This window comes from Phragmites australis, chromosome 7 (assembly GCF_958298935.1).
Source record: "Phragmites australis chromosome 7, lpPhrAust1.1, whole genome shotgun sequence".
Lineage (NCBI taxonomy): Eukaryota > Viridiplantae > Streptophyta > Magnoliopsida > Poales > Poaceae > Phragmites > Phragmites australis.
Genome location: NC_084927.1, coordinates 22,087,492 through 22,159,580, shown reverse-complemented (window position 1 = coordinate 22,159,580; position 72,089 = coordinate 22,087,492). Strand labels below are relative to the sequence as shown.

The window sequence follows — 72,089 nt, the reverse complement described above, 5'->3', positions numbered from 1 at the left end:
GTTGTAGCATCCATTGCATGTGTCAATCGTGGAGTAAGTGATGTGGTGGTGATCAACTGATTATAAGCTTTGAGATGTTTGGATGGTGGTTAATGCTCTTATGAAACTTTTTGCAGAAAATTGATGCAGTTTTGGAAGGTATTTCTGTTGAATCAGCAACAGATCTTCAGAAAGTTCTTAGAACAAGTACATTTACCTCAAGGAAGGATGCATTCAACATCCTTTTGGCAAACATTCCTCTGTTTGAAAGTCGATTGGGAGCCATGTTATTTCTAATCTCTGCTCTACTCTCGCGAGGATTGGTATGTCTTTTGTACACACTAAAGTTCTCAACCTTCTGTGCATTATGTTTACTTTTGCTTGCACTAGTAAACACATTGCTATTTTAGAGACCCATTTGAAAATTTAGGTATATTCTCTGGCATGCTAACTAATGGCTAATGTATGTTGATGGTAGAAAATTGTGGTTGCATATTGTTGTTAAAACTTAAAGTTGCTGATGGAGTCACCAGAAAAATAAATGAATTGCTTGAGTCAATGTTTAGAATGTAATAATAAGAGTTCAAAAGATTGCAGGCCACCTAGTGGTGCTTTTGGGTTTCTTTTGTGTGCTATATACCATTCAGGTTCCTGTAGATGGCCTAGTTATTAGTTACTTTATAAAGAGATTATGCAAATAGTTCCAAGTTATGTTTTCCTTCGGATCAGATCTTAGTTGTCAGAAAACAAAATTTCCGCTCATTAAGTGCCCAACTACCCATCGTCTTGTTTCTTCTGTTCATAGATGGACATCTCAAAGCATGTCGACACTATCTTCATTTTCTTACTATGTATATTTATCTTCCGAATACAGGAAAATATCCAAGCAGACAGGGATGATCCAAGCCAGCCATTGGTCACTGCTCCGTTTGGGCATGCTTCACAGGTATAGATATCATTGTCATAAAGATATCTATTTTGCACATTAGACATATCTAGTTCAAGTTGGTAGGCCCTAATCTTTCAAGTAAGTCTATCAGACGCTTGCCTATATTTATGTATCCTGATAGGTTGAATCGTACTTAGACATCTAAGTCTGCTATAAAAAGCGTTCTCTCGTGTAGCCTAAGAATCTATCAGACACGTCGAGGCCTATTTGGATCTAATCAGGAGGGAGTCAATTACAGAAGGAGCAGAGATGGATATGGGGGCTGTAGCGCCGACCATGTCAACTATGATGCTCTCGCTGCTGCCAGTCCTTTCACCAGTGAATTCTGTCATGCGCTACTTCCCGAACTTGTGCCTACTCTTGGAATGTGTTACTTGTAAATGTGATACTGAATCTAACAGTTTATTTGCTACTACTATTCATGTGTTATAATGGTTTTCTTCTATTAGTTTCTGCTCATTTTCATCATTGGTGCCATGCTGGTCAACTAAGATGTAGCTTCTTTGATCTTATACAGGAAATTGTGAATTTATTACTCTGTGGAGAGGCTGTTCCAAATGTATTTGATGGCAAGATGGACCTTGGTGGTGGTATGTCCTTGAAGGGCATACCAAACAATGTTGAAGTTGGTTTTCTTACCCTTCTGGAATCACTAAATTTGTGCAAGGTTGGCCAGTACCTTAAGTGCCCGAAATGGCCAATATGGGTTGTGGGAAGTGAAAGTCACTATACTGTCCTTTTTGCCCTAAGCCCGAATGTTCAAGAGGAGAATGAGCTGGAAGAGCGCGAATCCAAAATAAGGAGGGCATTTGCTGCACAAGATCAAAGTGGAGGTGGAGGCTTTATTAGCGTTGAGGGATTCCAACAAGTTCTCAGGGATACTGACATAAAGTTTCCTTCTGATAAGCTCGAGGACCTATGCAATGCTGGCATTATAGTATGGAGTGAATTCTGGCAGGCACTGCTACAGTTGGATAAAAGGGCTGGAGGCATGAAGGATCCAACTGGCCTTATGGGCAAGAAGCAATTCACCATCTATCACTTCAATGGAATTGCCAAGTCTGTGCTGAATGGGAATGCAAATGCAGGTGGATCAAGTCCTATACAGAGACCCAGGTTATCCAAGTTAAATGTCACTGTCCCCCCAAGGTGGACTCAGGATGAGTATCTAGCTGATGTTGCAAGTGCGTCAACCAGCGGCAGCAAGGATGACAGTGTTCTTTCTCTAGCTCCACCAATTCAGACATCTCAGCACGCGCCATTAGTGGACTGTATTAGGACACGGTGGCCACGAGCAGTTTGTAGCTGGGCTGGAGATGTGCCGAGTATTGTCTGACACAGTGAGCCTTGTGCCAATCACTCTAGCTATGTTGCTGTTTAATCCGATTCTGAAGAGTCTACTCAGAGCGAGCCGCTTGAACTTCCACACTGTTAAGATGGTGCCCTGCGAAAAGGAGGAAGATGCTGCTGGTGTTGTAATTGCTCCAGCTGATGAATATATGCTTTTTTTCTTCAACATGAGTGATGCTTTAATGTGTGATTTTTATCAGGGACCTGAATTCTCTTTTCCCCTTTATTAACATTAGATGTATACTCGATTTATGAATATGTTCAGTCTTGGGGTACATTCTTTTCTGTACACAGATAGTTTTGTTGTGTTTTTCATTTTATCTGGTACAGTGAGTTGGTTAGCCCGAAGGCTACTGAGTAAACGAGGATCAAACTATGAATGATCTTATCATGGCGTTACCCCTCTTGATTGTGTGTTTTTTTTTGTCAGTTTGAATCTGTTAATGTAGTTTCCCTATTACGACAATGCAACTATTGTTTTACTGGTTTGCTAGATCCTTTTGTATCCCAGTAACTTCGTGAATGTAAGCAGTGCATCCTTGTATGAAGAAAAAACTGAAAAGCTGACGTTATCCAATGTTCACTGGTCAATGGAACCAGTGCTTGAAATATTTCTGAAATAACCTGAAAACACAGAATCTAGAAATGGTCCTAGTTCTTGTATGCTAAAGATGTAAATTACTTGAACATAGTATACATGACAAAATAAGTTAAGCCCATTCTGTCCATAATAAAATTGGTTCATCTTAGCCTCCTGCATATAGCTATTTGTCCAAACAGAGCTTCAAGCGGTTAAATGCCTAGTTTAAATACAGCCTACATTCATAAGGGTATTGGAGTCCCATTCAGAACCTACCAATTTCATAGGGATCTCTAATGAATTTAACATGTATCGGTATAATTTTAATGGTGGAGGCAGGGAAACAAGTAGGGATACTATTCTCAGAGGCTTAGAGTTATAATTACTCGTATGGATTGTATATGTAGGTTGAGAAGAAGCAGACTGAGCGGATATAAAATGTTGAAGAGAAGAATAATTGTTTGATTGTATCTGTTTGGATAGGTTGAGCTGTGCTTCTATTTAGTTGATTAAAACTCAGGTTGTATGAACAGATGCTGTCGGCGACATGGGAACCGGCGGTTCTCGAGTCCCGAGGCCAGGACAGTAGAGTGCCATGTGACGCCCTCTCTCGATAATTATCTCCCTGAGGTCCGAGAAGACCAAGTTCCGGGAGAGGATGGTCGGGGTCATGAATAGTGGTCCCTGAGTACCCGAGTTCCCCGAGGATCCGAGCAGACACAGTTCCGGGAGAGGGCGCTCGGGGCCATGAACAGTGGTCCCCGAGTACCCGAGTTCCCCGAGTACCAAGAAAAGACAGATCCGGGAGAGAGTGCTCGGAGCTATGAACAGTAGTCTCCGAGCACCTAGAGTTCCCCTTGCCGGTGGACCCCACAAGGGCTCAGCGGTGAGATGTCAATTGGTGAGAGGCCTGATACTACATTTAAAGGGAAGCGTGGCCTGTCACTTCCAACCACTCCCCCCACGCCTGCTATCAGTCCCTGCCACTACCTGACAGGGAGGCGTGAGGACATTTAATGCAGTGGGTCCCATCGTGCGTCATCCGGTGCGCCTCGGGATATCGTCGCTGGGCTCAAGGCATATCGCCTGCCGCCTTGCTGTGTCAGGTTTGCTCTGACCGAACGGGCACGCGGGATTGCTCGGTGGCTGCCCGATGGGCCCTCCCTGCTGCACCCGCTGAAAAGCGGCATGATGACGACAGGACCGGAGGGGGCGCGTTTTCAACCCCCGTAACGTCAAGCTGCAATCCATGATGGTTGCTTTTTATTTATGATGCTTTGGGACTCGCGCCATCCTTTCTGGGCACGCCAGGCCGTCCCGACGGGATATAAGAAGGGGTGGGCACCCCAGAGAAAGACAGGTTCTAGAAGTCGACCAAGTCTCACGAGTTGAAGAATACCGAGACAAGCTAACGAAGAACAAGACACACGAAGCTCTAGACTTAGACAGAAATCTTTATAACACAAGAGATCCAGATAAAGGCATTCTCAGAGCATTTATAGCATATACACAGGAGTAGGGTATTACGCTCCTTGCGGCTCGAACCTGTCTAAAATCCCCTGAGCATTTCTTTCCTCTAGCATCCGATTATCTATCCCGCCTGCATCTCATTTACTCTCATTTAATTCACGTATGAGGTAGATTCAGAATCATCCTCCCGACTGAATCTCAAAGGGGGTCCCTCCGGATCCTCGCCTGTGGAGTTCATCTTCCGACAGCTGGCGCTGAGATTCTGATTAGTTGCTCGTATGAAGATAATTTTGTGACGCTGACAAGTGAATCTACTTGCATGAGCGGATGCAACAACCTGTATCCGCCTAGCCAGGCTGCGGAGGGAAGCATGAATCCCGAGCCAGACTGTGGACATACATTTGCATCCGTCGGTCTAGATTGGAACAATGCATATGGGTAACTAAATACATTTCTCTCTAAGATTATACGTATTAATAGAGCCAGGATCATTAGGCAACCAATCACCCCTTAGGGGCTTCCAAATGCGCCGTCGTGGTAGGCCCCCACAATAAATCCGCCATGCTATAGAACACCCAGGTTCAAAATAGAGTCTGAACGGGTTTCTAATATTTAGACCTACTTCAAAAATTCGTCTCTTATAATACTATTACGGTATATCCTAACACTATTACAATATTTCATATCTTTTATTACTCTTCTCATTTTTTTCGATTTCATACACGGTAAACAGTGTTATGGATCTTAAAACTATGACGTTCACCTCTGCTATAGTGTCGTGACTGCAATATTGTAGCACCAAAATCGGGACGGCGAACGGCACAGTGATGCCGCTGGGTTTTGGGGAGGCCTTAGTCCAGTGAAGTTCATATCACCTTCAACTGGATTGCTGTAATCTTTTGTGAACCGAGCTAAAAGACGGCACAACAGAGCACGCGTTCGAGGATTTTAGGCGAACACGGTGCGCGTGTAGGTGGCGTGTGAGTTTGTACTTAAAAAACTGAATTGCTGGGACATTTTAAAAATATATTAAGTGGGAATTTTTTTTAAAATATATTAAGTGGGAAGGCGTCAGGTTGTCAGGACCCGCAAAAGACGGCACAGCAGAGCAGCCCCCACGGTCCCGACCAGACCAAGTTCCTCCTCCTCCCCTCGCCGCGGCATGGCTCGTGTAAAGTAAAATCTCCTGTATTTTTGTAGTCCTAATAGCTGACGACAGCAATATTAGCTTTATTAGGCTCAAGAATCTCGTTTCTATTTCTACACTAATTGCATAATGCTATACGTTTTCTGCTGCTTAGTCCAATCAATACTCATGGGTCATGAAACCTTACAACATACAGGGCTTGGAGGCACCTCCTAACATGGTCCTGGTGGTTAGCCAAGTTCCAGCTTATAAAGCTTGCAGGGCATGAAGTTATGATACATTTTCGGTTATATCGTATAAGATATTTAGTTATCTTTTCCGATCCAGGGGGTGGACCTTTCAAATCCTATGGGACCAATCAACTATGAAGGAATGCATTCCGAGTTAAATCTGACTTCCACTCCGGTATTATGTGACCTGCTGTGCTAATTCTGATCAACCCATCATATACGGGGAATTCGCCTTTATTACTCTCTTCTGTGGAAAAGAACATAAATTTATATAATTGTATTTGATCAGTGTCTTTTTTGCTTCTCAGTCTAATTAGCACTTGGGCAAAAAATCAACCAAATTCACCAATGTGCACCCTTCATTGACAGGGTTTGTAGAAATGAATATCTGGATGTAGCACACCATTCAGTGCATCTCACTTTGGAGCAGAAATGGTGGAATATGAGGTCTGCCTCAGGTATATTGAAGATTTCTTATGATATTTACATGTCATCGATCAACTGTTAATGGCCACAGACAGCTGCTCCGAGTGAGTTTATCCATCATTGGTAGGACTGTTTCACCTGTTGGCAATCAGCTATAGTCTCTCTTTTTACAATCAGCTGTAGTCTCTCTTTTTGCTAGAAATCTGAGTTTATAGATATTTGTTATACCTCACAAGTTGATATAGAAATTTTATTATCGCTGTCTACTGTATCCAACAGTAGTGACATGTCCTTACACCCCAGCAATGGAACTGAGTCCCAACCAATTCCCAGGAACTGTCAAACCCTTGACTCTATTGGAGATCACAAAGGCTCCATTGGACACTCTAACTTGTACCCTGGAATCTGATAACAAGCAATGACAACAAAATACCAGATCAATCCATATGGTAGCACCTACTCATACAGTTAATGAAGGAACTCAATCAACAACTGCCTATCCAGGCCGAATCCTTATTTTACTATGAATCTATCCACTCAGCCAAAGTGAGTCAGAAGATAACTAAGTACCAAACAGCCCTAGATGAGCTCATTGCGAACAAAAAGGAAGCAACCTACCTGACTAATGACCTACAATTCTTTCACAAGTCCCTGCAAAAGCAAAAGCAATGCTTGCTTCAAGAACTGTGTGGCCACACAATGAAGCTCACATATTTCACATATACCCCACTTGCGTGCACACCTAGAAGCAGGTGTCACCGACAAGGCTGAAGGCCACGGCAAGGTTCATGGGTGATCTGTACTGGTTTCTTTACTTCATGTTGTTAAATACCGATTTTAAATGTAGAGGGTTAAATCTGGACTCTCATGAAATCAAAAGTAGAAGGGGGTAAATTAGATTTCTTCCTGTAAGAAGTTTAGAACCTACGAATGCAACACGAAAAGGGAAAAGGAAAAGGACAATCACAGGCTAATTTTCTTTTATCGTAAAACCACTGATACATGATATATTGATTTCAGTAATTGACATAAATCTATATTTCACATCCGGCAAGTTTAAAAGTAAGACAACATAAACGCTAATCCTGTCACTGCTGATGAAAAGTTTGGCTCAGCCCTTCTTATTCATATATTTTTTGTAAATAAAGACTAGACTCAAGCTGAATGAGAGCCCCCTGCAATAGCTTGAAGTAGTCTCGGCATTGGAGGCATGCCAACTTCTATTAAACCCTCCAGAATTTGAACCACTTCACCCATCGTCGGTCGATCGACCTCATTGTCTTGGATGCACCAACAAGCAACCTTACAAGCTCTTTCAGCTTCCTTTATATTTACATCCCCATGTAATTTGTGATCCACCAAGCTTCCAACATCTCCGACAAGAAGCTTACGTGCGACTTGCACAGGAAAATAAGCATCATCATCACTAATAGTGGTATATTCTCTATGCGAGTTCCTCCTGCCTGAAACAATTTCCAACAAAAGCATTCCATAACTGTAAACATCAACTTTTGGTGTGATGGCCACTCCACTAATCCATTCAGGTGCAAGATATCCTATGGTTCCTCTCATTGTAGTCAAAGCTCGGCTGAAATCCCTTCCTAAAAACTTTGCCATTCCGAAGTCCGCAATTTTTGGGATGAATGATTCATCTAGAAGTATGTTTTGAGGTTTAACGTCACAGTGTATAATGCAGTCTCGGCAGCTCTCATGCAAATAGGCTAGTCCTCTAGCTACTCCAAGAGCAATTTGATACCTTGTATTCCAGTTCAAGACTTCAGCATCGCCTGAGAATAGATGGATGTCAAGGGAACGATTTGGCATATATTCATAGACAAGCAATTTTCTATCACTGCTGCAACAGAAGCCAATTAGCTTAATTAAATTTATATGTTGGATAAGTCCAAGCGAGCTAACTTCAGCCCTGAACTGTTTCTCTCCTTGGTGCACTCCATCAAGCCTTTTAACAGCTACGGTTGTTGAGTCGCGTAGAAATCCCTTGAATATTGAACCAAAGCCGCCTTCTCCCAGCTTTTCTGAGAAGTTCTTAGTTGCATGCTGCAAATCAGTATATCTAAATGCAACAATTCCACTACCACCTTGAGCATTGTTCAATGTGAAGCTATACCTCTTTCTCTTGTTCCACCAAATCTTTAGTACAAGTGCCAGAGAAAACAAGATGGGAAAGCTTACACCAAGGCTGATGGCAATCATCGTTCCTCTTACACTGTTTTCCTGACTTTGCTCCTCTTTCTCAGAAAGGCGAAGGAATAAAGTTCCTCCATTAGTATCAGTTATGTCATTACACTGCTGCTGTTTCACATTGAGTAATTCATTGTGCCAGATGAAGCAGTCACCAAGGTAATAGGAATATGCAGTACAAGAACACTTAATTAAGCAAACTGTTTCACATTTATCTGCACTGGTAGCAGCTTCTATGTGGTGAGCGTTATGAGGTAGCCTGACACATGGTATAGAATAGAACTTGTCGGTTGAACTTCCTGTGCTTTTGTTGCTAACACAGTCCAATGGAGTATTTCTGATGCACCCACCTGTTCTATCCTCTAGCTCCCAATCCTCTGGTGATCCTATGGAGAAACCCTTCATGCATTTGCAGAACAGAAGCTCATTATCGTTACAAACTGTGAAAGGTCCACATACTGCATAGACATCACACTGAGCTCTAGGTTGGGCGTAGTGCATTACCCAATCTTGTGAGCTCTCAAGCCAAATGGATGTCGTTGTTCGACCTGAGACATCCAATAGATGATGGGTAACTATCGTTTCATCTAGTAAGTTATATGTGAAATACTTCTCTTGGTCATTACTGACAAATGTAAAATTGGACATGGCAGGCCCTGATCCCTGCGCTGACATCTCTGGCACCGAGGGAAAGTATTGGCCGTTCCATACCCCGCTGAACCAATATGGTATGGACAAGTTCAATAGTGTGAAGATGAACTGATTAACACCACTTGGGTCCAACTCCTCACAGTATCTTCCAGGAGCTAGATCGATCAAATTCTTCCTAGAAACAAGACGGCGGTTCAAGCCAGTGACCTTGTCCCAGCCAAGTTTTGCACCAGGGAGGAAAGTGTCTGTGGGGTAGTCAAAGCTCTGCCACAACACATTGGATGAGTGTGAGGAGTTCTGTAGGATGAGGTTTCCATTGTTCAACAGTATAGCTACGGTGTTGTTGGTTGTATTTATTTGGGTGGACCAGACCACGGAGTTGGTGGATTGGTTCAAGATGACCAGGTTACCACCATTGGAGATTGTGAGCTCCGACGAGGTGGGGTCCGTGAGTGGGTTGTCCCCGTTGGCAGTCCACACTGGGGTAAGCTTGGGGACTCTGTTGTACCATATGCCCAAGTACCAGTTCAGAGTGTTGTGGGAGGACTTACTGCCGGTCTGGAAGAAGCCGAGCGCGAACTTGCCATTGCCGGAGACGAGCCTCTCGTCCCCCGAGAGTGCATGGCCGCGTGAGAGTGTGTCCGTGGCCACGGAGCACGAGGGAGTGTGCAGGGAGAAAAGAAGCCCAGAAAGAACAAGGAGGGGACGCATGACGAGGGAGGTGGGAGAACGGAGATCAATGGGAGAATTTTGCTTCCTCTCAAGCTATGGTGGTAGCTACTAGCTAGGACGCTGAACGGCTGAATGCACGGGACTGGCGTCTTTTTTTGTACAGAAATTGGAGGGAGTCCATCCATCCACCTCCCGATTTTTATTTCGCATTGGAGACGCACGGTCATCACTAGTGACTTCAGCGATTGACTTGGAACCTGCAGCCCTACTTTAGTCTTCAGTGTAAACACCGGCGGTAATTGCACGGCATGCATGTGGTCCGCATGACCTGATCGATACAATTACTCCCTCCGGTTAATAATAGATGTCGCTGGGGGATTTTGGGAGGAGTACAAAAATACATGTCGTTGAACCAAAAAGGTGGAGCAAATGCCTCTTATACCCCTAATTAATACACTGTAGACTCAGTGACAAGTATTTGACCGATTAGTACTAGCATGCAGGGTAGCTAGCAGTGTGCACGATTAGTACTAGCGCTACTTGTAATCCAAGTTGTAGCCCAGGTGCCCGGCAGCGCCCAGTAACCCTGGTTGGACGACAGGATCAGAGTTCAGCATGTTCAACCATTTTGACAAAATCCTTCGCAGCAATATGCATTGGTTTCTAAATTCTAAGCAACCATCTACTCCAAAAAAAAACTGGACCAAAGAGTGAAGTATGATTGTATGAACAATCTGTTGGAGGCACTCTTGATCAATACTCACGCGACCAATTGGAACTCTAGCTGGAGCATAGACTCATGTTGATGAATTGTTGCTGCCGGGTGTAGTTCAGCGATCCTTCAAGAAAACAATTATAAAAAGAGATAAGAGTAGGAGAAAAACTGTCTATTTTTATTTATCTCTGGTTACAATGAGGGATGCTCTCTTATATATATAGTGCTAAAATCCTAAGGGATAGACTCGAATCCTACTAGAGATTGAGATGGGCCTATATTCAATCGGAGACTTCCAGATTTTCTATCACTCCCCTCTTGGCACTTCTGATGAAATGCATATGTCTCATCAAAACTTCCAAAAAATCCAGTGGAAAAAATTGAGAGAAAGAGTACATAGCTCGTGTCATGGTCATATGAATGGCCTCATTAAAAACCTTATCATGAGAAACTTCAGTAAAACTCATCTAAAGGAAAAATAGTACAATCCACCTAAAATGTTTCATACAATCTTCAAGATTAACTTTGGGTACTTAATCTTCTTGACTAAGATTTAATTCTTCATATCGGTATTATGTGAAAATTCTCCCATTGAAATGTGCAACTCTCTAAGACTCATTATCCCAATACCACAAACACATCTTTCAAAACTAGATGCAGTGAGAGACTTAGTGAATAAATCTGCAAGATTTTCATATAACTTGGTATGCATTACCTTTATTTCATTTATCTTATGCAATTCATGAGCATAAAAGAACTTGGAGTTGATATGCTTCGTTAAGATGCTTTTCACATATCCCAATTGCACTTGTGCGACACATGCAACATTATCTTCATAGATAATGGTAGTGGTGTTAGTAGTGTTTAAATCACATAACTGTTGGATATGATTGATCACTCTTCTAAGCCATACGCATTCATGTGCGGCTTCATATAAAGCTATTATTTTTGAGTGGTTCGTCGAAGTAGATACAAGACTTTGCTTTGATAATTTTTAGGAAATTGTAATTTCACCACATAAGAAAACATAGCTAATCTGCGATTTCACTGTATGCGGGTCTGACATGTATCCAACATCTGCATATCCAACCAGATTTAGGTCCTAATTCTTTCTGTAGAATAGTCTCATATCTTTGCTATCTTGCAAGTAGCGTAGAATGTCCTTCAAATTCTTTCAATGCCTTTTAGTGAGCTCTGCACTGTATCGTGTAAGTAGGTTTACTGTAAACGCTATGTCTGATCTAGTGCAATTAGCCAGATACATCAGCGCACCTATTGCACTTAAGTATGAGAATTCCGGTCCCAATACTCCCCCCTCTTCTTTAGGTCTATAGAGATCTTGATCTGCTTGCAAAGACCTTCCGACCATAGGGGTTTTAGCGAGAAATGATTTTTTAAAACCAAACTGCTTTAACACCTTCTGAGTGTAGTTTGACTGATATACAAAGATTCCATCTGCCACATGCTCTAGTTGTAGTCCAACCAAAACTTGGTTTTATCAAAATCTTTCATTTCAAACTCAGATTTCAAGTATGAGCTTGCTTCCTCAATTTCTTCTTCTGTATAGATGATATTCAGATCATCTACATATACAAATATTACGGAAAATCTATTATGGAACCTTCTTATGAATACACAGGGACAATCCGTGCTATTTGTGTAGCCTCGCTTTCCAAGATATAGATGCAGATATATATAGTTTTATATGGATACGGATACAATATTGCAAACATCTGACAGATACATATTATTCGATTCTTAGATCGGAATATCTGTATTTTACTGGGCACATTGCCTCTAGCCCAGACCAATACTAGCTACTATATATGGAATGGAGTATGGATTCTATCTGTCTATGCAATGTAATATTTTGAATTATGCTTTTAGCTATTGCCTGCTATATTATGCTCATTTGACAAAACCTGTATTATTTCTATATGCTAGTGTGCATGCCTCTTGCTTGCGTGGAAGAAATAGAAATAATCCTCGGTTTCTTTTCCTTGTAGCAAACTATATGATATGCAGCTCACCATTCCAAATAGAGCAACCACCTATGCCATAAGAATATGCAGTGGAAGAGCAGTTATTCAGACAAACCCGTGTGCATTCGTTCACACTTGATGCATTTTGAATAATTTTGGCATTATCGGGCAACCTAATGCTTGGCATAGGGTAGAATTTGTTTGTCACACCTGTTTTATTTTTGTCATCACCACTGCAATTCAATGGAGTGTTTCTAATGCATCCACTTGTTCTGTCCTCTAGTTGCCAATCATCATGTGATCTTATGGAGAACCCCTTCATGCAGTTGCAAAATGTATTTCCATTGAGTAATCTAGGCATTGGAGTCATATCGGGCTCAAATATACTAGTACCACCTCACCCATATTAGGTCGATCAACCTCATTATCTTTGATGCACCAACATGCGAATTTGCAAATCCTTTCAACCACCTCCAAGTTGACATCACCATGCAAGTTTTCATCCACAAGGCTCACAATATCTCCATCGAGGAGCTTGTATGCAACTTAATTGCACTAGAAAATAGCCTACATGATCATCGGTGCTGGAAAACTCTTTACTGGAGTTCCTCTTTCCTGATATGATCTCTAGCACGACCATCCCGTAGCTATAAACATCGACTTTTGATGTTATAGTTGTTCCGCTAATCCATGAGCAAGATACCCAATCGTTCCTCGCATTGTAGTCACAACACGACTGAAGTCCCAGCCATCTACGAGCCACGCGACAAGTTCAACCCAGCATTCATTAGTGCACTATACTACCAAGGCCCCTAGTCGCAGTGCTAGTGTTGCTTGCATGGCATAGCACACTAGCTCAAGGATTGCCTCTACATCCTTGGGAGCGGCTACACGTGGGAAAGGTAAGGCTTGACGCGAGGAACCCTTCAAGAGTGAAGAAGACAACTCAGAGGATGACGACCCATCCTACGGGGCCGATAAGATCAGGAGCTCACAGCTCGCAGGCGTTCCTCCACCTACACAGCATTCACAGAAGCTGCGGCATGCATGTGACAGGACCGACATTGGGAGTGTCAATATCCTTGCTACCAACCCGGGTCGTGATCAGAGAAAGAAGAAGCCATACACACCACGGGGCTGAGTTGTGAAAAATGTCATGTGTGCGGTGCTTGAACAATGTCATGTGTGGACTATCTTGTGTTGACACTTTAGTTTCATCGTGTTTCGTTGTGTTGCTTGTGCTATTGAACAATATCATGTGTGCGATACTTTTGTGTGGACTATATGTATTAACGTGGATGTGTTGGTTTGAACTATATGCTTTTGTGTGGACTATATGTATTATACCATCCTTGTCAATGGTATTTCATGGATTCCACTGCTTAGCCTTATTGGTTCTTATTGCTTATTGTGAAAACTATGTATGCTATAGCTTTTTGGGGCAAATATTTTCAAATGAGTGTTTGAGGGGTTAAGGTCTTCACTCAAATCTGGTCCAAACATGTGTTTTTGTTGTGTGTTTATTTGAAGTTTGGACTCAGTGATAGTTTTCAGTTTAGCAAAATCTTTTTCTCTTCACCGGATGGTCCGACGCTCTCTTTTTCCTCCTCAGAGGATCATTCGGTGTTCAGATCTCTGTTAGCTCCCTCTGATCTCTTGAAAATCATCCAGCGAGTTCAATTTTATCATCACTGGATTATCTAGTGTTCAGAACTTTGTGGTCTACTGAAATTGGTCTGGCGTGTTTGTTAGCTTGTCACTGGACCTTTCGGCAATCTCTTCTGAAAATCGGCAAATTTCCCATCCTCCTGGACTTCTGTCCGATGTGATCTCTGACGCACAGTTGTGTTTGTACCGGATCATCCAGCGTGACAAGCATGTCATCGATTCGTCACACCAACACCCTTGGCGTTACCCAACATTTCATCACGTTGGCCCTTCCCTTGGTTACTCAGGGCTGCCACGTCGGCCCAACGTGTAAAGGCGCCAAGCTGCCGCCAGCGTGGCCACCATGGTCACACCAATGAATTTGGCGTGACTAAATTGGGGAGTCACGCCATTCACTTTGGTGTGACTAAATGGGCTACTTCCCGGAATTTTAGTTTCCCACGTCCTATTTTTAAAATATTAATTTTAAAAAAAGGCTAAAAAAAAAATCTACATTTACTACTCCTTGTCTAATAGCCAAAGCGGACGAGAGACGTTAAAGGTTAGTTGTGGACGACAGAGGCAATAGCTGCTCTCTCTCTCTGTGTGTGTGTGTGTGTGTGTGTGTGTGTGTGTGTGTGTGTGTGGGTGGGTGCGCACGCGCGTGTGTCTGAAGACAGCATGTGTGTTGAAATCGGGCTTGTTTCACACCTCATAGAGTGCCAATCAAATCCGATAGAGGTAGAGATGTGGACAAATGCTAACGGTTAGTAAACCTCCAACGGTTGGTGGGGCATTTGATTTTTTTGCCACTCTGTCATCCGGTAGAGTGACAAATTTTCCACTGGGACCACTATTATAGACTCAGGGGGGGCCTATTTGTTATCCTCAGCGAGGAATTGCCACTCCGGTAGAGTGACAAAAAGTCAAATATTCCGCGTTTGGTGGGTTGGGTAGGCTATAGTGGTGGGTTCTAAAAATCTTTCAAAAAATCAAACTTTGTTGTAAGATTCAGTCTAGAGAACAAAGTTCTCATAAATTTGAAATCCAAACCATGCTAGTAAAAAGAATTTCCAAATTCAAAGACCTCGGAACCAGAAACTAGATTAGTTAATTCAAGCAAGAGTGCTTTTATATAATCGAATTTGCTGTTTACAAGTCACCTGATTTTCCTGTAAATTTGAGTCAAGTTTTGTGACCATTGGATTTACATGGAAATAGACGTGTTGTTTGACAGAAGTCGATCTGACTCATAAAAGATGTGCCTTTGCTTAGGAAAAAAAAAACTCCCCTTGCGAATAGACAACCCTGGTGTATTAATTCAGTTTCGAGTTAGTTATTGTTCCATTGGACTAATTTAACTTGAACTTTATTTTGTTCGTTTCAAAAGTGCTAGATCAATTTAAACACTATCGATCATGCAACGACGCCTTTCTTGCTCTTTGCTACCTACGAAGAAGAAATCCAGAGGGGGGCGGTGTCCGCCGCCGGGCACCGCGGGCGGCCGCCTGAGTTTGCCCCAGTGGTGGGTCCACTCCTGATCTCGCCAGCTTTGGAGTTCCATGCACGGTTCAATTCTTGTTCATGTTGCTAAGCAAACTTTTCACATTTCAACTTGCTATCTATTTATGCTATCACTTGCATGATCAAAATTGTTTAACAATGAAATAAAATTTGTAATATCCTCACTTGAGCATGTTAACAAGTTACAAAATTTCTCTCTAAATTAAACTTTTTTAGGGTTAATTAGGCTAACTATGGGTTAAGAGAATAGGTACGTGGATGTATATATACTAGTATACATGTACATTCATGTCTATAAGTTGCTTAGGTAATTAGAAGTGCTCTAGAATCAATTCTAAAATAGTCTCTGCTTTAAGTTGGTTTATATGCATTAGTTTGAGATTTTTGATTCTTATGTGGAGGTTTGAAATTGAATGTCTCTCAAATTCAAACCTACTATTAGATTCTGTTAAGCTCAAATCCATTTTGAATTCAAATTCTTGGATTCAAATCATCTTCCAAAAAGTCTCGAGATCCAAATACCAGATATTTTGAGTAAAGTTGATCTGAATTCAAAATCAAATTCAAATTCAAATACCTCAAATTGAATTTAAACTTTACTCTTATCCCAATTATTCTTTTTTTTCCTCTCACGGGTCGAATTCATCTCTCTTCTCTCTTTTGGCCCAGCTCCTTCCCTTTTCTTTTTTCCCTTGCGCAGCCCAGCTAGCGGCCCATTCAGCCATCTTCATTCTTCCCTCTTGCGCGCGCCGCGCCCGGCCCGCAGCAACACCGAGCGGCCCAGCTCGGTCGCCCGCCCCGCGCGCCACTCGGCTGTCCAAGAACCAGGCGTCATCAACCCGCGTGTCGCGCCCTTCTCCTTTCTCTTCCCTCCAGCGCGCACTCGTTGCCGGCCGCCGTCTCCTCTCTCCAGGAAATATCCCCCGCGCGCCCATCCGGCCTCCGCTTCTCCGCTCTCTCTCTTCTCTCTCAAGCGCACCCCCTCTCCTCCCATGCCCTGCACGCGCGACTTTTGCAACCACCCATGCTTGGCCGGTGCATAGCACGCCCATGCCCCGGAGAAAAAGGTGGGCGTCGACTGCCACCTTGCCGCCGACGTCCTCATGACGCCAGCGCGCACGCACCACCTCCCTGTGCTCCCTCACCGTCTATAAATAGCGCAACCGGTCCTTCTCTCGCTCTTCTTCTTCATTCTCCATTTTTGCCGCTGCGACCTCGCTGTCGCCCATTCACCGTCAACGTGCTGCTAAGAGGTACCGGGGGACCCTCACCGTCTCTGTGCCGCTGCCCGTTCACCGGAAGCCCGACGGGAACTCGTCCGCGCTGGTAGCCGAGCAGCGCCGCCGTCGCCTCTTCGATGAATCGCCGGCCGCTAACCTGCTTCTCGTCGTCTTTGAGCTCGGTGAGCCTCTCAGTCCCCCTAACACCCCCCTAGATAGTATGTAGGCATCTCTCGAGCCCCACTTTTGCTCATCGCCGTGCGCCACCTTCGGTATGACTTCCGCCGCAGCGTTTTAGCTCGCTGCCGATGTGTTAGAACCCTGTTCGTGTTGCTGGGCGTCGTACCATGATGTGTAGAAGCCGTAGGACCTTCCTACGAAGCAGATTGGCACCTCCCAGTGAGGGGGAGTGCTGCCCGACTCTTCCCGCACCGCTGCTCTTACTTCGGCCGTGATCTTGCACTGCTTTCGTCACTGGCTGCCGTCGGCAAGCCTTCCTTCGCGTTCCCTGTAGCGTGTAGAAGCCTGGAGTCAGCAAGTCATCGTGAAGCTATGGTGGAAATCTAATGCCGGCGACCTTTCCGGCGATGCCCCGCCAAAATTTCTCGCCGCCGACCGAACTCCCCCCTTACTCTACCGCGTGCTCACAAGGTCGGGCCATCGTTCGCGCGGGGGGGGGGGGGGGGGTGGGGGGGGGGGAAATAGCCATGGGTCGTGGCTCCGTCTGGCTCAGCCCAGTTGCCGACCTCGCCGACCCGGCCGCCAGATGGGCCGCTTGGTAGGCCGGCCTGCCTCCGCGGCACGTTAGCCAGGCAGCCCAAACCCGAACAGGCCAACACTGTGCAGCCCAACATGTGCAACCCGGCCCAGGCCTATCCAGGCCCGGATCCGGCCCATCCAAGCCCATTCGGCCCAAAATCATACTATTCATGTGGGCCTGAGTTACTGTGCATGTGGGCCCCACCTATGAACAATACTATTTATTAATTTCTCGATTTAAATTTTGATTAAATCTTCCGAGAGTAGTAACTTCTCCGTTCTGACTTCGATTTCGGCGATTCTTCTGCCGAAATTCATTTTAAATCGAGATCTACTCATCTGTCATGTTGTAGTGTCCATTAGGACTTATTTGGCTTTCCATTTGGTGTTTAATTTATTCTTCTTTAATGTCACCGTTATTGATCGTAGTCACGATTTCAGGACAACCCGAGTTCTGCGAGTGCTGCCCCGAAAGTATCTGGAGTGAGGAGGATCCCGATTACAAGCAAGACTTCGAAGAAAATTCTGAAGAATGCAAGTTCTATTTCCTTGATCATATTGAACTTATGTTTTCAAATAATATACATGATCAACTAAAACCGGACTTATTATCGCATGTGCTATATATTGCGTTTTCTTTCAAACTACTTGTAGTAGTTAATCCTATCAACACTGCCATGCCATACATGCCATCATCTAGAATACATATCACCCTAGGAGTATCTATTGTTAACTATATTAACAATAGACGATGCCTTGATATCTAGCATGCTTAGGATGGAATACGTCTCCTCGGAGACGTCAGTTTTAAAAAAACACTTCTCCTCGGAGATAAGATTTACTGTTATCAATGATAACTCATATACCATGCTTCCTTGATGGTTGTGATTCCATGATGGTCGGGAAATCCTTGATGTCATGTGGGACATGGATGGTGATGTGTAAAAATGGGTGAAAACTGTTTTGGCGCGGGCAAGTAGAGTAGTCCTCCGGGGAGGATACTCTTGGGGGCTTGAGTTACATGATGGTATTCATCGCCCATGAAGATGCCTGGCCCGGCCGCTTAAGGACTGAGTCATTTCGCCGCCATGCCTTAGCGACCCCGTGCAACCATATGTCATGAATGGGCAGGACTTGACTTTTCCTTCACCAGACTGAGTTGGGCATCATACCAGGAGGCTAAGAGCAACAAGCAGCCAAGGGTCTATCTGTCCCGCTGTTTGGAGGTTTTAGGGACCAGCTTAGGCTTAAAAAAGGAGGTTGGCCTTCGGAACATGCAGCTCTGGGACTTGGCGTATCTCATGGAAAAGCCCAGCAGGAAAGGTGTTTGGAGAATCTCGGTATGATTCGCTCCTCCACTTGCAACGGTTGGAGGATGAGCATATCGTATGGGTAAAGCTGTACAACCTCTGCAGAGTGTAAACCTATTCGAATAGCCATTTTCGCGGTCATGGACATGCGAAGGCAGAACCTTTTTGACTAGACTCCGGGCGCGTGAGTTTTGAGGAGTGAGTGTATGGACTAGATGTCCGTGTGATATGGTTCCTGGCTCACACCATCAGAAGCTGTGTGGTACTAGAGGTACACCAAAAATGATAAAAAGGGACTACGGAGCGAGGTGTAGCCCCTCCCAGGATCGAGAAACCCCAGACATAGCCCATCACTGGTTTTTGGATTATTTAAAATATCTAGAAGTCGATCATAGTCGATACAATTGATAATCTGCATAAAACTGCTTTACGCTTAAATCTAAACCATAGAGCCTATCCTTGGATAAACCCCTTTTTACATCTATCAACACTTTGAAGTAGTATAGGGCTTGCTGAGTACCTTCCGTACTCACTCTTGCTATCATCCAGATGAAGAACCCAATGCTGACTCCACCGGAGGTGAAGCCGGGGATGAAGAATAGTCTCTGAGGTCGCGTTCGCTCCCTCGCTGCTTGTGGCTTGGGCTTTTGCTTCAGTTGTGTGTTCTGCGCCGCTAGACCAAGTGTGTAATATTCAGTTTGGTTTGTAAGCCTTTTTGTACCCAGAATCTTGTTGTTTACATACGAAGTTTGACTGCGATATTAGAACTATTGTACTGTGCGTATCAACTATTTAATCTAGGGATTGATACAGGAGGCACATGAGACCCTGGTAATCAGGGGTCTTACAAAATTAGCCTAGAATTGTTGAATCATTAAAGCCTTGTAGTCTCATAGTTGGGACTCATGAATTGTGGTTATCATTTTGTTGGACCTATCCTTTTGTGTTTTATTGTGCATCTGATATTAATCCCTAGATCAGTAGCTGATATGCATATTTCTAAAATAATATGCAGCATAGTCATACATCGAATACAATACCTAGATCAGAGTCTTACATAAGACATACAATATAGAGTTCAATATGTAACTTTACAAGCTTAAATAATAGAGTTTTACAATACAACAGAATCTAGAGGGTAAGCCAAGGCCTACAGGCAACTTTGGTGCAAACGAAGCCTTAATCCTCTACTCTTCATCGCCAACATCGGCGTGGTTTATATCTAGTTCTCCATTTGAATTCAAGAAAACCAGGAGTGAGTGCATAAGGTACTCAACAAGTCCTACCTCAAGGGATAAATATATGCATAAGGGGTAGACCAAGGTCAAGGATATAGATCTTTAGGTTTTGGCAGAAAGCCAGTTTTGATGTAGGTGTTTAGTTTGCAAAGTATAACTCCAAGCATTTGAGCAAAGAAGTGTTTAGTTAAGATTATAGGATTATTGGCCCTAGGGGAGATTCATTCATCCCGCCAATTCCCAAGTTTTATAGTTGGCAAACACCTAATCCTCTCCAACTCAAGGCACACAGCTTGCACTTCCAAAATGCGGGCGCACAACCTACTCACACATCAAGGAGGTGCTCACACCATAGAGCTAATCATTGTGACCAAACCATAATATGTTTTAGTCTGTGGAGATGGCTATCTGGATAGGTTTACACCCTGCAGAGGTTGCATACTTTACCCATAAGATATGTACAGACTCCAACCTTAGCATCTAGCGGAGCTAGCATAACAAGACAGCGCATCCTCCCAACCTCTCCACAATATTCACCCACGGGACACATATTGGGGTTTTAGATGAGTGGCTCTGCTGTTCTCTTGCTTTGTCATCCTTATATGTTCCCGTTGCGGCTTCTTTATCCATCCCCCTCGTTGTAGCTCACGCCGGGGAGACGGGTGGAGCCGTGGAGGCAAGCAGCGCACAGGGGAGGAAACGATCACCTCCATGCTGCCCATTTGCCACCATCATGCCGCCGCTTCCTCACAGTCCCACCTCGCCGTTGACCGTCACCTGCTGCATGTGCTGGGGAGGGCAACATACGGTGACCTCGGAAGAGATGGAGTGTCGACGGGAGTGTGGGGGCGAGGCGGCATGCACGGGAGTTGTGAGAAAGATGGGGGTTCCCGTGCATTAGCTCAGGGCGACGTCGGGGCGACGGATCCACCCAAATAAAATCGTCGCCGCGGGGATCTTCACCGCCAACGGCGCATATAGGTTGCCTCCACCCAAGCCACGACTGCGACGAGCTCCGCCGTGACTCTCTGAGGCTCGTGCACGCGTGAATCCTTGCTCTCCTCCGCTCAGCGTGAGATCGAGTTGCCTCGGGTCGTTTCTCCTCCGCTGGCCGTGAGGATGAGGTAGGAATTTGCACCCTTTTCTCCAGCGAAACTAGCCTCGGGCGCTTCTCACATGCGGTGCAAAAGCTCGAATTGCTTGGCCCCGTTCCGAGCGAGAAACGGTCCGTGATAGCCCCCGTTTGGAACCGATTCTTGCAACCAAATGGGGCCTTAATTTACAGTCTAAGGTGAGGGAGAGAGGGGAGTGGCATGCTGGCACTCAATATAGAGTTCCTCCGTTAGTATCGGTTATATCAGTACACCGCTACTGTTTTACATTGAGTAATTTCTTTGGCTTCGCCCCTACATACAACATATACATCACACTGAGCTCTGGGTTGGGCGTAGAGAGCATAGTAGCATTAGATATTACTTAGTCATTAACACCAATTGACATCTCAACTTACAATCGAAGCGGGGTACATAGAGATCGTGCATGATACAATAACTAACTTTATTTGTATGACAAGATCTCTTGGAACATGGATATCTTGTTAAAGAAAACTTTTATTTATATACTATGAGACAAATGAACTCTAAACTTCTCATGGATTGCTGTATTTTCTGTAAAGCTACAGAACACGCAATCATGTCGAATGTGAGCCCCCTATGATAGAATTGAGTAATCTAGGCATTGGAGGCATATCGGGCTCCAACGTACCTTCTAGAAACTGTACCACCTCAACCATTGTGGGTCGATCAAACTCACTATCTTGGATGCACCAACACGCTACTCTGCAAACCCTTTCAACCTCCTCCAAGTTCACATCACCATGCAAGTTTTCATCTACAAGGCTCGCAACGTCTCCATTGAGAAGCTTGTGAACAACTTGCACAGGAAAATAACTTGCACGGTCACTGTCGCTAGAAGATTCCTTACCTGAGTTCCTCTTTCCTGATATGATCTCTAGCAGGACCATCCCGTAGCCGTAAACATCAACTTTTGATGTAATAGCTATTCCGCTAATCCATTCAGGAGCAAGATATCCGATGGTTCCTCTCATTGTAGTCAAAACACGGCTGAAGTCCCTTCCTAGAAACTTTGCCATTCCAAAATCTGCAATTTTAGGAACAAAAGACGCGTCGAGAAGTATGTTCTGTGGTTTGATGTCACAATGTATGATACAGTCTCGACAACCATGGTGCAAGTAAGCCAACCCTCTAGCAACTCCAAGAGCTATCTGGTATCTAACATTCCAATCCAATCTTGTACCTTGGCTCTGAAATAGATGGGCATCAAGGGAATAGTTTGGCATGTGTTCATACACAAGTAACCTCCTATCACCTTCGCAGCAAAACCCAATCAGCCTGACCAAATTGACATGCTGGATGATTCCTATTGAACTCACTTCGGTCCTGAATTGCTTCTCTCCTTGACGGGCACCTTCGAGCCTTTTCACTGCTATGTCAACCGAGTTACTTAGGCACCCCTTAAACACAGAACCGAAGCCACCTCCGCCTAGCTTCTTTGAGAAGTTTTTAGTTGCACGTTGCAAATCAACATATCTATATGCAATGACCCCAATGCCACCATGATCGTTGTCCATTGTGCGACTAGACCACTTTCCCCTTCTCCTCCAGATCACAATCAGAAACATGAAACCAAAAGAGACGATGCATGTGCTAGTGGCAATACCAATGATCATTCCACCTCTTTTTCTCTTCAAACTCTGCAGCTCTTTTGCCGCAAGGCGAAGGTAAAGAATTTCTCCAATACCACCAGCCACTACATTAAGCAATTCACCATGCCATACAGTGCAACCACCTTTGCCGTAGGAATATGCAGTGCAAGAGCAATCACTCAAACATACATCTGCACATTCTTTCGCGCTCATGGCATTTAGTATACCTTTGCCATTCTCAGGCAGACTAATGCTTGGCATAGAGTAGAATTTGTCTGTCATACCTGTTTTAGTTTTGTTGCCACGGCGACAATTTAATGGAGTATTCCTGATGCACCCACCTCTTGTATCCTCTAGCCCCCAATCCAGAGGTGATCGTACAGAGAAACCCTTCATGCAGCTGCAGAAACGATTTGTATTGTCAGTGCAGACTGTGAATGGCCCGCATGCAGCATAGACATCACACTGGCGTTTCGGTTGGAGGGTTAGCGTGATCCAGTCCTGATTCATCCACATGCGTGTCTTCCACTGACCAGAGACATCTAGGAAGTTTTGAACGATCGTACTCTCATTATGGTAGGTGTAGGAGAAGTAAACCTCTTGGTCATTGTTGACAAACGTGTAATTGCTTATAATGAGACCTGACTGCCCCAACATCTCCGGTATCAAGCTGAAGAACTTGCCGTTCCATTCCCCGCTTGACCAGTATGCTACGGATGAATTCCATAACGACCTGGCTATCCCATCGAGTCCGAGCTCCATGGAGTACACACCTGAAGCTTGGTCGATCGAATTCTTTCTTGAGACAAGGCGACGGTTCAGACCGGTGACCTTGTTCCGACCAATCTTTCCTCCGGGCAGAGAGGTATCAGTCGGGTAGTCAAAACTCTGCCAAAATGCATATGAAGTGTTCGAGGAGCTCCGTAGAACAAGATTCCCATTGCCCAAGAGTACAACGGTGGTGCCGTTGGTTGTGATGTTGGATTGGGTAGACCATATGATGGTACCATGGGCTATGACGTACGACCAAGTTGCCGTCGTCAGAGATCATGAGCTCCGGCGAAGCGGGGCTGGAGATCGGGTTGCCCCCGTTCGCTGTCCACACTGGGGTAAGCTTGGGGACTTTGTGGAACCATATGCCGAGGTATGTGTTGAGGGTGTTGTTGGAGGACTTGTTGCCCTGTTGGAAGAAGCCGAGCGCGAACTTGCTGTTATTGGAGACGAGCGTCTCATTGCTACTGAGAGCATGGCCGCGTGAGATTGTGTCTGTAACGGCAGAGCATGAGGAGAAAATGAGCCCAAAAATGGCAAGGAGGAGATGCATGGCGAGAGGAATGGAAGAACGGAGATCAAATGGGAGAAGCCGCTAGCCTGCTAATTAGCGCCGGCGGTAGCAAGGGTGCTGAATGGAATGGCTAAATATACGAGTGAATGCTGTGATCACTAGCTTTAACGATTTGTAAATTTAAAGATGTTAAACGCCGGGCCAAGAGTCAGCATGGTTGAAATTTCATGCGCAGTAGTGACGTTTTTTTCTTTTTTGGTTAAGAAATTAACTGGAGTGAGGTCATCCGCAACCCAGCTTTCATTTTCGTTGAAAATGCATGGATGCCGCTAGCGACTTCAGCGAGCAACTTGATATTTTTTTTGACTCGGCATTCGACTTGATATTTTTGACTCAGTGATCAACTTGAATTGGTAGTTGGAAACCTGTTACTCTTGCTTACCAAAAGTCCCCTGCCTATTGTGTCTTCAGTGTGATGTGATGCACCGCTGGGATTTCACGGCATCTACGCAGTCTGGATTGGTCTGATTAATACAATTATTTTTTTAGAAGGATTACTGGAGTTACCTTATGGCAAAATTTCATGAACAAACTGTAGAGGATTTCGAAACAAGCGCAAGACACGAAGCTTAGGCAATGGACAAATGTATATCTACTCAAATTAGAGAATAGAGAATGAATTATTCAATTACGAACATCTGGTGCTAGCTTTCTTAATCTGAGGTATGTTGGGAACTTAATTTCCGTATGCTCGAGAAGGGTGGATGAGTAGGCAATTCACGTCGGCGCCGGCGATCCGTGCGGCCGACCGGCACCATTCGCAGGTTGCGGCCGAGATCGCTACAGGGAAGGAAGCAGATGACGTTCAGAGGTTTAGAAGGGCGTGTGAGGGATTGGATTGCATGCATTCGGAGATTGCTTTGATGTCGAGCAAGCCTCTGGTGCGGCGTGAGGCGAGAAATTGACCGGTTCTGATATCTGTCTCTCCGACCTTGCACGTCAAGGCCTCGCCTTTGGCTTCTCAGCTGGTCGAAGATGCCCTCATGGCGGGTTATACCACCAGTGAGTTGGCCAATGCGGTAGATCAGCTGGTGCCGGCGGATGATCCTGCTATTAGCGACCTTCTGTGGGTTTGCTAATGATGGCCTTGGTTTTTTTCAAATCTCATATGATGGCTCTACTAAACCACACAAGAAAGAAGCGGCGACAACACTCATCCGAATCAGGCAAGGTAACATGCCAGCTGAGCTTGTTAAGGCAGAGATGGTCCGTCTCATTCCAGTGAAATGGTTGTGGATGGTACAAGAGCATGGTAAGGGTGCATATATCATTCCTTTCCCATGTCAAGTTGAGTTACATCGTATGGTAGCAATAAAGGAGATCAAGACCCGCAGTGAGAAAGGGGTGATGATTTTGGAAGAATGGAACTAGAAGATTGAGCCATGGCAGTATCTGCAGCAAGTCTGAGTCAATGTGTATGGTGTCTCATATGAAATAAGGTCTTTCATGTCGTTGTGGGCTGTGAGCACTATTCTTGGTGCCACTCAAAAGGTGGACATGGGCTACCTAAAAAAGACTGGGGTCGTTAGGATGTGCGTCGCAGTGGCTGATGTTAATCAAATCTCGGAAGCTACAGACATCGTGGTAGATGATGGGATATACGAGATCTTCTTTAAGATGGAGGAGGTGCTACTGCTTAACAAGTCGGGCGATGACGATGACAATGATGAGGGAGATAATGATGATCTTGATCATGACCATGAGACAAACAATATAAAAGAAGGAGAAGAAAAAGATTCGAAAGATCGTGACAATAAGCGATCAAAAAGTAATGGTGATCAGGGGAGCACTTTGAATGCTTCTGGGGCAGCCAATGAGGGAGATGCTATGCAGGAAGCAATGGAAGTGGAGGAAAAGATGCACCTTGGCGATGCCATGCAAGAAGCGCTGCACGGTTGATATTTTCTTTGATAAAGGTGTTGATGCTGTGTCATTCAGAGAGAAAGCAGAATTTCAGTCCAAGGATGCATCGACACACTCTGGTGAGCAATTGGTTTTGTAGGAGATGAATGATTTCAAGGAGATGGTCCCTGATCAAACGCCTTCTATGGGCATTTCCTTGGGGGTTAGTGGCGAAGATGGTGAGCGGTTGGGCGCGGGACTGCCGACCGTTCATTAATCTATGTCAACGCAGACAAGTGTTGATGCCCCGGGACTCTCGGTGCTCTGGCTTCCGGAGGTATTGGCCGCAATTCGGGGGTGCTCGGATGCGTGGGAGATGCAGGCCGCCATTTTGCCATTCCAAACAGGTGGTAAGGGCAGTGGGAGCCTTGGCGTGGGACTGCCAGCTGCCTGCTGCTCTCCGCCGGCATTGGAGGGGCTAATGGCATCTGCAACAAAGCTGGATGCATGCAGGCCAATTGAGGTGTTGATGGAGCTGCAGAAGCAAGCGTCGAATCGGCCGGCAATCGACATCACGATGCCTGAGATTAGCATGGCTCCGGTGCCGGTTGGAACCCAACAGCATAACCGTCTGGTGAACTCGGGTGTGCGCGAGATGTGCCTGGGCGGCGACATCAAGATGAGCCACACGGCTCAGACCGAATCGGTCTTGATTGCATTGGATGATGGCTCGATCGCTCGGCCAGACGGTGGGCTGGCAGTGGCAAAAAAGCTTCTACTTGCAACCTCAGCCACGGTGAATTTTGATGAAGCTACTATCGAAACAGCTCTAACTCTGCTGCAGGAAGCTGTAAGCTTTGGTGTGGATGTGATAGTGCAGGAAGAGAGCAATAACATAGCAGATTATTCAACTCCGGTGAAGCTGGCCAATGATGAAATTATGCAAGGTGATTCCCTTAATGACCATAGTAATGCTGTACAGGTTACAAGGGATTTTTATGGGTTCCCTCAGTACGTTCTGCAAGCTCTTTCCAAATAAAATGGGATCCGGGCCAACATATCAAATATTTCAGTGGTGGAGGCTCTTCAATCTCTCGATACAGCGGTGGGAATTGAGAAGATCTCTACGTTGAAGGATAAGAGAGCAGGCCATAACAGAGTCACTTCGGAAGGGACTGACATTACTTCCATCCCTAGGGGTGGCACTGTGGAAAGGAGGACAAGCAAGAGGTCAGAGACACATGGAGATGGAGATATAATGGAAAAGCCGAAGAACCTGGCTGCTAGAAAGAATTTGGATGAAGGTATGTCTAATAAATCCTTTGTTTCTCTGCCTTTTGACATTATTAGTTCCAACATGACAAACCTAGGTGTTTCTATGGGTAGGAATAATAGTGAGACTATAAACTCTATTATTTCTATTAAGAATATAGAAGTAGATCATCTTACTGTTGATGCTAAAAAATCTGGTACTAGTGGAAATAAACATAGTGCTAAGAATCTTCCTCATGCTGAAATGTTAGTGGATGAGGATGAATTGGATGGACTTGATGCGCACCTCAGTCACGTATGCCGTGATTTAATGGAGGTCCTCGATAATGAGGGTTTAGATCAAATATGCTACAATCTAAACGTGGTGCTAAGGAAGAAAAGTCCAATTCTAAAAAAAAAACAAGGGCAAGATAAACCACCCTAAAAAAACAAACACCCCATCCAAAATAGTTCTTTAATGAAAGGTATCTTCTGTAATAGCAAAGATCTAACAGACTTGGCTAAACATAACTTCTTTTCGGATACTGTTAAAGAACAACACCTAGACTTTCTTGCCATTATGGAGACAGGTAGAAGTACAGACACCTATGTGATGGGCTTGAGTACTTGTGGCATATTATGCCTCCAAGAGATAGATCTGGTGGTATGCTAATTGGAATCAATGCAACAGTATTTGACATTGGCTCCATCGTGGAAGGTGATTTCTATACTAAGTTCCTTCTAAAGAACAAAGAGGACGGGTTTACATGGGCTTTATTAGTGGTCTATGGACCAACCCAAGATGATCTTAAGTTTGTATTTCTAAGAGAAATGGCTCATGTCTGTAGTGCTGAAACCCACCCAATATTAATTGAAGTGGATTTCAATATTATGCGGAAACCGGAGGACAAGAATAATGATAATTATGATCCACGTTGGCCCTGTTTATTCAATGTTGTAATTGAAATAGTGGATCTACGAGAGATTGTAATGATAGGATGCCAATATATATGGGCAAATGATCTTGATCCTCCAACATACGAAAAACTTGATAGGATACTCATGAGTACGGAATGGGAAGCCAGATCCAAAGGTCTCAGTTGAGGCGTTGGACAGGGCAAGATTGGACCATACTCCGTTATTGCTCAATACAGGTGCTCCCTTCCATTATGGAAAACAATCTCCCTTCAAATTTGAATTGGGATGGTTAATTCGAGACGATTTCTTTGAGATGGTTGTTAATATTTGGTAAAGTGAACATTGGGGAACCAATGCCATTGAAAAATGGTGAAACAAAATCAGATCCCTAAGACAATATTTGAGGGGTTGGACCAAACATACCGCTGAAATTTTAAAGAAAGAAAAGAAACAGTTGGCTAATAAAATCGATGAGCTCGACAAAAGGCGGAAATAAATTCCCTAACACCTAATGAGGTGGCCTTTAAGAATTGCCTTAATGAGAGGTTTATACATTTACTACGAGAAGAAGAGCTAAAATGGTACCAGCGTGTCAAGGTGAAGAAGTTACTAGAGGGTGACAATAATACTAAATATTTCCAACTAGTAGCCAACGGTAAACACCTATAGCAGTGGGTATACAAATTAGAGGATGAGAACGGCAACTATATTAGGGAAGCTGAGCTAAAAAAATATATATCACTAAATATTACAAGGGGTTATTTGGCAAGCCGGAGCATAATAATTTTGCAATGGACGAGTCATGCATAAATGATATACCCCAAGGAAGTGAAGAAGAAAACGATATCCTTACAGCACCCTGTAATGAAGGAGAGGTAGGTATGCGATATTTCCGATGAAGGATAATAAAGCTCCACGGCCTGATGGCTTCCTAGCTTAATTTTATCAGGTATTTTGGGAAGTGATCAAGGGTGATATCATGACATTGTTCTCTAATTTTCACTAGGGGCAATTGGCCATATATAGCCCAAAAATAAGGAGGCATTGAAGATCAAGAGTATCGTCCTATATGTTTGTTAAATGTCAGCTTTAAGATATTCACCAAAGTGGGCACTAATAGTATTAGTACTGTAAAATAGGGAGGCATTGAAGATCAAGAGTACCGTCCTATATGTTTGTTAAATATCAGCTTTAAGATATTCACCAAAGTGGGCACTAATAGGATTAGTACTGTGGCGAAAAAGGTAATAAAACCTACACAAACCGCCTTTATGCCAAGATGAAACACTATGGAGGGAGTAATAATCTTACATGAAACCATCCATGAACTACATAGGAAGAAACAAAATGACGTGATATTGAAAATTGATTTTGAGAAAGCCTATGACAAAGTGAAATGGCTATTCCTTCAACAAACATTGCGAATGAAAGGATTCTCCAACAATGGTGTGAGTGGATCTAAAGTTTTATGCCAGAAGGACATGTAGGAATTAAGATCAATGATGAGGTTGGCCTCTATTTCCAAACGCACAAAGGACTGAGACAGGGTGACCCCTATCACCCATCCTTTTTAGTATTGTAGCAGATATGCTTGCAATTTTAATATCTAGAGCAAAAAGTGATAGTCAAATATCAAGAGTAGTTTCACATTTGTTAGATGATGGTCTGTCTATTCTGTAATATATGGATGACACATCATTTTCATATACCATAATTTGGAACAGGCTAAGAATATGAAACTCATCCTATTTGTGTTTGAGCAGCTCTCAGGGTTGAAGATAAACTTCGACAAAAGTGAGTTGTTTTGTTATGGAGAGGCAAAGGAATGTGAAGATCATATACACATTTATTTGGATGCAATACTAATACATATTCTTTTAAATATCTTGGCATTCTAACGTATTACTGAAAATTAAGAAATAGTGATTGGAAGGAGGTTGAAGATAGGTTTGAATGGAAGTTAAGCAGTTGAAAAGGGAAGATGATGTCAGCTGGAGGCCGGTTAGTGCTTCTAAATTCAGTCCTCAGAAGTCTTCCGATTTTTATGATGTCTTTCTTTGAGATCCCATGTGGAGTCCTAAAAAGGTTGGATTACTTGCGATCTAAGTTCTTCTGATAAGGAAAAAATCACAAGAAAAAAATATAGACTAGTATGTTGATATTCTTTGCCAACCTAGGGACCAAGAGGGTTTGAGAATTACCAACTTTTCGGTCAAAAAAATCTGTCTCCTAATCAAATGGCTTTTTAAGCTGCTTAATGAGAATGAGAATTAGCAACAACTGCTCAGGAATAAATATCTTGGCTCCAAAGCGCTCACTCAAGTCCATGGACAGCCAAGAGATTCACACTTCTGGTCTAGTCTTATGAAGATTAAAAATGATTTCCTCAAATAGGGTCTTTTTCAAGTACAAAATGAGAAACAAACTCATTTCTAGAATGATACTTGGCTAGGAAATTGCCCACTAATCCAACAATTTTCCTTGCTGTACAATATGGTGAGATATAAACAAGCCAAAGTTGCAAAACTAATGAGAAGCATATCTCTTAATTTATCCTTCCGACCACCGATCATTGGGAATAAGCTAATTGAATGGCAATAATTGACGTTGTAACTTATTCATATCTAGCTCTCTAATGATAGAGACATTTACAAATGGGATCTGCATGGGAAGGGATATTTTACTGTCCAGTCGATGTACAAACAAATGCTAAACCACCCCATTAGCACCCCCAACAGGTTTCTTTGGCAACTCAAGCTCCCGTTAAAGATAAAAAATTTCTTATGGTATATAGAACGTGGGGTGATTTTGACCAAAGATAACCTGATCAAAAGAAACTAGAAGGGCAACCTCAAATGCTCATTTTGTAATCATAATGAAAATATTTAGCACATTTTCTTTGAATGTTCCTTGGCTAGACAATCTGGTATATAGTCAGAATAGCCTTAATGATTAACAAACCAAAGAACATTTCACATATGATAGGTATTTGGTTACGGGAGATAGGAGCTAAGAAAAAGAAAAAAATCTTAATTGTGATAACGGCTTTTTTTAGACTATTTGATTTTATCGTAATGATATAGAGTTTTATAAAAAAAACAAGTATGTCATTCATGCAGGCACTTTTTAGAGGAACTTACTGGCTAAAGTTTTGAAGACTGCTACACAGGAAGAATCAAAGGAAAGAATTTTTAAAAGTTTACATACATTAGAGGTTGCGGCAATGGAGCTTTACGCTAAGTACAGGTGACTATGTAGTTATAGATTACAACCTTCATGACACTCATATTCTTTTTAATCATATTTCCTCCTTATGTGATGTTGGCTAAATATGCCAAGATATTGTAATAATCAATTGTTAGATGTATGCATCTCTTGATGAAAAAACTAGATGCTTTTATCCATTTTCTAAAAATTATGAACATCCTGAGAGTAGGACTCAACAATGACTATAAAACAAAATCAAGAACTAATGTAAAATAGAATAAATAATAAAGGAAAGAGATGCAAATTTTCTAGAGTAAATTTCAAAAATCCACAACTATTTTGACACGTGTTGTAAAAAACTACAACTTTTAATGTCCATTTCAAAAACCTACAACTATTTTGACATATGTTGCAAAAAACTATAACTTTTTCACCGTAGACCCACCTGTCATCCTCTGACAGTAGATGGACCTACGGTAATCCTCCTATTACATACCATAAAGGATGACAGGTGAGCTCACGATGAGAAAGTTGTATTTTTTTTTGCAATATGTGACAAAATAGTTATAGATTTTTGAAATATGCATCCAAAGTTGTTGTTTTCTGCAACATATATCAAAATAGTGATTTAAAATTTACTCAATTTTCTAGGAGATGAGAATTAAACCTGGAAAATACCATTTGAAAGCAGCTCCCCCTGGGCGACGATTACAGTATTTTCAAAAAAAAAAAAACCTGAAGTGATTTTGTGTTCTATGTTAAGGAAAGTGGTAATATTTTCTCAATAACTATGAAACCCCAGTGGATAATGCCAGATGTTGGTACAAAATTTTCTGTGTATATGGTAAGTCTTCTATGCTAGCCCGTGTATATACTCCTTTACAGGTGGCTGGAGGAAGTTTAAATTGACACACATTTTTATTTGACATAGCAAAGATATGGATCTTTATTTATAGATTATTCACATGAAGGTAATAGTAACCAGACATCAGTCTTAAAATAACAACAGGTTCTCAGGATATGGCATTCGATAAGTCAATTGGCACTGCTCCAGTAAGATCCTCCAAGTAGAAATGGCGCTCCCCCAACATAGATATGACCCCATTATCCTTTATCCATCTCCGTCCAATGCACTCAATTGGAGACTGTATAGAAGTTATATACATGAAAAAAATAACTGTATAAATTACTTTGTATTGAAAGACTTACAAAATGCAAAATTTGGAAGGAAAAAAAGGCTGAATAAACAGGCTAAGAAGCTCAGCTCATAGATTCAGTGCGTCACATATGAAGCAGCATTCAGCAAGCACAGCATTATATCTTGAATTGGGCATAGATAAGGTCCATTGAAACAACATAACATACTGTGAGTTTGGGGTCTGTTAATTGTTGAGAACTGTAGCTGCATCATGGCATATAATCAGAATCAATCGGAAAATCGATGCCTTACAGATAAGAGTTTATTGTAGACATATGTAAAGTAAAAAAAAAGACATGGTACCACCAATAGGATTGTAACTGAATTATAACCTGCAATGATGTCATTTGCAAATATCTAAAGTATAGATCATGTTAGGTGGTACGCTGGATAATCAAAATCGCAGTGAAGATTTAGAGGGCTGAGAGGAACGAATGAGAATTAGGGTAATTCAAAAAGGATAAAACAACATAATTTCATGAAAATGTACCTGTGATATGCACTCCTTGGTTCAGATAAAAAAATATTCAATGGATCATCCACCCCTCAAATCGAATATTTCCTTCCCACGACAACTCTTTCTTCAATCTTAGAAGAAAATGGATCTATTACAAATCAACTCAAGAAAATTAATGGTTACTTCGACAACTTTATATCATAAGTTCATAACCCACCTAGGCACAAGAAGTACACCATTAAGCACCAATGTGAATATCTCAATTGATTTAATCATGTATTCTTGACAGATTGAAAGGCTGGTAAACAAAATGTTATGGCTTCTGAATGGAAACGGATATTGTGGAATGAACGGTTATTGCATATTGCATAAAGAAAAAAACAGTAATGATAATAGCATTACATTATTCTACAAAGAAGTCCATGACCAAAAGGAGAACCTAAATGAACAACTTGGTCTGCGTCTTACCATCAAGCATTCAAGCCTATGATTAAACATCAGGTCACACTATCATTGACCCCAAACTGGCAGTGATTAACTCTGTTTTAAAGCAATCAAGCAAATCATGTTCCTCTTTTGACGTACAAACAAAGATCATAAGAATATGTCAGGTCAGTAGCTAGGCAAGCTCCAATTACATTACTGAATTACCTTTCATTTTATTGACATTCGTTATTTCAGCAATATTGAAAAATAATCCACATCAAAGAAAACTTGTATATACGAAACATCTGAGTACATAGAACTTATGAATTGGTATATGCTATTGTTGGGTGGTAAACAAAAACGCTTTCCTATATAATCTGATGCAGTTTAGCATTATTTTCTCCATATATATCTTGAAATATCACTTTCATATAAGCGTGATGATTCAAAATGTCGAAACCATTAAGAGAACACCTGAGAATCCTTTCATGCACAACTACACCTTTTAGCATGAAATGCAATAAAAATAGAAAGCATCCGTCCATTGTCTTCTATGGATTAGGTGACTCAATAAATGTTCACTACCAAAGCTAGGCGGCTGCACAAAGTAATAGTTCTGAGGATATTACCGTAGAATGGAAACAGCAGTGCTTCCATTCCCGCACCTAACTTCTAAAATCTTGGCACAATCTTTGCTATCAAGCAATTTAGGAAATTCCTTAAGCAAATACCTCATTTCCTGTAAAAGTAAGATGCAAATATGAACTTGATACGATTCTGTTGGGAACTCGCACCGCCAATATAGTGATGGGCCTTCGGAGTCTAGAGTGATCCAAAGGCTATAGGGAAAAGTACACAAAGTGGGAAAGCCTTTTACTGTATTAATGTCATCCGTCATATCAATTACATTTATGCCCTATTTATAGGCTATACCCAACCACTCCCTGCTACAGTTTACAAAATTACCCTTCCAACTGCCACATGCTCAGCATATTCGAAGATATTATGGTACTTTCCTAAGTGCATCCAGATTATTGACAATCTTGCCCTTCATGGTCTTCGGTTGCTACCAATGGTCCTTACCTTTGACCATGCCTTCGCCCTTTGCTCCTTCATGCAGGACTCGGGTCACTCTTCGCTTGGACCTCCGAAGGTCTCCGCTCGGCAGCACCTTCAGAGTCCCTTCGAGCGACTCCCTCGTGGCGTCGAGCGAAGTCCTTTGGCTGAGCTTCGAAGGCCCAACGAATCCTAACTGTCGGAACCGTTCCTTCGGCGCAGAGAGTCCGAAGGGTTCCTTCAGCTTTCCAAAGGGTTCCTGTAACATGAAAGATCCACGGTAACTGTAAGTCTTGTTAGCTTGCGGCATCTGCGAAGGTCTTCGACTCGATGTCCGAAGGGGCCTGTGAGACCATTCCCCCAACAGCAATCCCCCATGAGCAAGGTTCCTCCTCGATGGGCCAAACTTGTGAATTAGATGGTATCACCGAACGCCGTCCCCTGCAGCTCGTCGAAGGCCTCTTGCTATACGAGTTACCTTTTGCTAATCAGCCCCCCTTGCTCACTCAAAGGGTCTAATTTTTCTATGAGTGACGGTTTTATTATGGTGAGACGGTTCGAATCTCGAGACATTGATTACTATTCATTTCTCTTAACTGCCATTAATGCGACGATTGGATTTCCAACATGGGCATTCTCAAACGCACTTGAGTTGGCGTTCTGACCGCTATATATATAGACCACCACGCGGTTCATTTGTTTTTACCGAGCCTCTACGTTCAAGCCTTTACGCTCATCTCTCTATGCTCTACACGAAGTTATTCGCCCTCCTTCGTACTTAGGTTGATCCGATGGCTCCGAAAGGCAAAATCAGTAAGCCGAAGACCTACTGGATTGGGAGGTCAAAGGTCAACAAAGGAGTCCTGGCCGGTCTGAAGAAAGAGGGCCTTATAAGTGATATCTCGAAGGTTAGACTTCCTAAGGACCAAGAGACTGATGCCAGAAGACGACGAAGCCCTTGTCTTTGTGGATTATTTCCAAGTTGGACTTCGCCTACCCTACGACGAGATGATGGCGAAGGTCCTCAAGATGTTTGAGATCTTTCTCCATCAGCTAACACCGAACACCATTGTTCGGCTTAGCCTTTTTGCCTGGGCGGCAAGGTCAGAAGAAGCGAAGGCCTCAACCAGAGCGTTCGTTGCCGCCCACCAGCTCCATCACCAGCCAAAACTGGTTTTTGTGGATGATGTCCAGAGAGAAGCCCACTACGGCTACGTAAACTTCTCTTATCGAGTAGGGTTGGCTACACCTACCGTGGCCTACAAAACCAAGTGGCTGAAGGATTGGACACATTGGTGGTTCTACCATAAGGTAGATAAAAAGGATTATCTTGTGTCCAAATGCCAAGAGTACAAGGGTAATTACACTCCGGATATGCAGCTGAAGACCTCCCAACGTGCAGCGTTCGAAACCTCTATGAGGTGCGCGAAGCACTTGAGTACTCGCAACCTCGCCAAATAGTTCCTTGCTGCAGGGGTCTGGCCGTTGAGTGAAGGGTGGACCATTCCATCCTTTAGACCGAATGGTCCAGACGAACTCTGCCGCCCCCAGTTTGATTTTAGGGGTAAACCTTGTATGCTTCTTTGCCTAACTCCCATTAATCTTCGATTTTCTGCCATTTTCTTAAGTTTTTTGTACTTTGAAATAGCTATCACGGTCGCCGAGGTGAAGGCCGAAGCCTGGCTTCTTTTGGGGAAACTCACATTAGCTGAAAGCCAAGCCTGTACCGAACAGGACCTTGGCCGCCGACTCAACCAAATCTTTGAGCTGCGGGTCCTTGCTTATGGATATAGGTCGAAGCTGTCTGGGTCCTTGGTAGGCCATGCGGAAGAGGGTCATCCTACGAACACTGGTAACGGCGAGGCCTCCACCACCCAGGCCTAGAGGAAGAGAAAAGGTGGAGACCCTCTGGCTTAAGGAGCCAAGAGAAAGAAGGCCATCGCCTTGAAGAAAATACCTCGCCAACTGGCTTTTGGCGATTTTGGGGGTGATGATGACCTCGGGATCCCAAAGCCATTGAAGCAGTGCCCCTTCGACAAGCATCTCCGAAGGACACATCAGATGTGCTCGTCCCTTCGCCATAATGCGCTACAACTTCTGTGTGAATTGAGTTGGCCCCTCTCATGATTAACAGCAATGACGATGATGATGGGTCGATGGACTTGCGAGTCATCGCCGAAATAGTGGAGGAGAGGGAGACCGCGCTCGAGCGCGATGAGAGAGTCGAAGGGGCAGAAAATGTCGATGACGGTGGTGATGAGTCGGACACCACATCCCCCTCCAGCTCGGACCCCAGCTCCTCCAAAAGTCATAGAGCTTTGAAGACTGAAGAGGAGGGGAACGCTTTGCCACTGTCGTGGCGTCGCGGTGGAAAATACCTTATGTCAGTGGGCTCCTCACGCAACGCTAGGGTCATAGAGGTCGAAGCCCTGTGAGTGACCTCGTTCTAACCGAGTGTTGGAGAGGTCAAGGACGTGAAGAGCATACTCGACAACTTCGTCCTCCCTGAGCTCGAGATACAACTGGTGCAAAAACCTGCTCCTGAACTTATGAACGCCTTCGACGTTGTGGCAGCAAAGGTACTTTCAATTATTATTATGCCCTTCGCATACTCATTCTTATAATCTTGTTACAGGCATGCTGCTCACGCGAGCTAGGCACAAACGCGCGGAACAGGCGGAGGCCCGCTTGGAAGGGGCGGAGGCGATGTGGTAGCTGCTGCTCCAAAGAGCAAAGAAGGCCAAAAGCAAACTTAGAGAGTATCTCTGGCAGATGAAAGAGGCTATATTGAGCGCGCAGGAGTTGGGAAAGGAGGTTGAAACCCTTCGCCAACGTGTGGAGGAGTCTGAAGTAGGCATATCGGAGCTTGGTGCCCTCTACGCGGCCGGAAAAACTGAAAACTAACACCAAAGTGAAGCGCTGCGTGAGGTGAGGCAACTTGCTTCGGACGCTACCCAGAAGCAGGTAGAAGTCTTGGAGCCGGAGGCGGTGAAGGCCAGCGAGGTTATTGGCAAGACTCTTCAAGAACTGGGTGCTTCGGCCTCAACTCCAACCTTCGACCACGACGACCTTGACGGTCTTCTTGGGTGGATTGCGGAATCGTTTGACTGCCTTCAGCAAGTGGCACACCTGTATGGCGATTTTTACGCCATGATTTCTGGCTGAAGCCTTATTCAAGCTTTAGAGATGACAGGCTGTGACCACCACAAGGCGCTCTAGAGCCCTTCGTTTTGCTATCCCCCGGACATGTCGACCGGGGCGATTTCGAAGGCATCAAAGGCCGTTGCCAAAGCTTTCACTAGCAACTACTGGTGCCAACACAGGCGCGACCTCACCTGTCAAGAGGTGGAGAACAACTGACGAAGGGTAAGCATCTTCTCTATTCACGATGCATTTGCATTGTTTTATTATTCTCGCACTTATTTATGTCCGGCTCTTGTTGTACGTTGTCGCGAAGGCCAAGGATGCCTCGGCCGCTACAAGAGCCTCTATCCCACCTACTTCGCCGCCCGCCCCTTTGCAAAGAGCTACCGAAGCACCCAATGTGCCCGAGTGTCTGGAGCATGTGTAAGCGAGGGGCGACATTGTATCATCTTCTACGATCGAAACATTTAACGTTTATCGAAGGCTTTGTAACGTATATTTGCTTCATTTCTTGTTAAATATCTTGACGATCCTTGCTTCCTGTGCAGGTCCTTCCTTCAGATTCTACATAGGTAGCCGAAGGTGTTGTCCCTTTAACTATGATGCGGGACAACTTTTTCATATCATGGACGTGTTGGGATTCATTCCACCGTCGCCACCTTGACATAGAATTTGGTAAATATTGGCGAGCGAAGGGTAGGTTGTATGACGCTAGAAACACTAAGTCAAAAATATTTTGGGAGTCATTTCACCCTTTTGGACTTAGAGATCCAAAGGGTCGAGCGAGAAATTTGTAGGATAGAGCGTGGAGACTCCGACCCCTTGCTAAGGCTCTTTGAGCCGAAGCGGGAGCCGGTAGATGAAGTGTACAATCCAACCTTGCTCATGCATTTCTGTTATTGGCGGCAACCTTAGACTTCGCAGGGAGCACCATTTGTTGAAGGTCATGGTGCTCTGCCTATGTCTTTGCCTGACACCTCTTTGGATAGTTATATCAGGTCCCCGCTGGACCCGATGAAGCCTTTTTCTGCAAGGCGAGGTATCGCTTTCCAACTTGGTCACAGTCAAATGTACAGCCTTCGGCCCTCAACTTTTTAGCCAAAGGGACCTTCAGCAGCAACATGCGTGAAGCGTCTTTTGAAAAAACGTCCCCCCCCCCCCGCCCAACTTTTTAGCCGTTGGGATCTTCGGTAGCAATGTGTGTGAAGCGTCTTTTGAAAAAACGCCGCCCCCTCCCAACTTTTTAGTTGTTTAGCTGTAGGGACCTTTAGCTGCAACGTGTGAAGTGTCTTTTGAAAAACGCCGTCCCCCAACTTTTTAGCCTTTGGAACCTTCAGCATGAGCCGTCTAGTCGAGCGCTGCTTCAACAGACTCATAGTGCCTTTGCTCATATATTTTGATTCGAAGACCATTTGTATGTTGGCCGAAGGGTGTGTTCATCTTTTTTGTTTTGTTGTTTTTGTGATCAAAGTTGAATTTTTTCTTTCATCGTGCGCATTTCTCTCATTTCCAATTTGAGTAATGCTTTAGTTCCGTTCATACCGAAGTGTGTAGCCCCCACTTGGACTTAGCGACACAAACTTTTTTTTTTATTTGAAGCCGGATGTGTGCTGCCTTTGATTCGAGGCTTAGCCTTACTTCGGCTTGTACACATGAAGAATAAACACTTCGATGTATTAGTATAATGTGCGTGTGTAGAAGGAAAACTTTGACACATGCATACAGAGAATGGTTGTTTTGATGTGGTCAACACTTTTTCTTTCTGCAGGGGTGCATTGCCTGACGAGGGCTAGCAACACATCGAATTTTCATCCGAAGGTGCATTGACTATGTTAGGTTGAGCAACACTTTGACTTTTTCTTTCCGAATGTCAGTTTTGACTTCGGTACGGGGCTGACACTCTTAGCTCCAGTCTTGTTTATGATCCGAAGAACTGATTAAGTCTTCAGAGCTAGGGCAGACGCTCATAGCCCCTATCAAGAGGTGTGCTACCTTTGCTTTAAGGTCAAACAACACTTTGGCTTCTTCCTGCGGGTGTGTGCCTGTCTTTAAGTCGAAGGGTAAGGTGTCGGGCACACTTTGACATTCCTTACCATGACTTTTTCTGGTTAGGTTTTGGCCCGCCTTATTTCATCGATTGGTGTGCACCCTTCAAGTGAAGGCTTGCATCACTTCGACGATGAATCATGCATAAATTACATCAAAGCACATGCTTTCTTGGGGGTAATTTCATATAATCGAAAGGGATTACAAAGGTGACTGCCTCGTTAAAAACCTCACGCCCTGATGAGGGGTTCCCTTTGTTACTACAGGTGTTTCGCATATTACGGCGAAGCCTCCTTTTGACGTCTTCAATTACACATAGTACTTCTGAAGGCTGTCAGCATTCCAAGTATGTGGAAGCTCTTCTCCTTTGGGAGTAGCCAAGTGATAAAACCCAGGTCTCTTTGAACTCTTCACTAGAAAAGGTCCATCCCATTTGATTTGTAGTTTTCCCACAGTTGAAGCGTTAGGAAGCCTTCGGAGCACAAGGTCTCCTGGAGTGAACTCCTTCGGAGACACAATCTTGTCTCTTCATCTTTTTGTTTCCTCTTGGTACTTCGCCAAGTTTTCAACGGCCTACATTCCGATTTCTTCCAGTGTATCTTTTTTTACCAGCTCTTCATTTTGAGCTGTCTCGACGGTGACATGTAAATACTTGTTTTTACGCTCCTTTGGAGTCATAGCCTCTTCGCTGAAAAGTAAGTGAAACGGCGTGAATCCCGTTGGTCTGGTTGTTGTTGTTCTGAGTGACAACAATACCTTCGGTAATTCCTTGACCCACTTCCCCTTTGGGAGACCCTGCAACCGCCTTGCCACACCAGCCAGAACATTGTCATTCGCCCTCTCCACATCTCCATTTGACTAAGGATGGTATACCGAAGCGAAACAAATTTTGATACCCATATCTTTGCAAAACTGCTTGAAGCCTTCGCTGTAAACTGCGTTCCATTGTTGACTGTTACTTCGCGCAGAACGCCGAAACGACAGATGATGTTTTTGCACATTAACTTTTGAACATTTCTTAACGTGATCTTCACCAATGGAACCGCCCCCACCTATTTGGAGAAGTACTCAACTGCCATTACATCATAGAGAAAGTTTCCCGAAGCTACTGGCAACTGTTCTACGATGTCAATCCCCCACCAAGTCAAGGGCCAAATTGGTGGGATGAGCTGTATTGCTGACGAAGGCTTGTTAGAGCTCTTGGCCATGTATTGGCACTTCGCGTAGCTTCGGGCTGTGGCTTCCGCATCGGAAATGACCTTCAGCCAATAGAATCCTTGCCTCAATGCTTTTTTGAAGAGCACTCGAGTGCCGATGTGTGAGCCACACAACACTTTGTGTATTTCTCTGAGCAAGCTCTGCCCTTCTATCTGGGATATGCATTGAAGCATCGATGCACAAACTCCCATCTTGTACAAATCAACCCCCACAATCTTGTAGTTTCTGGCTCTTTGCATCATACGCTTTGCCTCTACTTGGGTCTTCGAGCTCATAATGGCCCTGAAGGTAGGCCATTATGGAAGGTCACCAATCTTCACTCTCAACTATTGTTACATGTCGGGCCACCTGCTCGGTGCTTCTATAGCTGGTATCTTCAGATCCTGATAAAAAACATTCGGAGGCATCGACAGTTTTTGTGCCGCAGCTTTGGCAAGGTCATCAGCATTGGAATTGCCATTTCTTGAGATGCTCTTCATAGTAAAACCCAAGAAATGTTTTTCCATGCTTCGCACGACTACCATGTACTTGGCCAGCTCTGGCTCCCTCGCCTGGAAAGTTTTATCAATTTGGCATACGACTACCTGGGAATTTGTCTTGACCAGCACCCATCGGGCGCCGAGGGCTTTAGCCTCACGAAGGCCGAGGAGGACTGCTTCGTACTCTTCAACATTATTTGTTGTCCGGAAATGGAGTCTGGCTGCGTATCGCAGTTTTATGCCCGAAGGTGAAGATATAACTGTTGTGGTGCTAGCCCCCGAAGCCCCCCAAGTTCCGTCGCAATATATGATCCACACAGGGTCTAATGGCACTTCTTCTTGGCCTTCGTCCTTCAGTGTCCAATCTGCCAAAAATTCTGTCAAGGCTTGAGACTTTATTGCCGTCCGCACGATGAAGGTCAATGTAAAAGGTGCTATCTCCGCGGCCTAGTTTTAAATTCTTCCTGTGGCTTCGTGGTTTTCAAACATGTCGCGAAGGGGGTAAGAGGTCGGTATTGTTATCTTGTGTGCTGTGAAATAATGCCAAAGTTTTCACGAGGCCATCACCACTGCATATGCCATTTTTTTCCATCCTAGAATAGAATCTCTTCGGCCTAGCCAATGCCTCCGAAACGTAATACACCGGAAACTGCTTCAATTTTTCGTCGACATGCATTTCTTGCACAAGCACTGCGCTTACTACTGAAGGGGAAACTGCAATGTATAGTAACAACTCGGCCTTGAGGTCTGGGCTAGTCAACATTGTAAGCTTCGTCAAATATTCTTTCATCTCATCAAAAGCATTCTGCTGCTTTGCGCTCCACCTAAACAGGTCGGAGCCTTGGATGGCTTTGAAGAAAGGCAGGCTTCACTCAGCTGATCTGGCAACGAATCGGCTCAGAGCTGCCAATCTTCCAGCAAATCACTGTGCCTCTTTCCTGTTCTTCAGAGGCCTCATATCAAGTATTGCTTTTATCTTTTCTGGGTTTATTTCGATGCCCCTTTTTGATACCAAGAATCCTAACAACCTCCCGACGCGCACACCAAATACACACTTTTCTGGATTCAATTTTAAACCCACGCTTCGGAGATTGCCAAATGTCTCCCCAAGGTCATCCAAATGATCAACTTGTTTGGCACTCTTGATCACTATATCATCCACATATGCAGATACGTTCCTCCCCAACTATGACTGCAGTATAATCTGGACCAATTTGGTGAAGGTGACCTCAACATTTCGAAGGCCAAAGGCCATTCTTACGAAACAGTATATTCCGAAGGAGGTTCTGAAACTTGTTTTTGCCTCGTCCTCCCACGCCATCCAAACTTGATGATATCCTGAGTATGCGTCCAAAAAGCTTACATTTCACAGCCAGCTACGAAGTCTACTAATTGGTCAATACATGACAAAGGGAAGTCATCCTTTGGACAGGCTTTGTTCAGGTCTGTGAAATCAATACACATTCTCCATTCTCCATTGCTTTTCTTAACTAACACCAGGTTGGCGGGCAATTCGGAGTGTAATGCTTCGTGTATGACCCCAGCGTCGAGCAATTTTTGTACCTCAACCTTCGATGTGTCTTCTCTTTATTTTGATGCTTTTTGAAGCCTTTGTTACTTTGGCTTTGCCTTCTCCTTCAGATCAATGTTCAGAGTGTGTTCGATGATATCTTTGCTGACCCCTTGCAAATCCTTCGGCGACCATGCGAAGACATCTTCGTTGTTGCAAAGGAACTCTATCATTCTTTGCTCAGCTTCTTGTGTCATTTCAGCTCCTATTACCACAGCTCTTTCTGGTCTATTCTGACATAGTAATACTTTCTTTGTATGGCCTTCGGGTTCAACCTTCAACCCTCGTTATGTCTAGAGTATATCTTCGGCTTCTAATGGCCTCGACAAAGGTTCTATCATGACATGGACATTGCGTCGGCCCAGAATATTTCCCACTTCAATTCTTCGCGCCATCTTTTGATCTCCCAGCACCGAGATGACTCCTCCGGGGCCAGGCATTTTCATGCACAAATATCCATGGTGTGGTATGCCCTGAACTTATTTAGCACCCTTCTTCCTAAGATTGCATTGTATGGGTATGGTATATCGACCACATCGAAAATAACACTTTCTACCTGAAAGTTTGACCCTTCGCCAAAAGAGACTGGTATCTCGATCTTGCCCAAAGCGTTGATTGCTTTACCGCCAAAGCTCATCAGCAGAGATCCAGCCTGTTGTAAACCACTTCGCTGCAAACCCATCCTATCGAAGGCATCTGCGAAGATGATATCTGCCGAGCTGCTGCCGTCTATCAGAATATTGTGGACTTCATTTCCTGAAATGTTAGCCGCGATGATGAAGGCATCTATCTGTATGTGGGTATTCCAGGACCCTTATGTCCTCATGTGAGAAGATGATGGGGACATGAGACCACTTCAAATGGACGAAGGCAAGGCCTATGCCGACATAGTTAACTCTTCATACATATTCTTTTCGTTGCCTCTTGGACTCAGTTTTCTTATTAGAGCTACGAATGATTGCCAACACCACGTTCATTATGTGTCTTAGTGTGTTTACCGACCTGTTGGTTTCTGGGGGGGGGGGGGCCTTTGATTGCGGGTCTTGGCGGAGGGGGTGGAAGCAATGCTTGAACAACCATTGATTGAGCATAGGTATGATCTGATGTAGGTGAAGGTGTTGGAACATATGGCTACCTTGAAGCCATTGGATGCCATTGAGAAGTGAACGCGGAAGTGTTTGGCCCGTGAGTCTGGCCCTAGCCCTATTGACATTGCCACGCATTGCGCAACCTATATGGTGCGACGTGATGCACTACTCTTGCAGGGTCGAACTGTTACTTCCCTAGGCCTTCCTTCATGGCTACAATATGTGGACTTTGCATAGTTGTATGACCAACACACTCACCATGTAGCTCACAATACAGTGTGTTTGGATCACGCAGTGCCCATCCTCCTCGGCCACCTCGGCCTCCACGACCTCTACCGCTTCGGCTGCTGCGGCCTCCACCACCCAAGGCTTCGAGAACCTCTTGCAAGATGTCTTCCTGCTTGGATTCTATCTGGTTAATTTCCTTCTGTTTCGGAACATACTCGAAGGTATCGCTTTTCTTTGAGTGCTTTGGCCTATCTCTCGTTTGACCACTACTTCCTTCCTTGCTGGAGGGAGAAGGCTTCGGCATTTTTAACGCCGTCATTTCGCTTTTCCTTCCCTGATGGTCTGCTTCGGATCTTTCATATTCCTCCATTTTGTTGAAGAATTCCTAAACCCTCTCCGACCTTTTGCGTGTTAGCCTTCCTGCCAGCAGCCCTCCTCTGATGTCCTGAATAGCAGCATCGATGATTGTGTCCTCACTGACGCCCTTTGCTTGACAGCGCACATGTACAAAACGACGCATGTAGTCTTTAAGTGGATCTATCAGCTACTGATTGACTACAAAGAGGTCACCGATCGTGACTTTTTCTGCATGATTGCCTTGGAATTTGCAGAAAAGAGCATCACGCAACTGCTCCCAAGAATATATTGACCCCGGGGGCCAAGTGGACTACCAAGATTTTGCTATTCCCTTCACTGTCAACACAAAGGCCTTCGCCAGTGTCGTGTCATCTCCACCAACAGATTCGACTGCCGCATCAAAGCTCATGACAAATTCTCTCGGATCTGATTCTCCATCAAACATCAGAACTCTCGGCATTTTGAAACCCGAAGGCCAAGGCTGATTCTGCAAGCCAGAGGAGAGCGTGGAGCTTGGTCAATTGAATTCTTTCTCGGAACAATGCGGCGGTTCAAACCGGTGACCTTGTTCCATCCAATCTTTGCACCAGATAGAAGAGCGTCTGTCGGGAAGTCGAAGCTCTGCCAAAATATGTCTGAGGAGTTTGAGGAACTCCGTAAAACGAAGTCCCCATTGTCCAAAAGTACAGCAACAATGTCGTTGCCTGTGATGTTGGCCTGGGTAAACCACATGATGGTGCCCTGAGCTAAGACCACCAAGTTGCCGTCCCTGGGTAGACCACATGATGGAACCGGGTTATCCCCGTTGGCAGACCACACTGGGGTAAGCTTGGGGACTTTGTGGAACTATATGCCTAGGTACGTGTTGAGGGTGTTGTTGGAGGACTTGCTGCTCGGTTGGAAGAAGCCGAGCGCGAACTTGCCATTGCCGGAGACAAGCCTCTCGTCGTGCATGGCCGCGTGAGAGTGTGTCTGTGGTGGCGGAGCATGAGGGAGTGTGCAGGGAGAAAAGAAGCCCACAGAGAACGAGGGGACGCATGACGAGGGAGGTGGAAGAACGGAGATGAACGTACGGGAGAAGTTTGCCATCTAGCTCGTGAGCGGTAGCAAGATGCTGAATGGTGGCTGAGTGCTGTCGCTAGCTTTAACGATCTGGAAACGCGGAGACCCGAAAAGTGGGTAAGAGTTAGCAAGGTTAGAATTCCATGCACGTTTACTCGCAAAAAATAAGAATTCCATGCACGTCAGTGACCTTTACTTTTCCCCCCAATAAAGTGGAGGGAGGCCTTCCACCTTCCACTTCTTTTTAGATGCAGACTGGCGACTTCGGAGATCAATTGGATTTGGAATCCGTTGCTCTTCTTTACCAACGTCCCCTTTTTACGCGTCACTGGTGTGACAAAGGGCAGGGCATCTGGGTTAACACATGGAGTTACCTGAAGGCTCAGCAAACAATAGAGATCACAAGTTCAACTGCAAACAAAATGTGTAAATTTTTATCGACAACTGAGGCTGCTAATATAATCCTCTCCTGAGATGCATATGCTACTAGTGAATGAAAATCAATGACAACCTAGTAAGTGAGGAGTTTTTCCTGATCTTGTTGGAGACCATCCGTCAGTCCATGAAATGCGACTGACGTTTGGACTGAACTTGCTTTCTGGTGAATCGCGAGTGCTCTGGATCGGACCACTGAAAAGGAAGACGTTGCGTGGAATTAGATGTTTGGACTGGAGCTGAAGATTAGTATCACTGAAAAGAAAAATACAGCCCGATCAACGACGGCCATAGCCCATAGATGTATGCTGGTATATATGTTTGGCGATCAAACGGAGACGGATCATCCACAGCACGTGACGGAATGTAGTCAACGTACTGTTACAACAGTATGTTTTCATGGACGGCAGAGACAACAACTCTCTCTCTATGTGAAGACAACAGGTGCGGATCCTTTGTCGTAACGGTACGCTCGCTGCATGCGGCTCTGGCCCTGTGTGTCAGCGGCCGGGAGGAACAGCGAAGGATCCCGCCTCCGAAGACAACAGGTACATCCGTACGTGTGTTTATCTGCTTACGGTCTCCCAGTTGAAATCGGGTTTGGTTCACACCTCAGAGTGCCAATCAAATACGATGGAGATAGAGAGGTGGGCAAGTGATGACGGTCAGTAAGTGCAAAAACCTCCAGCGTTTGGTGGGTTGGATGGGCTCTAGTGGTGGGTTCTCAAAATCTTTCAAAAAAAAAAAACTCTGTTGTAAGATTCAATCTAAAGAACAAAGTTCTCTAATAAATTTGAAACCCAAACCATGCTAGTAAAAAGAATTTCCAAATCCAAAGACCTCCGATCCGGAACCTAGATAAGTTAATTCAAGCAAGAGTACTTTATATAATTGGATTTGCTATTTACAAGTCACCTGATTTTTCCGTAAGTCTGAGTCAACGTTTGTGACCATTGGATTTACATGGAAATAGATGTGTTGTTTGACAGAAGTCGATCTGACTCATAAAAAGATGTGACTTTGCTTAAGAAAAAAACAAAATCACCTTGCATTGCACATAGATAACCCCGATATATTAATTCAGTTTGTAGTTATTTATTATTCCATTGGACCGATTCAGTTGGAACTTCATTTTGTTCGTTTCAAAAGTTCTACATCAATTTAAACCCGATCGATCGTGCCAGCTTTAGAGGGACCCATGAATTGTGGTTATGATTTGGCTATGACTCTACTAAAGGTAGTGGAGTTGATGGGTCTTGGCAGCTATTGACACATTCCTTTACAGCTTTGAAAGTTTTTTAAGATTACAACTCACATGCTACAGTACCCATGCGCACCTGCGTCCCCCTAAAACTCGAAGGCGGGCGGGTCGCGTCATGCGACCAATCGACCAATTGACATCTCAACTTACAATCGAAGCGGGGTACATAGAGATCGTGCATGATACAATAACTAACTTTATTTGTATGACAAGATCTCTTGGGAACATGGATATCTTGTTAAAAGAAAACTTTTATTTATATACTATGAGACAAATGAACTCTAAACTTCTCATGGATTGCTTCTGTAAAGCTACAGAACACGCAATCATGTCGAATATGAGCCCCCTATGATAGAATCGAGTAATCTAGGCATTGGAGGCATACCGGGCTCCAACGTACCCTCTAGAAATTGTACCACCTCAACCATTGTGGGTCGATCAAACTCACTATCTTGGATACACCAACACGCTACTTTGCAAACCCTTTCAACCTCCTCCAAGTTCACATCACCATGCAAGTTTTCATCTACAAGGCTCGCAACGTCTCCATTGAGAAGCTTGTGAACAACTTGCACAGGAAAATAACTTGCATGGTCACTGTTGCTAGAAGATTCCTTACCTGAGTTCCTCTTTCCTGATATGATCTCTAGCAGGACCATCCCGTAGCCGTAAACATCAACTTTCGATGTAATAGCTATTCCACTAATCCATTCAGGAGCAAGATATCCGATGGTTCCTCTCATTGTAGTCAAAACACGACTGAAGTCCCTTCCTAGAAACTTTGCCATTCCAAAATCTGCAATTTTAGGAACAAAAGATGCATCGAGAAGTATGTTCTGTGGTTTGATGTCACAATGTATAATACAGTCTCGACAACCATGGTGCAAGTATGCCAACCCTCTAGCAACTCCAAGAGCTATCTGGCATCTAACATTCCAATACAATCTTGTACCCTGGCTCTGAAATAGATGGGCATCAAGGGAACAGTTTGGCATGTGTTCATACACAAGTAACCTCCTACCACCTTCGCAGCAAAACCCAATCAGCCTGACCAAATTGACATGCTGAATGATTCCTATTGAACTCACTTCGGTCCTGAATTGCTTCTCTCCTTGACGGGCACCTTCGAGCCTTTTCACTGCTATGTCAACCGAGTTACTTAAGCACCCCTTAAACACAGAACCAAAGCCGCCTTCGCCTAGCTTCTTTGAGAAGTTTTTAGTTGCACGTTGCAAATCAACATATCTATATGCAATGACCCCAATGCCACCATGATCGTTGTCCATTGTGTGACTAGACCACTTCCCCCTTGTCCTCCAGAGCACAATCAGAAACATGAAACCAAAAGAGACGATGCATGTGCTAGTGCCAACACCAATGATCATTCCACCTCTTTTTCTCTTCAAACTCTGCAGCTCTTTTGCCGCAAGGCGAAGGTAAAGAATTTCTCCAATACCACCAGCCACTACATTAAGCAATTCACCATGCCATACAGTGCAACCACCTTTGCCGTAGGAATATGCAGTGCAAGAGCAATCACTCAAACATACATCTGCACATTCTTTCGCGCTCATGGCATTTATACTTTTGCCATTCTCAGGCAGAGTAATTCTTGGCAAAGAGTAGAATTTGTCTGTCATACCTATCTCAGTTTTGTTGCCACCGCGACAGTTTAATGGAGTATTCCGGATGCAGCCACCTCTTGTATCCTCTAGCCCCCAGTCCTGAGGTGATCGTACAGAGAAACCCTTCATGCAGCTGCACAAAAGATTTTCATCCTCAGTGCAGACTGTGAAAGGCCCGCATGCAGCATAGACATCACACGGGTGATTTGGTTGGAGGGCTAGCGTCATCCAGTCCTGTTTCAGCCATATGCGTGTCTTCCACTGACCAGAGACATCTAGGAAGTTCTGAATGATCACACTCTCATCCAACACGGTGTAGGAGAAGTAAACCTCTTGGTCATTGTTGACAAACGTGTAGTTGCATGCAACGAAACCTGATTGCGCCGACATCTCCAGTATCGAGCTGAAGAACTTGCCGTTCCACTCCCCGCTAGACCAGTACCGTTCGGATGAATTCCATAACGATATGAAGATCCCATCGAGGCCGAGCTCCGAGGAGTACACACCTGAAGCTTGGTCAATCGAATTCTTTCTTGAGACAAGGCGACGGTTCAGACCAGTGACCTTGTTTTGACCAATCTTAGCTTCCGGCAGAAAGGTGTCTGTCGGGTGGTCAAAGCTCTGCCAAAATACACATGAAGTGTTCGAGGAGCTCCGTAGAACAAGATTCCCACTGTCCAAGAGTACAACGGTGGTACCGTTGGTTGTGATGTTGGATTGGGTAGACCATATGACAGTACCATGAGCTATGACGACCAAGTTGCCGTCGCCAGAGATCATGAGCTCCGGCAAAGTGGGGTTGGTGATCGGGTTATCTCCGTTGGCAGTCCACACGGGAGTCAGCTTGGGGACTTTATTGAACCATATGCCAAGATATGAGCTGAGTGTGTTGTTGGAGGACCTGCTGCCCGGTTGGAAGAAGCCGAGCGCGAACTTGCCATTGCCGGAGACAAGCCTCTCGTCCCCGGCGAGTGCATGGCCGCGTGAGAGTGTGTCTGTGGCCGCGGAGCATGAGGGAGTGTGCAGAGAGAAAAGAAGGCCACAAAGAACAAGGAGGGGACGCATGAGGAGAGAAATAATGGAAGAGCAAAGATCAATGGCAGAAGTTGCTAGAGCTAGCTCGCGAGTGGTAGCAAGATGCTGAATGGTGGCTGAGTGCTGCTGCTAGCTTTAACGATTTGGAAATGCGGAGACCCAAACGAGGGTCAAGAGTCAGCATGTTTGGAGTTCCATGCACGTTAGTGAACTTTTTTTCACCACCTCCCAGTTTTCACTTTTCGTCAGAAATGCAGTGGTGATGAGCCTGATTACTTGAGACTTCAGAGATCAATTTGATTTGGAACCTGTTGCTCTTCTTTATACCGCCAATGTCCCCGGCCCTTCCTAGCCTGTTGCGTCCCTAGCGTGACAGACCGGCGGGAACCGCACGGGCACGGCAACCAATAGAGATCACAAGTTGAATTGGAGCGAGGACGGGTAACTCCGTGTTGATGGAGCCCATCTCATGCAAACTAGAAAGCAAAGCCATCTTCTGAGGTGCACATGCTACTAATGTATGAAAAATCAATGGCTAACTACTGGGGTGTTCTTCTGATCTTCTTGTCGGAGACCATCGTGTCAGTCCATGAAATGTGATTGACATTTGGAAACAGCTAGAACTTAAGGCACGGCGGGACTGAACCAATCTTCTAGTGAATGCTAGTGCTCTGAACAACTGAAAAAGAAGACACTGCGTTCAATTGGCTATTTGGATTGGAACTGAAGATTAGTATCAGTATAAAAATACAGCCTTCCTTTATCTAAAAATTAAGCATACAGCCCGATCAACGACGACCATATATGTATGTTTGGCGATCAACTGGAGATGGATCATCCACGGCACGGCGATTAAACGGACAGTTACAACAATACATTTATTACTAATTTGGAAGAAACTGAGCTAGTCTAGGCACCTTTTGTTAATGACCACAGAATAGCACGCACTCCTTGTCTAATAGCCAAAGCGGACGAGAGACGTTAAAGGTCGTGGACGGCAGGGGCAAAACCCTCTGTCTCTCTCAAGACAGCAGGTGTGTCTATCTGCTTTTGGTCCCCTAGTTGAAATCAGGCTTGGTTCACACCTCATAGAGTGCCAATTAAATCCGATGGAGATAGAGAGGTGGACAAGTGCTGACAGTCAGTCTGTGCAAAAACCTCCAGTGTTTGGTGGGTTGGGTGGGCTCTAGTGGGGCGTTCTCAAAATCTTTCAAAAAATCAAACTCTGTTGTAAGATTCAGTTTAAAGAACAAAGTTCTCTAATAAATTGAAATTCATACCATGCTAAGGTGAAAGAGAGAAATAGGGGAAATAGGAGAGTTCACCGCAACAAGAATTGTATTAAAAACAATGGGAACTCTAAGGTGAAAGAGAGAAAAATTTAAATTAAATGGAGAATCTTAGTTCAAAAGGAAGTTATTTGAATGTCTCAGAAAATTGAAAGTCTTAATTTACAGTCTAAGGTGAGGGAGAGAGTGATGAGCCCATGGCTCTTTCGGATACGATCAATACCACCAATAATCCTCAAATCATACAAGATCCAATTACAAAAGCACGTGCACGACAATTAGACCACCAGGTGAACTCATTCCTTACTGTTAATGTTTCCTTAGATGGATTACTACTAAATTCTTGTGATGTTTTATTGTATAGAAACGTGGGAGAAGCACCACAACCTTACTCGGACGTCACTCCTCGAATGCCAAGTCTATTCGGACTCAATGCTGAGCTCTAGTCGTGGTCGTGGTCGAAGTCGAGTTCCAGGATAGCACATCAGTAAAACAGGCATAACTCTCTCATACGAAGTCTGTTTTAGGCAATCTTGGATATTTTGAAAAGCTTACGACAAGTCATTTCCAATGGACATGAGCTCGACCAAATATTCCTTATAGTTTAGTCAAAGTCAAAGGAATAAGGTGCTGCATCACTTGAACCTTGCCGGGTTTTGTAATCGTGTCGGAGTCGGAGTCCATGTTGTGCACGCCTCTCTCCATGGTTGCACAACCCTAAGTTGAACTCCTCACTCCCCCCTATATATACACAGTAGCCGTTGTAGTTTAGGTTTGGGTTTAGCTTAGATTATTCTGTTTAATACAGTTTTACCATTTATCGGTTTGTTGAACCCCAAACTCGAGTGCTACATTGGTAATTAGCAATATTCAGATTGCATCTACATGTTCTTGCTTGTGTTCTCGATTCACTTGCAAGAAAAACCTTCTTGGCGAGGTCAATCGTGTCTTGGCATGGTTGATAACTACGGAGTAGTGGTGTAATGGTTGCGAGGGTTCTTGATCTGTTCTCATCGGAGCCTTTAGATCATCAATATCGAAACTCCACTAATAGACTTATCATATTACCTTCAGAAGATCGGGCAGCAAGAGGACCTACTGATGACAAAATGGCATCATTAAGGGCTTATCGTTGAGCCAAGGGCTTATGTCATAAGTGTGGTGAATGTTGGAATCGAGAACATAAGTGTGCACCTACTGTACAACTTCATGTCCTGCAAGAAGTTTGGGATCTTTTTCAGGATGATGAGGTGGACTCTGCAAGTGAGCACCATCAGGCAATGTTGGAGGAACATATTTTCATGGCTTTATCTGAGGCAGCATACACTGGATAGGAGGCTCCTTGAACAATGAAACTCAATGGGCATATTTAGCAGGAACCATTGTTGATTCTCATTGATTCAGGTAGTTCCCACTCATTCCTTAGTGCAACTATTACTGCTCAATTACAAGGTATTTTTGCTCTTAGTCGGCCTATGAAGGTTCATGTAGCAATTGGGGCCCTCCTTTATTGCAATTCTGAGCTTGTGCATGCAGACTGGTTTGTTGACAACTATAAATTTCATTCTACTTTAAAAATTCTACCTCTCCCACAATATGATCTTATATTGGGATGGATTGGTTAGAAGCATTTTCACCTATGAAAGTTCATTGGGGGCAAAAGTGAACATCTATACCATACAATGGTCATTCAATTATATTGCAAGGAATTGTGCCGACATTTCCAGCATGTTCTATGATTGAACTTTGCCTTATCACTGACCAGCCCATCCAGTCTGATGCACCACCAGTTCCTACCTGTATTCAGTCTGTTTTGCAAGAATTTTCTTCAGTATTTGCAACACCATCAGAGCTTCCTCCTAGCAGAACCTGTGACCATCATATTCCCTTAATTCCTGGAGCACAACCTTTTAACATCAGACAGTACAGGTATGCACTAGCTCTCAAAGATGAAATTGAGAAACGAGTCGCTAAAATGCTGAAAACTAGAGTGATTCAACCAAGCAGAGTGCTTTTTCTTCACATGTCCTTTTAGTCAAGAAAAAAGATAGCTCTTGGCGTTTTTTTATGTTGACTATAGGCATCTTAATGCTCTTACTATTAAGGGGAAATTTCCTCTTCCAGTTATTGATGAATTCATGGATGAATTGGCCTTGGCTAGTTGGTTTACTAAATTGGATTTAAGGGCCGGTTATCATCAAATTCGATTAGCACTGGGAGAGGAATACAAAACTGCATTTCAAACTCACTTTGGACACTTTGAGTTTAAAGTGATGGCTTTTGGTCTTTCTGGTGCCCCCAACACATTCCAGTGTGCTATGAACACCACTCTGCAACCTCTATTGAGAAAATGTGAGTTGGTCTTTTTTGATGATATACTAGTTTACAACACATCTCTAGAAGAACATGTGGATCACCTGAAACTAGTGTTACAATTACCAGCTAAAGATCAGTGGCAAGTCAAGCTCTCCAAATGTGTTTTTGCACAAAGACAAATTTCTTATTTGGGTCATGTAATTTCTGAACATGGAGTTTCAACTGATCAATCAAAGATTGTTGCTATTAAGGACTGGCCTACTCCAACATCAGTTAAACAATTAAGAAGTTTCTTTGGTCTTGCTGGTTATTATAGAAAATTTTTGAGACATTTTGCAATCATCAGCAAACCTTTGACTGAGTTGTTGAAGAAACATGCTCTTTTCCATTGGACTGAGACACATCACACTGCATTCTCTACTCTGAAAGAAGCTTAATTGCAGCACTTGTGTTGGCTCTACCCAATTTTAGTAAGCAATTTCAGATTGAGACTGATGCAAGTGATGTGGGTGTTGGAGTAGTCCTTATTCAAGATGGTCACCCGTTGGCCTTTATAAGTAAATAATTAGGGCCAAGAACCAGTGGCTTTTCAACTTACGAAAAGTAGTATCTTGCCATTTTGGTCGTCATTGAACAGTGGAGGTCTTACCTTCAATTTGCTGAATTTATTATTACATAGATCAAAAGAGCTTGACACATTTGTCTGACCAACGTTTAGATACACATTGGCAACACAAAGTGTTTACAAAGTTACTTGGGTTATAATATAAAATTGTATATAAAAAGGGCACTGATAATAGGGTTGCTGACGCATTGTCAAGGCACCCCCTTCCATCTGCTCAATTGTCTGCTATATCTGTCAGTCAACCTGCTTAGGTAACTTCCATCAGTGACAGTTATCTTGCTAATCCAAAGGCACTTCAATTGCTTGCATCTTTGGCTATGGATCCATCTTCTGTTCCTTATTTTACTCTTAAAAATAGTATCCTCAGGTATAAAGATAGAATTTGGCTTGGCAATAATAGCAAGTTGCAGCACCAACTAATTTCAGCAATGCACAACTCAGTCATTGGTGGTCATTCTGGGTTTCCTAGCACCTATAGAAGATTAAAGCAAATTTTTGCTTGGAAAGGTATGAAATCAACTACCCATGAGTTTGTGCAATCTTGCTTACCTTGTCAACAAGCCAAACCTGACAGTAATAAATATCCTAGCCTTTTGGCACCATTACTTGTTCCTACTGGTGCATGGCAAATCATTTCCATGGATTTTATTGAAGGTTTGTCTAAATCTGGTGATGCCAATTTTATTATGGTTATAGTGGATAAATTCTCTAAGTATGTTCATTTTGTGCCACTAAGTCACCCCTTCACTGTTGTCACTGTGGCAGAAGTTTTTCTACATAATGTATATAAATTGCATGGCCTTCCTGTCTCCATCATTTCTGACCATGATAGGATTTTCACAAGCAAATTCTGGCAAGCTTTGTTTCAGCTAGCTGATGTTCAATTACGCATGAGTTCAGCATATCATCCACAATCGGATGGCCAAACTGAATGGGTCAATCAATGTATTGAAACGTTTCTCCATTGTTTTGTCCACACATGTCCCAAACAATAAACTAAATGGCTATCTCTCTTGGAGTATTGGTATAATACAAGCTACCACTCAGCTTTGAACAGGTCACCATTTGAAGTGTTGTATGGTCACCAACCTAGGCACTTTGGGTGGGATCACAATACTATCATTCCTCTTACTGAAGTTGAGCAGTGGCCAACAGAAAGGAAATCGATGCAACGTGTGATTCAGCAACGCCTTGTCAGAGCTCAATTGAGGATGAAACAACAAGCTAATAAGAACAGATCTGAACGATCTTTTGAAGTTGGCGATACTGTTTTACTCAAGTTACAACCTTATGTACAGACTTCGTTGGCGCCTCGCTCTTGTGAGAAACTTGCCTTCAAATACTTTGGTCCTCATCAGGTATTGGAGAAAATAGGGAAAGTGGCATACAAATTGGCTTTGCCAGCGTCCAGTACCATCCATCTTGTATTCCATGTTTCCCAGCTTAAGAAGGTCCAAGGTAATCACCAAGTTATTGCATCCTTACCTGACACTAATGTGCAGTTGTAGATACCTGAACGTATTCTTCAGAGAAGACTTCAGCGGCGTGCTGACAAGGTGGTGCTGTAAGTTCTAGTGAAATGGTCCTAACTTCCTGAAGATTTGGCGACCTAGGAGGATACTGAAGCTCTCCAGCAAGCATTCTCATTCACTCCTGCTTAAGCTCAAGCAGGACCGCAAGACCGGGGATGTTAGCAATGCTGCTACGGCAACACAGGACAGAAGAACTGAAGAAACAGGAGAGGATCGCCTTCCAGTAAGCACAAGGGCCAAAGGACCAGGCGACCCAACTACAAAGTGAGCGGGCCGGATTGGCTGTGTCACGTGTGCTGCGAAGTGGGCCGAGAGAATGAGGGAGAGTCATGAGAGATTGGCTAGGCGCACTATTTAGCTGGTATTACCGGGATACTTTGGACAGGCTGTAACAGAACGATTCTGATCTCCTTTCTCTTCCTCCTCCCACTTCCTATTCTTCTGATCCTACCCTCTGTGATGCTTCTTATTTGATCATAGTCGCTAACAAGACAACGGAGGAGGTCCTGCGCGACAGAGATGACCCCGCTCGGCGGTGGCGCACCAGAGGAGGGGGGTCTGCGACGGCCAGTCGAGGTCAGATCCTAGCGGCAAAAGAGATTGGTGGCAGGAGATCTCCGAATCCTCTTCTCCTCGGTGTGGCGGCAGGCAGCAGAGCGGCCAGCAAGGCTTCGTCGCGGCAACAGCGGCCAGCAGCAGGGCTCCGCCCTTCTCCCATCTGCGCTTCCCATCAATGGCGGCAGGGGCAACCCCTCTCTGCGCCGCGCCCCCATCTGCAGATTGGTCCCGAGGATATATAGGCAGCGGATAGAGCCAAAGTCAAGAGATAAAGCTCGGTTCGGTTGAGATTTGGGGGAATATTTGGCCGGGATAAAGGACTCGATGCTAATCCGTTTGAGATGTTCCAGATAGACTTGGACTCACATTCGCGTTGGATTTGGGGAGGATTTTTGGGGCTCGCTCGGTTCTGGATAGAGGAGCTCATGAATAAAGATGTCCAAATAGGTCGTGCAACATGGACCGGCCCGAGGCACGACACTGTTAGCAAGGCCCAAGAACGGCCCGACCCGAGCGTAGATGGGCTGGGCCGGCACTGCACGAAGCCTTGGGCCGTGCCTGGGCCGAGCTTGCGGCACGGCAGGCCGGCAGGACCCGAATATTTCGGGCTGGCACGGGCACGGCCCAGCCCGGGCACGTGCAGCCCAGGAGGCACGGCCGGGCTGGCACGACATGGCACGGCTTGGGCACGCGGCGGCCCAGGAGGCGCGACTGGGCCGGCACAGCACAGCATGGCTCGGGCACACGACGGCCCAGCACAGCACGGTCGGGCTGTCACGGCATGGCCGGCTCGGCACGGCATGACCCACCGTGCCGGCTAGGCACGCGGCGGCCCACGGCATGGCCGGGCCGGCACGGCATGGCACGGCCCAGCGCGCGGGGCACGGTCCGGCCGGCACGCGGGTTAACGGGTTAAACGGGTCGGGAACAGCCCGTTTAACCCGTTAACCTGATATTTTTGAATAGATGATAATCCAGCGAACCATTTGGCATGTGTTCATATGCAAGTAACCTCCTATTACCTTCGCAGCAAAACCCAACCAATTTCACTAAATTTAAATACTAGATAATTCCAATTGAATTCACTTCAGCTCTGAACTGCTTCTCTCCTTGGTGGGCACATTCAAGCCTTTTCACTGCTATGGCAACAGAGTTACTTAGGCACCCTTTAAATACAGAACCGAAACCGCCTCCACCTAGCTTCTCTGAGAAATTTTTAGTTGCACGTTTCATATCAACATACTTGAATGCAATGATCCCAATGCCACTCTGATCATTGTCCATTGCGTGACTAGACCACTCCCTTATTCTCCTCCAAATCACTATTAGAATTAAGAAACCCATAGCGGCAATGCTTGCACCAATGGCAACACCAGTGATTATTACCCTCTTATTGCTTTTCCAACTCTGCACCTCTTTTGCAGCAAGGCGAAGGTGAAGCGGTTCTCCATTATCATCAGCAACTACATTAAGTAGCTCGCCATGCCAGATAGAGCAACCACCTATGCCATAAGAATATGCAGTGCAAGAGCAGCTATTCAGACAAACTCGTGCACATTCGTTTGCACTTGATGCATTTTGAATACCTTTGGCATTCTGGGGCAATCTAATACTTGGCATAGAGTAGAATTTGTCTGTCACACCTGTTTTATTTTTGTCATCACCACTGCAATTCAATGGATTGTTTCTGATGCATCCACCTGTTCTGTCCTCTAGTTCCCAGTCCTCCGATGATCTTATGGAGAACCCCTTCATGCAGTTGCAGAATGATTTTCCATTGTCAGTGCAGATTGTGAAAGGTCCACAAGTAGCATATACATCACATGGATCATTTGGTTGGGTGCGGGCCGTGATCCAATCAACTGCAAGATCCGACCATACGCGCGTCTGGATTTGACCAGAGACATCCAGAAAATTATGAAATATCATATTCTCATTCAACAAGTTGTAGGAGAAGTAAACCTCTTGGTCATTGTTGACAAACGTGTAGTTGCACCGGGAACCTGACTGCGCCGACATCTCCGGTATCGAGATGAAGAATCTGCCATTCCACTCCCCACTAGACCAATATACCACAGATGACTTCCAAAGTAAGTCGATTGCATCGACGGCTAGCTCTTCACAGTACACACCTGGAGCTTGGTCAATCAAATTCTTTCTTGAAACCATACGGCGGTTCAGACCAGTGACCTTGTTCCGGCCAAATTTTGCACCGGCTAGAAGGGTGTCAGTCGGGTAGTCAAAGCTCTGCCAAAATATGTCTGAAGAGTTCGAGGAACTCCGAAGAACAAGGTTCTCACTGCCTAACAGTACAACAATGGTGTCATTGGCTGTGATGTTGGCCTGGGTAGACCACATGATGGTGCCCTGAGCTAAGACCACCAAGTTGCCGTCGCGGGAGATTATGAGCTCCGGCAAAGCAAGGCTCGGAACCGGGTTATCCCCATTGGCAGACCACACTGGGGTAAGCTTGGGGACTTTGTGGAACCATATGCCGAGGTACGTGTTGAGGGTGTTGTTGGAGGACTTGCTGCCCGGTTGGAAGAAGCCGAGCGTGAACTTGCCGTTATTGGAGACAAGCCTCTCGTCCGCGGCGAGTGCATGGCCGCGTGGGAGTGTGTCTGTGGCCGCGGAGCATGAGGGAGTGTGCAGGGAGAAAAGAAGCCCACAAAGAACAAGGAGGGGATGCATGACGAGGGAGGTGGAAGAACGGAGATCAATGGGAGAAGTTTGCTTGCTCGCAAGCTAGAGCAGTAGTGCTGAATGGCTGAATGCACGGGACTGACGTCCTTTTTCGTACAGAAATTGGATGGACTCTATCCATCCACCTCCCGATTCTTATTTTGCATTTTAGACGCACGGTCATCACTAGTGACTTCAGCGATTGACTTGACTTGGAACCTGCAACCCTACTTTATCAACGTCCCTTCCTGGTGTTCAGGCCTTCAGTGTAAACATCTGCAGGAATTGCATGGCCTGATTAATACGATTACCTTATAGTTCAGCAACCAATACACATAACTTGAAAGAAGCTAAGTAAATCCGCCTTGATGGGATCTCTACTCATCCAAACGATGCCTTAGCTATTCGAAATCTTGTGGAATCAACATCGGAGTAGCACCATCTTCTAGCATTCCCTACTACACTGAAACAACACGTGTAATTTGTTGTCAATAATAATTGATATTTCTAGTACTTTTATGATGCGCATATCTATATTTATACTAATCACATGCTCTAAGAAAATTCTTGTGCGCATATTTATACTACTGATCACATGTTCTGAGAAAATTCTCGCATTAATCAGAAAAAAAGATTAGAAACAGATGACCATCTATCCAACATGGAACCAAGTAATAATTGCTGGTTCAGGCCAAATGATCTACCTATCGTGAATTAAAAAAACATATAACTAACTATCAACAGTAGGGACTGTTCAGATCACAACGTCTCCACTTCTCCAATGAGTCTTGTACCGAAATATTCTATCATAGATTTAATAGGCAGAGTCCTTGTGTAACATGCCAGATAAAGTTCTCTACACAAGCAAAAAGAAAAAAAGGCAAAGTTGTGTACGAATACCCCATGCAATGAGTCATGTTCGAATGTCACAATATTTATTCTAACATGCACAATCACGAGATGCAAGATTACATGATGTGTATTCTACCTCATTTTGCATGCAAGATTATATGATACTCAATTATATATATGTTTAGATAAATGGTGGTTCCATCGATCAAAAGGACTAAGACAATTTCCATATTAATCAATGAAAAAACACCCTGGAGTATATCCGTCGTGTGCGAAACTGAGTTCTAACGGTTCATATCAAATAATGCTATTTAGATGTGACCAATCCAAATAGTTCCATATATATTATCAGTTAACCGTAAAAGTTTTTTTCTTTGAGTACAAGGCATCCACGTTCTTTAATCACTAAACGTATCCACATATATATGTACTATTCCTCCCTACAATTTAATTCCAGAAGAAGGGTTTCACCACTAAAATCCTAACCAGCTGAGCTATGATCAGCTCTCAATCAACCGTAAAGTTTAAATTTTGGCGACAAATTATTTTTTATGTATTGAGTTTGGATACTTAAAAATGATATTGGTATATTTATTTCAAAAAATACTTTCACAATAATATACTTTTGCAATATCTTATCAATATATTATAATAAAAAGTAGTAGTTAAAGTTATATTTTGAGGATAATATTTATTTCAAACTGGAGGGAGTATTAATTCGGAAGAAACTGAAAAGGTACCAATTAAGGTGGGCACATTCTGTTGATGCACTCGCGATGCTACTCCTATGTAGACAGCCCGGCGTCAGAGCGATGCGACGCGGTCACGCGCGCCCTCGCCCGCACGGGCTGAACTGGCCTCGCTGCGCCGGTGCCACACCCGGTGTCCGCGTGTGTTGGGCGTCGACCGTCGAGAGATCACCGGCCGCGTGCGGTAGGGGTTTTTGGCCGGCCACCCCCGTCACCCTGTGCCCGCGGCATCAGGTCTCGGTCTGGTCTCGGAAACTCTTGCACTTCAGCTGTCTAAAAACTAGCCATGCGTAATCTAATTTTATGTCACTGTCAAAGTGCCTTCGCTAAAGGTTACTGATCTAGTTTAGCATTTTCAATCTGATAGCAACTACTCTTAAAAGAACAATCTGATAGCATTTTCAATTTGAACAAAGTGGATCGAGATTCTATTGTCCCGCCAATCTTTGCACCGGATAGAACGGTGTCCGTCAAGTGGTCAATGCCCTGCCAGAATGTGTGGGTGAAGAGGTAACGGAGGGAGGCGATACAGAAATCTGACAGACAGATAGGACGATACTATCTGAAGAAATGCGTCACAAGTCAGAGCAGGACATCGAAATGTGGCTCTGTTTTCCTTCGTCCACTATCATAATTCGCAATTAGAAGGTTCCGTCATTGTGCAGGGAGAATAGAAGTCCGACAACAATGGGGAGGGACATTAGGAACAGATAGATGGGAAAGCCAACTCAGGTAGGAAGTGAAGAATGAACGCCGAGCGCTGCTTCTTTAGTGTTTGGAACCTAGGTGTACATAAAAAGAACAGGGCAGGAATGTGGTGGAAGGAGCCAAGGACTTGAGTTATGCCGGAGCACAGTTACATTATCTGCCAGATAGTGTGACATCAGCACGGCAAAGGATGTGTTATAGCATTTGTTGCACTCTTGGGGCAACCTGAAAATGACTGTGTTTTAATGGCTGACAGACTGACAGTGCATCCTGATAGTGATAATATTGTTCAGAAATAAACTGAAAATGGGCAAGTCTTATGAATGCTTGTGACTGATAGTACGGGCTAGCTTGATGGCGACGGGTGATATAAGATTTTTAGTAACTACAATGATTATAAATAGTAGCTTTTATTATTATAATGTGAAGAGAAAAAAATAAGTAGGTGGAGATAAGAGCTAACTGTTAGCTCTTATTTTGCTGAAGTGGAGGGGAATCTTGAAGAGTTAGTTTTTTACGGAGAGAAATTAAAAGATAGCTCTAAATTTTGTAAGGTATAGGGAATTGAGAATGACTAGGATCTGTATAAATTTTGAGAAGTGTGCTGAGAGAAATAAGAGATAGCAGCTAGCTATAACTATTGAAGACGCTCTTAGCGAGCTACTGTAATGCCATCCACGGCATGGCAGCACTGTATTCTAGCACTCGTTGCCACCCCTAAAGCACGGCAGTACAAGATATTCTTTCAGTTTCTTTAAATCTAAAAACTGCATAGGCATGTTTTAGTCTTATGGCATGTATCGAGTATTAATCCCTGATAATATTTTCGAGGTGTACTGGACGACGGGCGAATGATCAACGTTTCTGGTGTGTGTGTGTGTATGCCGAAGAAAAATCAAGAACATAAGGAATTATCTAAGTTCAGACCTCCCGTGAGATAATAATCCTACATCCTGTGTATTTTCTTATAGCTTAGATCAATTTGTCTAAAGTGAGAATGTCCTTATAAGCTCGGTCCTCCCTCCTTTATATAGCAGGAGACGAGGTGTACATACAAGCAGTCCATGCCAAAAATGGTGGCCGCCCTACACCTAACGAAAACCGCTACTCCTATGTTATCATTACAGGAGGTGGGCACGCATGGTTCACTCTAGTCGTTCTGCACGCCCTGTTCCATAACGCCCACCTGCAAGCTTGTCACACTCGCCTGTTAGGCCGTCCTATAGCCTTAAATGCTATGGGACGGGTCATATTGTCTCTGCGTCGGTCCACGACCTCACCCGCCGAAAGGGTGCCTGGGGAAGGAAAACACATGAGTGGATAGTATTAAATGTGATTAGACTGGTTAAGTGTGCTCTGCCCCGTGACCAACAAGGGCTGGTCGCGGGACTTCCATCTGCGATTAGAGGACTAGCCGTGTGAGTCCCGCCTGGTCGTGCGGTGGGGCTATGGTTCCAGAAATATCATCTGCCAGTGTAGGTCCTCCGGACATGGGACTCCCTTATTCTTTACATCGACAGTAGCCCCCAAGATCCATCGCGGATGTGGTGGACTGAGCGGTTTGCCTCACGGATCCGTGGTCGCGGGGCACCAGTTGGTCGTGGTCGGGCCTGGTCAAATCACTTGGGCCCCAGGTGAACATAACTTCGCCCAGGGAATGTTTGTCTATACGGCTCTGTCGGTGGATAAACACCGCAAGTAGGGATCCTGAGGGACCCCCTTTGAGATTCGGCCGGGGGGCTGGTCCTGGAACTACCTCGTACGTGGGGTTAATACGTGTGGGACGTAGGCGGGATGAATCGTCGTCGGCTGGTAGAAATAAATGCACAAGAATTTAGACAGGTTCAGACCGCACGGAGGCGTAATACCTACTCCTGTGTGTCTAGTATGTTATCAATGCTCTTCGAATGCCTTTCTCTGGATCTCTAGCTCTCTCATTTTTCTCTGGGTTACAAGGTCCGGGGCCCTATCTTTCGGCTGTCCGAAGTCCCCCCTCTACGAAGTGCTCCCCCCTTTTATCTACCGGGGGGAGGCCCTCCAGGGAGTGTCCAGAACGAAGGCACAAGTTCCCGTAAACAATAAATGGAAAGCGACCATCATGGGTCGACAGTTGATGTTACAGAGGGTTGAAAATGCATCCCTCGGACGATCCCATCGGTCTTCACGTCCCAACTTTAGCAGGCGAAGGGGCGCCCACCGGCCATCCTCTGAGTACTCTCTCATGCCCATCTGGTCAGAGTAGGTCCGACACGGTCTGATGCAACAGGGCGATAGGCGATAAGCCTCAAGCCCATCGAAGATATCTTCAAGCCGTCTTTTTTCATGGGCCCCGCAAGGGGACATGTGATGGGACCCGTCGCATTAATTGTGCCCACGTCCTACTGCTAGGCAACGGTAGGGACTGGCGTAATCAGTACGGCAGGCGTGGGGGAGAGTGGTTGGATGTGACCGTCCACGCTCCCCATTACATGCGGCATCGGGCCTCCCACCGATCGACACCTCATCGTGGAGTCACTGTGGGGTCCACCGGCATGGGTCTTGCCTGGTGCTCGGGGACCAACTGCTCTTGGCCCCGAGCGCCCACTCCCAGACCTGGCTCTTCTCGGGTCTTCGGGGCACTCTGGGTACTCGGGGTCCAACTGCTCTTGACCCCGAGCGCCCACTCCCGGACCTGGCTCTTCTCGGGTCCTCGGGGTACTCTGGGTACTCGGGGACCAACTGCACTTGGCCCCGAGCACCCACTCCCGGACCTGGCTCTTCTCGGGTCCTCGGGGTACTCTGGGTAATTGGGGACCAACTGCACTTGGCCCCGAGCGTCCACTTCCGAACCTGGCTCTTCTCGGGTCCTCGGGGCACTCTGGGTACTCGAGGACCAACTGTTCTTGGCCCCGAGCGTCCACTCCCGGACCTGCCTTCCCTCGGGCCCTCGGGGAGGTGGTCCCCAAGGGAAGGCGCCATGTGGCACTGCGCTGTCCTGGCCTCGGGACTCGAGAACCCCCGGATCCCATATCACCGACAGGCTCGCTTTTGTGGTTGACTCAGGAAACCGCATCCCGATGGGAGGTTTAAACGTCTGGAGAGAGAGAAATTGTGGGAGAGAGAAACATTGATTGACGCTGGACCCGAGGGAATCTTGGTTTCCTACACATGACCCTTCGAATTTCAAAACGGTTGGACCCCGCGACGGTTTAGAAAACCGCGCTGGCCCTATAAATCAAAAAGCCAAAGATTTCCCATAGATCCTTTCGCCACCTCCCATATCCTCCAAGTCCTTGCGCTCAGAGCTCTTCTCCTCCGTCCCCATTCCTGCACCCGCAACATCCTCCGCCGCCTTTAGATGGCATCGTGAACCAGCAACGAGCCAGATTTTTCCAAGTCCAAGTGCAATGCGGCGAGGTTGAAGCAAATGCGTGAGAATCACCAGCTCCATCATCACCTGTCTTCGGGTACCGCACTAGGGAGAATGTGTCGGCCCCCCATTCGGGAGAGATCATGATGTTTGTGTCCTTCTTCTTAATTGGCCTCATGCCGCCCTTCTCTCAATTCTTCATCACCATCATTTCCTTCTACGAGATCTACCACCTCCACCTCAACCCCAACTCCATGATTATGCAGAGCGTTTTCACTCATATGTGCGAGAATTTTATCAGGGTCGAGCCGTGCCTCGATCTCTTCAGGTTCTTCTACACGGTCAGGCTACAGACCGGGCCGGCCACCAGGAGCTACGGGTTTCGTCTCCGTGATGGCATCGTGGGCTCCTACCTTGAGATGGGCCTCAAGTCGCCATGGTCAGGCTGGAGGGAGGATTGGTTTTACCTCGCGATAGAAGACTCTTTGGACAACATCCGCATGCCAAGCAAACCGGCGCATGTCATAGAGAACTGGGGGAACGCCCCCACGATAACTCCAAAGCTGATGGCCCTCGCCAAATGGGTCAAGCAGCTTGAAGAGGCGGGGCTAACGAGATCAGACATTGTTCGAGACTTTATCAAGCGCCGATCGTGCCCCTTGTAGAGGAGAGCACATCCGACATACAAGTACAACGGGTGTGATGACGACACCCGAGAGTGTTCCACAGGTAATATCGTCGCCATTTCCTTGACATGTGTATCTGATCGAGTGATATCTTAAGTATCCATGCTATTTAGATCTTCCTGACAAGGTCATCAACTCACGGGTCAAACTCCTAATGGCGGCCACCCCGATGAAAGATGGCCCTCCGCATGGCGCCCCTCCACTGTGTGATCTCCTTTTGTCAAAGTGGGCTCGAATTAGACTGGTATGTTTGGTATTTTCTTAGAATTTGCACATCCAAGCCTTCTCCTGGGTGAGGGTTTCATAGTACGCGTCACTGCAAGGTATTCTGGAGGTCGATGTCCTGCGCCCGGTGATCAACGAGGTCATGGGGGTCGTTCGGAAAATCAATTCTGGCGTTCGCACAATTCCCCCCTCGCCCAGTACCACCTCGGTCAGATGCCAATCTGGCCATGGTACAGGACAACCTGGTCGTGGTGATGACCATACTGCTCAAAGCCAGCCATCGACTCTGGGTGGAGATTCTGCGAGCAAGGCCGGTCAGCAGAGGGTCGACCAACCTTGTACTAAGCCAACTGGGGCGACCAAACAGCTCGCACTCAACTGCTGACCCCGGGTGGAGCCTCCGTGAGCGGTGCCGACCCTTAGGGCACTGCCCCGCCCCGTCCTAAGCTAGTCGGGGATGACTAGATCGCTGCTAGTCGAGTCTCCACGCACGGGGCGAAGAGACCAATGGAGGACTCGGCTTCTACAGAAGTGTCCAAACGCGCCAGAGAGGGACATCGACCACCGGCAGCTCATCGGCAGCTGTGACATCCCCTCCCAGTCAACGCAGCGGCTTTACGAGGACGAGACTTGTGCTCACCCCTTCCCTCGTTCGCTAAGTTTTCTAGTTAGGCATGGATGCTCCGAGTTTTCTTTTCTTTCTTGACTCCGTAATCTGTTACCGCTGCAAGTCCTCGACCCTACCAATGGCCCTGTCATACCTATGAGGAACCATCCAAATTTTATTCTAATTAATCATTAAGTTGATCATCTACATAATCACGACTACAATGATTAATCAGAATGCAATCCTGGTAGTCCCGACATGTATTTTGTACCCAAGATTGGAACACACACCTTCACAACATATGTCATCAAAACAAAGCTTAATAAAGAGCGAGTAATGAAATTATATTACAAGTCTTTAGAGAATTATCATTTACAACAATTAACAACACTCGAATACTAGGAGGATAAAAGAACAGTCTCAACACCTAGCCACCTAGAGATACTACGCAGTGGAAAACAAAATCTATGAACAACAAAGGATGTGTGAAGCCATTTGCCATGAGGCATCACCCCAAAACCTCATCACTCAAGTAGTTTGCACTACTTCTACTCATCACCTACATCGGCGGGCGTGAAGTAACCAAACACTAGCTCCTCCTCACATGTAGCACCTATAAAAGCAGTGTGAGTACAAAGGTACTCGTAAAACTTAATTCATAATGGGTACATATAATAACCCGACTCTAAGGATTATGCATTTGGATGAGTTAGCAAGGAATCGGCCACAAGGTTAAGTAGATTCATATGCAAAAGTAATTTTGACACAAAAGTGTGAGCATCTACACTTAACCACATATACCCTTCTATCCTAAAATCCATAACATAAACATATATGTAATAGAACCATCTTATATCATCAATAGTCATCACCAACTATTTCCCAACATACCATACCATCATCTCACATCAGACTCTACGACTGCTGCAAATGGACAGAAGCATGCTCATGATCGAGAGCGCGATAATTCGAATTGTTCTTACACCCTGCAGAGGATACTCCTTTACCCGCACAACTCGAGGATCATTCGGCTTACGTGACCACATAGGCCCACACAAGGGAGTACTTGTGTCAACCTTTCCCAAGTAAGCTCCGACCAATTGGGACATGCGTTTCTAGATGCGGGGGTCATCTAGAACTATTCCCAGAGCAACCTAGATACCCCTACATGCCTATTATGTCCACGACACCTGAGACATTCAAGCCAAAGGGTCACAACTACATGAGGTATTCGATTCATCATTCCCATAATCAGATATGTGGTTAGTACGAAAAGTGTTAGAGTCAACTGCAACAACAATCGATGTTTAAACAACACAAGCGGTCTATGGCATCCGGGTTCCCCTCCCGACCTACCCCTAGCACTGCCCACATCTTGCCTCATCCTCACAACGCATACTTCCCAACATCATCATTCTCCTTGTGAACAATAAATAAGCCCTAGGCTCGTGAACAATGGTTGAACCATTACTCGACTTCTACCGAGGATCTATGCATTACTAAGTATTTTGGTCAATCTTTTAAATTAGACGTCAACAATATTCTACCCAGGTTACAAGATGCATTACTAAGCATTTTGGTCAACCTTTTAAATTAGACATCAACAATATTCTACCCAGGTTATAAGGATAAGGATTATCAACAAGATCAAGGTAGAAATAATGCAGAATCATAGGTTCTACTCATATAACCCGATATTGAAACGCTAACATGCATAACTTACATAAGCATAATTTATCATTTAGACTCAACATGATCCAAAATACAAGGTGAAATATGTTTAGATGCTTGTCTTGCTGCTTCAGCGCTTGCCTGACGCTTCATGCGCAACACACGCAAAACTCCGGTAGTTTAGTGTCACCTTCGATCACTTGAACTATCGACGTATCACTCTCTAAACAAAACACGAATGCATCAAATAAACGAACAAAAAATAGAATGCATGCAAGATGTTTCATAAGCAAATTATAACAATAGTTTTATATATGTTTGAATTCAAATTGAGTTAAAAAATAATATCACATGAAATTATAAAATACATGCCCTAACAATTGCTAGAAGTTATAAAAGTAGATTTTTTTTTAGAGAATTTTAGTTTAAATTTTACACAGTCTTTTTAGATGAATCTAATTAAAATGGATTGCACATTATGGAACACGTACAAAAAGTTCTAGAATTTTTGGAGCAATAGAAGATCACTGTCTTAAACAGAGAAAATATGAGGATAAATTGAACGTTGAACATTGTTCATCCATGACGAGGCTACCACCCTCTGAACAGCCGGTAAGGCCTAATCGACCAATGAGAGGGTGGTAAGATCTGACCGTGCCACTATGTTATACTTACCGCTCTCAGAGGGCAGTAGGCATATATTATTGTAAATCTTTTCATCCCGAGTCTATTTATTTAATTATTTAAATTAGAAAATATTAAAAAAAACTCAAAATTGAGTACCCCTGGATCCCAGGTCTGGCCCAGCCCAATTCTTTGAGACTTCGATCCCCAAATTGAACCAGGGTTCAAAAAGCCGACGGTAACTGAACAAAAATCACGATAACCGACCATCTCGGTCCGGTTCAGTTTCAAAAACTGAACGGTAACCGAATTTGAATTCAAAAAAATAAATAAAAATTAAAAAAATTCCAAAAAAAATCTTTAAAAAACTAGACACAATTCTAAGACCTTCTATGAAAAAACATTTCAAAAATAATGTCGTTTGAATCATATTCTATCGGGAGGAAGTTTGGGAAAAAAAATTGAAGCGTGCGGTTCAGTTATTAACTCATGTTAAGGAAAAGTTTAACATGCAAACACATATTTTTCTTGTGTAAAACGTATCTTAAGAGGATCTTAAAATTGATTTCACTTTATTTAGAGTTTTATTAATTTATCTATGATTTTTACAAAGTTCACAAGCATAAAGTGAATATGTTAAGAAACAGCACTGTAATTAACTTTTTCATGTCTACTATTATTTTTTCTACATAAACCATAGTATAAATAAACTAATAAAAGTGGTTTCACTAATTTTTGAGGTGTGATGGGTCAGTTATGAATTAATCTAGTCGCAACACATTTACACAATCCTGTAAGTTACAATAACTAATTCATGAGTTCATGTATTTTTAAAAGACATAGGATCATGTAAGAAGACTAACAAAATTAGTTTCATGATTTTTGGATTAGCAAAGAGTAAACTATGCATTTAACTTAGTTTAAAAAATACATTTTCTCACAGAAAATTTTGAACTTTTTATGAGTATAAATACTTTTATCATGTAGATCATGTTACAATAAAACCAACAAAATTTGTTTCACTTGATTTGAAACTCAGATGAATTAGTTATTGATTTTACAAGATTGAGATAATTTTTGGGTTTTTTATTGAACTTCACTGAAAATCGAAAAAACCGCTCGATAAATCGAGAAAACCGAGCGGTTACCGAGAAAACCGAGCGGTTACCGACAATGCGGAAAATTCGAGAAAACCGCTCGATAAATCGTAAAAATCGCTCGGTAACCGGTCCAAACCGACCGGTTACCGAGTGGCTAAAATCGCGAATTTTTTCCAAATTTCAAATTTTACCAAATAAATTTTGTTCGAATTTTTTTAATATTCAACCGGTTACCGCGGTAACCGTGACTTTTTGGTTACCGCCGGAGCTCCCATCGGTAAGCCAAACCCTGACTTTAACATCGTCGCCTGACCTTCTCGACTGAGTGCGTCACCTCGCCTTAGCCCTAGCCTCATGCCACCTTGCCCGCCTAGAGGCTCTAGCCGTTAGCCTGTCACCGGCTCACCATGCCGGCCGTCGGCGACGGCGGTGCTCTCGTGGTCTCGCCTTGGCTCTCCAAGATCTGGGGAAGAATCACCGTCGCCAGCCGAGAGCCCGAGACAGTCTCCAGTGCTCGACTGCTCGCCCCGTCGCCCACCAACCGCCGTGCTTACCGCTCGGCGCCCTGTGCCCAGCGCAGCAGCGCCCCTGCTGGAGTGCCGGCTACAGGTCTGGTGGGTCTATAGTGTGCCTCAACCACCTCAGGTCCTATGTGGTCTCAACCTTGCCGTGCTCCACCGGCCGCCGCCCCACCCGACCTCCCCACCCGGACCTGGCTACCCTCCCACCCCCAATCCGGCAGTCCCCCACCAGGAACCAGCTTGTCTGTACTGTACTCTGTTAAATTGTTAATTCTCTCCCTCTTTCAAGTCTCAATTCTCATAGTCTGATCTTTGCAAGTTCATTTTCAGTGTTGAATATGTTACTGATTTACTCAATACTCATAGTCAGATCCTTACAATTTGTTGCTGTCAATTTGTTCCAACAATCCAACTCCAATTTATCCTTGTAATTATTCCAACTTCAATTTGTTTGATTGTGCCGAATTGATTTGTCTGACCGTCTCAAATTATTTGTGATTGTATTTGTAGATCTACAATATCAATATGAAGTTGTATTTTTTATAGATAATTTGTAGTTTATATTCATGTAAAATTAACTGTTACTTTTTTTAACAATTTGTATTGAATTTTGCTTAATTTGATCCTTACTTTCATTAGACGTGTGATATATTATATGTGATATGTGATCTATTGTGTAAGAACAGGCACACCGTTTCAATTCTTTCTAGATCTGCCACTGTACCGGACAAAAGTAGCTAGTCTTGAAGCTGTTGTGGAAGTGGCAAGCGGGAAAGAGAAGGAGCTTACGGATTCACTGAGCCAGATAACTGAAGAGAAGAAAAAACTTGAAAAACTAACAGCGGAGCATGAAGCTAAACTTCAACAATACTTGAAGGAAAAACAATCTTTTGAAGAGGGATTGCAGAGCCAAGAATTGAAGGTGTTGGATCTACAAGAAGAGTTGGTGAAACTGAGAGAGGAAAAAGAACGCCATGAAAACATCATTGCTGATATTAACCTTCAGCTATCCAGTAAGAATGAAATGTACAATCAACTGGAGTCCCAAATAAGCCAGGCTGGGGATGATCATAACAAAACAAGGTCACTGCTCTCTGAATCACAATCACACAGGGAGGAACTGGAGCTCAATCTGGGATCTCTTAGTGACCTGCATACTGCATCCAAAATAGCTGCAGAGTCTACGATACAGAGGATTGAAGAGCTTGAAACTCAAATTCAGGAGTAAACTGCTTCTGAATAGAGTTTGAAGCTACAGCTTACTGAGTTTGAGTCAATGTTAGCATCTGCTAAGAAGACAAGCGCAGATCTTGAGCAAGAGCTTAAGGATGCTACAGCAGAGTGCAGTAATTGCCATGTGAAGATGGCTGTGGAGGCCTTGGCCACCGTCCTGTCCGCGAACAGAGTTACGGAAGAGAGCCCCCATCGTCACCCTCATGGCCTGCGATTTGAGCTGCGTCGTGATGACACTACTCGGCGCGGGCGCCGGCGCGAACGGCGCCACGGTCCTCGAGGCGGTCCTGACGTCGCCCGCAGCGGACGCTGACGCCAAGACTGCCATCGCTGACCGGTCGGAGCTAATCACGGATCTCGTGCGGAGCCTCAGGGACGCCGCATCGCCGGCGGCGATCCGGAAGCACAGAACCGCAAGGCCGCGCGCGGCCGCCCAGGACACAACGACTGCGACGGCAGGGAACCCACCGTGCGCGCATGGCGAGCGGCGGGGCAGAATCCGGAAGTACGGGCGAAGGGGTGTGGCGTCTGGCGTGTGACGGTGTGAGGGGTGGGTGTGGGCCGTGTGACGGAAACGCAGAGTATGGCGGGTAAGGGTGTGAGAATGGGCTAAAACATTAATGGGATTCGAAATTTCGGGACCTGTGGGGGCACCTGCGGATGAAAAATAAACCTGAATCCAACTCAGACTCAGGTCGGGCCCTGACCGGTTACCCCCGTTGGGCAATTTTTACATCG

General features: G+C 44.6%; 4 protein-coding genes and 1 pseudogene across 4 annotated transcripts in view; 1 reads left to right on the top strand and 4 right to left on the bottom strand.

The window, feature by feature from the left end:
- The window catches only part of LOC133924201 (uncharacterized), a 6,357-nt gene extending 3,673 nt beyond the window's left edge, over window positions 1-2,684 (top strand). The window contains exons 4-7 of the mRNA XM_062369639.1: window positions 1-33; window positions 117-302; window positions 854-925; window positions 1,446-2,684. The exon at window positions 1-33 is cut by the window's left edge and continues 58 nt beyond it. Of these exons, the coding sequence (XP_062225623.1) occupies window positions 1-33; window positions 117-302; window positions 854-925; window positions 1,446-2,264 (1,110 nt within the window). The 3' untranslated portion in view covers window positions 2,265-2,684. The remainder of the gene's footprint in view (window positions 34-116; window positions 303-853; window positions 926-1,445) is intronic.
- Window positions 2,685-7,087: 4,403 nt separating this feature from the next.
- On the bottom strand, window positions 7,088-10,077 carry LOC133924200 (G-type lectin S-receptor-like serine/threonine-protein kinase At2g19130). Its single transcript, XM_062369638.1, has one exon. It carries the CDS (start codon window positions 9,693-9,695, stop codon window positions 7,287-7,289), a length of 2,409 nt encoding a protein of 802 aa, XP_062225622.1. The 5' UTR covers window positions 9,696-10,077; the 3' UTR covers window positions 7,088-7,286.
- Window positions 10,078-21,511: 11,434 nt separating this feature from the next.
- On the bottom strand, window positions 21,512-24,399 carry LOC133924199 (G-type lectin S-receptor-like serine/threonine-protein kinase At2g19130; annotated as a pseudogene).
- Window positions 24,400-47,605: 23,206 nt separating this feature from the next.
- Window positions 47,606-50,911, bottom strand: LOC133924198 (G-type lectin S-receptor-like serine/threonine-protein kinase At2g19130). Its single transcript, XM_062369637.1, has one exon. The coding sequence runs from the start codon at window positions 50,052-50,054 to the stop codon at window positions 47,691-47,693; it is 2,364 nt and encodes a 787-aa protein (XP_062225621.1). The 5' UTR covers window positions 50,055-50,911; the 3' UTR covers window positions 47,606-47,690.
- A 6,395-nt stretch (window positions 50,912-57,306) lies between these two features.
- On the bottom strand, window positions 57,307-59,154 carry LOC133924197 (G-type lectin S-receptor-like serine/threonine-protein kinase At2g19130). The gene has a single exon (XM_062369636.1). The coding sequence runs from the start codon at window positions 59,033-59,035 to the stop codon at window positions 57,407-57,409; it is 1,629 nt and encodes a 542-aa protein (XP_062225620.1). The 5' UTR covers window positions 59,036-59,154; the 3' UTR covers window positions 57,307-57,406.
- Between the last annotated feature and the right edge of the window lie 12,935 nt (window positions 59,155-72,089).

Bases quoted from the DNA above. Each gene is read 5' to 3' on its own strand.
- LOC133924200 (XM_062369638.1), bottom strand. From the start codon at position 9,695: ATGCGTCCCCTCCTTGTTCTTTCTGGGCTTCTTTTCTCCCTGCACACT.
- LOC133924198 (XM_062369637.1), bottom strand. From the start codon at position 50,054: ATGCGTCCCCTCCTTGTTCTTTGTGGCCTTCTTTTCTCTCTGCACACT.
- LOC133924197 (XM_062369636.1), bottom strand. From the start codon at position 59,035: ATGCATCCCCTCCTTGTTCTTTGTGGGCTTCTTTTCTCCCTGCACACT.